The sequence below is a fragment of the Humulus lupulus genome, chromosome 9 (genome assembly GCF_963169125.1).
Source record: "Humulus lupulus chromosome 9, drHumLupu1.1, whole genome shotgun sequence".
NCBI classification, from domain to species: Eukaryota; Viridiplantae; Streptophyta; class Magnoliopsida; order Rosales; family Cannabaceae; genus Humulus; species Humulus lupulus.
The window spans coordinates 128702591-128774679 of record NC_084801.1 but is presented as its reverse complement, the minus strand read 5'-3'; the positions used below and the strand labels follow the sequence as shown (position 1 = coordinate 128774679).

The window sequence follows — 72089 nt, the reverse complement described above, 5'->3', positions numbered from 1 at the left end:
ACCCCCTGGACCTTGTCGGTCTGGGTTAGGACTAGGCATTAGCCTTGCGTCCTTTCGGTAGGAGTTGGGTTTCCATTGCCATCCATTTGTATGGTCCGAACCAAGAGCATTTAGCTTCTTGTTTTGTTTTTGTTCTCGGACTTGCTCGTATGAATGGATATACTATACCCCCCGAATGAGCGAAGACTGGTCTTGGGTCACTTGTTTATGGAGGAGAATGAGAACTTTCATTGTTTCAAAATATTTCTTTATGATGTTTTGTACACATCATTTTTATTATTCAAGAGATCGCCCTGGGGCGTACATTATTTACAAGGAAAATTAAAAGTCAAAACATGCTCTCCTGACTACTGATAGTACATACAGAGATGTTCCGCGTTCCAGGTCCTTGGGACTTCGGTCCCGTCGAGTCGCCTTAAGCGGTACGTTCCCAGACATACTTCATGTTGGATTTCGTATGGTCCTTCTCAGTTTGGGCCCAGAACCCCCACTTTTGGATCTTGGGTTGCAGGGAAGACTTTCCTTAGGACTAGATCGCTAGTTTCAAACCTTCAGCTCTTTACTTTCGAGTTAAAATGTGGAGCGATCTTGCCTTGATACATCTTCAACTGAACTTGGGATTCTTCCCGGATCTCTTCAATAAGATCTAAGGATTCCTGGAGTAAGGCGTGGTTCTGAGTGGGATCATACGTGCCCTCCTGTGGGATGGGACAACTGTTTCCACCGGGATGACAGCTTCGCATCCGTATACCATGGAGTAAGGAGTGTGTCCGGTAGACATTCGTTCGGTGGTCCGGTATGCCCAGAGTAAGCGGGGCAACTCCTCTGGGCATTTGCTCTTGCAGGCTTGAAGCTTTTTCTTCAACGTTCCCTTCAAGATCTTGTTGACGGCCTCTGTTTGCCCATTTGCTTAAGGTCTGGCGACCGCAGAGAAGCTTTTGATGATGCCATGCCTTTCACAGAAGTCCGTGAAGTGGATGTTGTCAAATTGCTTCCCGTTGTCGTACACAATCTTGTAGGGGAGCCCGTACCGGCACACGATGTTGTTGATGACGAAGTCCAGGGCCTTCTTTGAGGTGATGGTGTTCATGGGTTCTGATTCGACCCACTTGGTATAGTACGATAGCATACTTTACCCCACCTTTTTCGGTCAGGAGCAATCCTACTAGGTCGATTCCCCATACCGCGAAGGGCTAGGGACTCGTCATTAGAGTTATTTCTGTTGGAGGGGCTCGCGGGATCTTCGCATACCTTTCGAATTGTTCGCACTTACGGACGTAATCAACATTGTCTTTCTTCATGGTTGGCCAGAAATATCCTTGTCGCAGGATTTTCTTGGACAAGCTGAGTCCGGCTGTATGATCTTCGCAGAAACCTTCATGCACCCGTGCATGATCGCACTCATTTCGATCTCGGATACACATCGGAGGTATGTCATGGATAGCCCTTTGCGATAGAGTTTTCCTTCCATCATGACATATCTAGGGACCTGGTACTGAAGCTTCTTGGCTGCTGCTTGTCTGTGGGCAACCCCTCGGTTGTTAGGTATTGGATGATGGGTTCCATCCAGGACGTGGAGTAGTCTATAGCGTTGATCGTGGGGGCTTCAATACTTGGTGTGGGGAGATGGTTGATCGGGACCAGCTCGAAAAGTTCTGCCTCAGCATCCGTGGCCAGTTTTGCCAATGTGTCTGCAAACACGTTTTGTTCCCTGGGGATCTGGCTGATGGAGTGCTTCTTGAAAGATTGAAGTATCTCTCGCGTCGTGTCACATAAGCTGCCATCTTTTCCCCTTTTGTTTGGTATTCTCCCGAGATTGGTCTGACAACCAATTAAGAGTCGCTATAGATTCTAGGTTTGCGGCCCCTACTTCCCGGGCCAGGCGAAGTCCGGCAAACATGGCCTCGTGCTCGGCCTCGTTGTTCGAAGCCTTGAACTGGAACTGCAGGACACATTGTAACTGGTGTCCCTGTGGTGACACTAGGATGATTTCGACTCCTGCTCCATTTTCATTCGAGGCTCCGTCTAAGAAAACCTTCCACAAGGGTACCATGGGATCGGCGGGATCGTCCTCTTCAGTGATCCCGGAGCATTCCACGATGAAGTCGGCCAGGGCCTGCCCCTTGATTGATATTCTAGGGACATATGCAATGTCGAACTGACTCAGTTCCATGGCCCACTTCAAGAGCCTTCCCGGTGATTCGGGTTTTTGCAACACTTGTCGTAAGGGATGGTTGGTCATAACTCTTATGGCATGGGCCTGAAAGTAAGGCCTAAGTTTCCGAGACGCGATTAGTAGGAAAAATGTCAACTTTTCAATTAGTGGGTAGGGTGATTCCACACCTAATAACCTTTTGCTTACGTAATAGACCGGGAACTTTCCCGTCTTCCCATACTAGTGCGGCACTGATGGTGTGTTCAGTCACGGCCAAATAGAGGTACAACGGTTCTCCCTCCACCAGTTTTGCTAGGATTGGTGATCGGGCCAGATGTTCTTTTAGTCTTTGGAAAGCCTCTTCGCATTCAGCCAACCATTCAAACCTTTGGCTTCCTCGAACGACGTTGAAGAACGGGATGCACTTGTTCGTGGCCTTTGAGACAAAATGGCTCAAGGCGGTTATCCGCCCTGTCAGGCTCTGAACATCTTTGTGCTTTTGTGGCAAGGGCATGTCAATTAGTGCTTTGATTTTGTCCGGGTTGGCCTCTATTCCTCGGTAGCTTATTATGAACCCCAGGAACTTCCTGGATGCCACGCCAAAGGTGCATTTTTTGGGATTAAACTTCATCCCATATCTTCGAATGATCACGAAGGCTTCGGCCAGATCATCAACATGTCCTCCGAAGGTCTTGGACTTGACCAGCATGTCGTCAATGTAGACCTCCATGTTCCTTCCTAGCTGGGCTTGGAACATTCTGTTGACGAGCTACTGGTATGTGGCTCCGACGTTTTTCAGTCCAAAGGGCATGACGATGTAGCAGTACACCCCCTTGTTGGTTTGGAAACTGGTATGTTCCTGGTCCGCTACATGCATAGAGATCTGGTTGTAGCCTGAGTAGGCATCCATGAAGCTCAAGATTTTGTAGCCGGATGTTGCGTCCACCATCTTATCGATCCGGGGGAGCGGGTTACAGTCTTTAGAGCAAGCTTTGTTGAGATCCATGAAGTCGATGCACGTTCTCTAAGCCCCATTCGGCTTAGGCACCAGCACTGGATTGGCTAGCCACACGGGATATAACGCTTCTCCGATGAAGTTGATTGAGTATAACTTTTCAACTTCCAGTTTGAGAGCTTCCATCCTTTCTGCCTTTAGGGGTCTCCGTTTCTGCTAGACCGGGGTCGCATCCTTGTCGATATTCAAGGTGTGGCAGATGATATTGCGGTCGATCCCGGTCATATCTGAATGAGACCAGGCCAGGACATCCTGGTTATCTTTCACACGGGCGATGATGGTGGCTCAGACCTCTGCATTCAGGTTCTTCCCGACTTGGATTACCTTGGTCGGGTAGGTGTCACTGATGCACACCTCTTCAATCTCCTCCATGGGCTTCAATACGCGGTCCTCCCCTATTTGCGGGTCCAGCTCATCTTCTTTCCTGACAATCTGTCTTGCCGGGGGAGAAGGCGGGATTGGATTAGCATTTTCCTCCTCAAGAGGTTCTTCGCGGACCATGTAAATGGGTCAGGCAGATACGTGGTAACATTTCCAGCGCTCTTTTGATCTCCCTGGATTGTTGCTACTCCTTCGTTGTCGCAGGGGAACTTCATGCAGAGGTGGCGGATTGAGGTGATTTCCCCGAAGTTGACCAGTGCGGGCCGACCGAAGATGATGTTGTACGCAGTGGGGAAGTCCACCACTACGAACATACAAAATTTGAATGAGCCTTGGATCTCATTCCCTAGTGTTACGGGAAACTGGATTTTTCCCATCTAGAGTATCAAATCTCCATTGAAACCATAGATCTGGGTTGGGCATGAGGCCAGATCTGCCTCAGTCAAGCCAATCGCGACGAAGGCTGGCTTGAACAAGATGTTGACGGAGCTTCCGTCGTCCACCAATACTCGGGACACCATCTTGTTAGCTATTTAGGCATCAATGATCAGAGGATCATGATGCAGGAAATGGACGTTGCGGACGTCGTCTTCCGTGAAGGGGATGAGGAGGTTCATCAACTTCGGGCGTTGAGCCAGTGCTTGGACCAAGGCGCATACCTCTTGGTCGTGGTCAAGCTTGCTGAGGTAGCGCTTTTGATCATTCCAGGACGATCCTCCTAGATGGGGCCCGCCCGAGATGGTGGCTACGTGACCATCTACTCGCGGGGGCGCGGTCCCGGCACGGTAAGGCATTCCAAGTCTAGGCACCTGCACAACGGGGGGCCCCCTGAGGGGCCTGTGCTCCCAGGCCCGTCGTGTATTCTCCCTGAGGAGGTGGGTACGCTCCAGGTGCACCCGGGATCGTGGATTGTCCGGGGACTGCTAGCAGTCCCAGAACACTCACGGACATCCTGACCCACTGGTGGAGATGTCCCAGCTTGATCAAATTTTCGATTCCGTCCTTCAGCTGCCGACATTCTTCGGTTGTGTGGCCCACCTCCTTATGGTATGCACACCTTTTGTTGGTATCCCTTGGATTCTTTCCCCCTTTGAACATGGGGGCATGCTTCTGGTAATGAACCGTCCTTTCTGTGGCCAGGTATATATTTTCCCTGGTATCCACTAAATTGGTGTATTTTGAATATTGGGGCTCGTAGCCCCTCTTTCCCTTCTTAGAGGGCTCGGACCGATTTTGTCCTTTCCCGGATCTCTTTCCTCAGGAGGGGTTCACACTTGCCTCAGTTCCCCCCATCAGGGACGACTGGGCCCCGTCGGGAGCAGCACTGTATCCGACTAGCGTCACCCTGTACCTGGGCAAAGGGGTAGACTGGGTAGGGGCGTATCCAAAAGATGCAGGACCGTAGATCGTAGGCGCGACAAAAGTCATTCCAGACGTACCTGCCGATCCTGGCGCTATTGGGGGAGTTAGGTATTACGGGGCCGGATATTGCACCCCGTACCCCGGAAAGGTTTGGGCACTTAGCTGGGGAGTCGGCTACCATCCGAATGCCTGGATTCGGGCTTCCTCCCAGTTGATAAAGCCTTGAACCCTCCTTATGAATTCTTCGAGGGTGGCCACCTTATTGCGTTGCATGTCGTCCTAGAAGGGAGACCCGACTCAGATCCTGGATTGTAGGGCTACCAGGCGCTGCCCATCATCCACCTTGGTTTTTGAGGCTTCCTCTGTGAAACGCTGGATATAGGCCCTCAGAGTCTCCATGGGGAGCTGCTTGATGTTAGCGAGGGCGCTGATTTGCATATCCATCCTCATGGCGGCCAAAAATTGTTTGCAAAACGCCGACTGTAGTCTGGACCAGGACTGGATGGATCCTGGCTTGAGCCTCTTCCACCATTCCTCTGCAGTTTCATCTAGAGTAATCGGAAAAAAAGAGGCACTTGTCGTTGTCGCAGACGTGGGCTACGGTCATTAACCGATTATAGCGCGATAGATGGTCTCTGGGGTCGATGTTCCCAGTGTAGGCAGGTAGATTCGGCATTTTGAACCCTTTGGGGAGCACCACATCCAGGATGTGCTTGGCATAGGGTTCCTTTTCCTCTTCTTTGGAGTCGGAATCTCCTCCCTCCTGCTTACAGACCAGGCGGTCCATGACCTTCTTTTAGGTGGCCAGCTATTCCATGAACTGTGTGGCTGTACTATCATCTAGGGGAGCCCTCTCGTTCCTTCTGTCGTTGAGATTATTTCTCAAATCTCCTCCTCGAGGGCAGATCTTTTCCTTGTGGACCCACTCCTTTCGAGCGTTTAGCCCGTCACGCAGGTCTACCCGGGACGTGTCATCCCCAAAGCTTAGGGTGTTTGGCTCATCATCATGTTGGCGTCCTCGGTGATCTTAATTAATGGAGGCGCTTGGTCGGAAAGGTCGTTCCCATCCAGTCTGCCTAGGGGCAGCCCAGGGCCTGGTACCCTGCGGGCGCATCCCTTGCGGATTGATCGGGTGATCCTGTCCTGGGACAGAATGCACCTTCTCTCTCCTAGGGAGCGGCCGGGGGTTGACCCCTATTTTCTGGACGAGAGGAGTTTCCTTTGGGGGTTTGCTTTTCCCTCGGGGTTGGCCGCTTTGGCCTTCCCTTTCTCTTGAACGGGGGTTGACCCCTGTTTGGGAGCTTGTCCTGGAGGAGGAATCGGCCTCGCATTTTCGGGCATGTTATTCCTAGCCTGCGGAGCAGGCAGTTGTGTTCCTGTAGGCGGAACAACTAGAGGAATGGCCGCCAACCCTTGGGCGACAATGAAAGCTTGTAGGGCTAGGAGGGATTCTTGCATTCGTCGAGTGGCTTCTTTTTGTTCAGCAATCCTGGACTCTTGGTCCAGGACTTGTTGTCTTAGTTTTGTCACCTCCGGGTCCTCCTAGTCGGGGTCTACTTCTTCTAGGATCATTGGATCCTCAGCTTTGAGACCATGGTATTCCCCCTCATTTCCCTCCTCTTCCTCGTAGTAATCTTCCTCATAATCTGCCCCACCTTCATAGTTCAGTTACTCGTCAGGCTGGGGCATCTAATAAGGTGCGTCATCAGGTTGGTTCTGAGGAAGAGGTTGGCTGGGCAGTGGCTCTCCATTGCCTTGTTCTTGGTTAGTAGGGTCGAAAGTGGTGTGTCTTGTGTTCACCATTGTTGTAGATGTTTGAGATCAACTCAAGCTTTCTTCAGCTCTCAATGAAAGCACCAAAATGTTTACTGAGTTTTTCGGAAACTAGAATTATCAAAGATAAGAGAGCTTAGAAATTAATAAATAAAGATTATCGCACAAGGAGTTTTACGTGGTTGGGGCGTTAAAGAGCCTTAGTCCACGAGTCAATTGTATTATAGCTTTTTAGAGCTTAAGTAATGAACTATCTGAATTTGAGCAGAGTGTATGCTTCTTTGAAGAGAATTCGATCATTTTCCCTAGTGCACCACTGTTCATATTTATAGGCAAGTGAGTGCACTAGGCTTGGGCCGGATTAATTCAGGCCCAATAAGGGTGTAAATATTATTTTCTTTCTGATGGAGGCGTAATACAAAGGATCGAAATATAAAAAGTACATTAACCAAGGCCCATTGGGCCTACCCAAACATAACCATACTAAAAGGCTCACGACAGAATGCTGCGTCAGTTTGGGTGTAGTGGGCTTCGAGGGAGATTCGGGGGACAGGATCTGTCAGAGTATTGGCAGTACAGTTCTAAACCGACAGCGTACATTCCTGATGTAACCTCTTCTGCAGGTTAACTATGGGGACATAGCTCCACACTTCTTGGGGTGATGTCAGTATTAAGGATACTTTATCACGCCTAACCTGGCCACCAGGTCCAGGTCCGTTTACCAACATCCCTATTCATTTACTAGGGTCCCGGTTCGTTTATCAAGACCCGGGTTCATCCACCACCATCCTGGTCTAATCTCGGACTTGGGAGCCATGACCTCTTCGTTGCATCCCGGGAAACATCCCAGCACACGGTCCCAAGAGTATGCAACACGCCAAGGCGATGGTCTTGGCTAATATTCCGAGATGCCCTTTGGGCTTTACCGAGACTTGGGCCACCAATATTCGTTCTGTCTTCGTCTACTAGGCCTGATCTGGGCTTTAAGTCCCTGGAAGGCGGCCCATAAACTCAGAATGTGGATCCGTACACTTGGGGAGAAACGGGGATAACAACGATTATTAGGGGCAACACTCAATTTATTAGAGGCGAAACTGTCGCCTCTAATGTTGATTATTATGGGTGACTTTTTTTTTGTCGCCGCTAATAATCAACATTAGCATCGAATTATTAGCGGCAACATGTCTCCCTTAATGACAATCAGGGGCGACATGTCGCCTCTAATGACAATCAGCGGCGAGTTTGGGTATTATTAGGGGCGACATTCGTCGCCCCTAAAGCCCCTATGTGTTGTAGTGCATTCTTAATTTTTATGACCTAACACAACTTCACTAGACATTATCAAAAGAATAATTAGCATTTTTGCCCCCAAACTTATGACACTACGAGATTGTGCCCCCTAAAATATATGACATATTAAAAATTCCCTCTGAACTTTTTCATTTACAGAAACATACTCCTTCTGTTAGCTTTCGTTCCATTTTGTGGGCACGATCTGGTAGAAAATTTGCATTTTGCCCCCTAACTTTGATTACTATTAAAATTGTGCGCCCTTTTGTTGAAAAAATAATTTAAAATTTAAAAAAAATCTATTTTTTTTATTAATTCTTATAAAAATATTTCAAAAATTAATTAAAATCTTAAAAAATTAAATAAAATTCATTTAAACTATAATAAAATCTTTAAAATTCATTCTAGATTTAAAAAAAAAACCAAACATCTAACAAATATGAATGAAATAAAAAATTCAAATATCAAATTAAAATTCACTCTAGATATTAAAAAATCAAATATGAATGAAATTAATAAATTAAATATAAATAAAATCTCAATTAATTCAATAGACACATATTAAAAACTTATTATTTTTGTTATAAAGTAAAAATAAATGATTCCTTCATACTGGGTTTTGAGTTGCACGATTCCAATCGTTTTATTTTCTTATAATTTTTATTTTATTTTATTTTTTATTTTTTAAAGAAAGAAGATACTTATAATGTGATTTGAATTTGAATATATATTTAGTTTTTTTTACTTTGGATTTTTATAAATTAAATTATTATAAATTTGAACTAATTCTAAGATTTTGTTTCTTCAGATTTAACGTTTTTCTTTTTAATGTTACTGTTTTAATTTTATTTTGAATTTAATTTTTTTCAAAAATTTATTAGGTTTAAATTAATTTTTAAATAATTAATATAAAAAGTAGATTTTTTTTTTAAAATCAATTAATTTTTCTAATAAAAAGTCGCACGATTTGCTAATGGTCAAAGAATTCGGGGGGCAAAAATGCTAATTTATCAGAATTTACAATGCCACATCAGCATTTAAACGACAAAATAGAACGGAACCTAAGAGAAGAACTAGGTTTCTGTAAATGATAAAAGGTCACCTATACATAATTTTTATGTACCTAACCCAACTTTCACTAAGAATTATCAAGAACCCCTTCTGAGCTCTCTCATTCTCTTCTCCTATCTCTATAAATATACCTAATTCCAACATAACTTCAATATTCAAATTTACATGCCTTTAGATTATATGGCTCGTTTCTTCTTCTTGTTTGTTGTTCTCTTTGCTGCTACATTCCCTCAAATGAAGGGAGAAAGGTTATGAGGACTACTGAGAAGAGAAGTACTGCCCTTGTTTTGGAGGACAGTTCAACTCAAATATTGCTTCCTAAAGAGTATACCACTTCAGTTTTTCAGTTTGAAAAAAACCATGCATTAGTAGTGGCAACAAATGTAAAGCGCACTTGATTAATACTAATGATCATGTTGATCATGAGACTGACCATAAGCTTTTGCAATCTGTCCCAAGTCCAGGAGTTGGAAACTAGCCAACACCTGTCTTTAGACTTGATATATCTTGGGGAATATATCTATCTTGCATGTGAAGATCTTATAGCAATCATATTATTAATTTTGATTGATTTACAGTGTTTGTTTATGAATAGGGTATGTGTGTTTCACCATCTCTTGTTGTACTGAATAAACAAACTAGTGACTACATATGCTTATTTGTATTTGTTAATGATGTACCACTTTCTAGTTCATTAATTGAAAATTTTAATGTCATACAACATTTGTATTTGACTTTATCTTTTCATCTCATTTCATATATAATTGGAGAAAATGGTGTAAAAGGTGTGTTTAAAAATTAACTTGGGTTAGGTACATAAAAATTAAGTACGCTGACCTTCTATTGAAAGTAATTTTCTCAAGGCGGCTCCTCTTGGATCTCCTCCAAAGTAAGTATTTTTTATTCAATAATAATGTATACTATTTTTCGTTTTGAAGACATAAAATTATCAACTCTTCTTGTCAATATACCAAAAGCAACCACTTAGAATAGACCATGTTGGGACTTTTTTTGCGTGCAAGAATAGACTATTGGACACTACACAGCACTATATAGATGTTTTTCTCTGACGATGACAGGTTCAATACTTCAAAAACTTGCATATATAACGTGCCATAATAACGAAATGAGAGTGTATTACTTCGATAGTGACAGCCAATAAATACCTTAATAGTTCATATATAATGACTGGAAATACAAAAGAGGAAGTTGAACTTCAAATAGAATCTTCACATTGTAACAATAGCAAAGAAATTTTATGAATCAAAACTAGTCCTGTGCTTTGAAGGCCCCAACGTTTGGTCACTTTCCTTATATTCTTTATTATATCATGCATCAAATATAATTGGACCTTGACAGTCAAATTATCTGGTAGATCTTTTTTAGATTTGAAGGTAATAAATAACTATATAAACATATCTATATAAGTGAGTGTGATCATGCTAGCTTTTGAGAATTGAATGAAGGAAGAGGTCATGGCATCTTAATTACTATATATATATATATATATATATATCTACTTTCCATATATCTATTGGTGTGTTTGTCTATGATATTACAAATAATAAATTAATTTATTTTCTAATAATTTTTTTTAAAATAAGATATTTAATTTACTCGGAAATTGCAATCATATACAATCACAAATGTGATAAGTGATAAGTTGAAGTGCAAAATAATAGACAGTTAAAAAGGGAATTGTGCAACAATGTGAATGCCCATTATACATAGTCCTTATTACAAGAATGTCATGGAGGAAACTTAAGGAAGCAAACTAGCTCTGCCAGATAACACATGTTGCATTCTAGCCTTCTCTAGCAAGTTACATGTTGCATTTTAGCCTTCCTGGCAAGCAGCTCTTGCCTATAAAAGGAGGGCCAAGGGAGGCAACGATAGACAAGAAAAAAAAAGATCTCGATTATCAGCAACGTGTTTTTTCTTACCAATCAAATTAACTAGCTTCTCTAAACCTAAGCCAACTTTTCTCAAGCAAACATGGTTGATCATCATAACCTACACCACGCTTTCTCACCCTAATATATGTAAATGCATATACCTAACCTTGTACAATCCAACCTTACATAATTCAGCTTGCTACAACATTCATCATATATCGATATATTTCTAACCGCGCTTAATCCAGCTTGCTACAAAATTACTACAAACTCACTATATTCAGCAATAATAAACATCCTAAGATACAAAAAGCAATTTATACCACAAAGCTCTCTAATCTCTTTACACGATATATGTAGTGCTGATTCAACCACTTGTCCAACTCAGTTGACATGTCATTAGTTAGTTAGCTAATTACTAGAAATGTAAGTAGTTAGCTTTCTATTTTTCTTTTATCCGAGTCTATAAATAAGAGTCCTAGCTTCATTATTTTGGTATTGAATTTTTCTAAGTCATTACAGAGAGTTTTTGGAGGGATGTTAAAGAGAGCATTGTGTGTTTGATCAATGCCTCTCAGTGTGAGCTGATTTGTAAATTGTGTAAAGCTAGGCTCTTGTAACTCTATTTGTATCATTCTTTGGAGATTCAATAAAGCAATCATAGCCATTGCCTCTGGCTATTTTTCTCCATCAGATTAGTTCTTATCCTTTCATTTTGTTTATGTTTAATATTTTGATTCTCATTGTCTTGTTGCATATATTGGATTTTGTTCTTGAATTGGTGTAGGAAATTACACCACAAGTGGTATCAAGAGCGTAGGTTGAAGATCCAAGAAAGCTTCAAGAATGGCTGGTGTGAAATTCAAAGTTGACAAATTCACAGGGCATAATGACTTTGGTCTTGGAGAATCAAAATGAAAGCACTCTTGGTGCATCAGGGACTTGCGAAAGCCATTGATCCCAATAATGAAATGAAAGCTAAGGATGATAGAGAGAAATTCAGTGAGACTGAAGTAAAGGCTCATAGTGCAATCTTGCTCAGCCTTGGAGATAAGGTTCTTAGAGAATTGTCAAATGAAGATACAGCCAGTGGTCTATGGGAAAAGTTGGCTACAATTTATTTGAAGAAATCCTTGGCAAATAAATTGTATTTGAAGAAAAAGCTGTATACACTTCGGATGGATGATGCAAAAGAACTCAGGAAGCACCTTGATGATTTCAACAAAATCATCTTGGAATTGAACAACATTGGTGTCAAGCTTGAGGAAGAAGATCAAGGTATAATCTTACTCAGTTCATTGCCTAGATCTTATGAACACTTTGTTGATACAATATTGTATGGAAAGGATACTCTCACAATGGCAGAAGTGAAAGCTGCCTTAAACTCAAAAGAAATTCAGAAAAGATCAGAAGAAAGATCTGATGTAGGAGGTGAAGGGCTGTTAATTGCTCGAGGCAGAACTGATCACAGAGATCAAAAGCATGTAAAAGGTAACAATGGCTATAAGAGGCACAACAGCCATAAACCAAAGTCAAAATTCATATCAGGAAAGTTTTGCAATTACTGTAAGAAAGAAGGGCATTACAAGACCGAGTGCTACTTCTTGAAGAACAAGCAAAACAGAGATAAAAGCCAAGAAAGAGGATAAGCTAGTGTAGTTTCTGATGGATATGACTCTGCAGATGTCTTGGTTGTATCGAGTGAAAGTTCAGGTAATGAATGGATTCTTGACTCTGGTTGCTCTTTCCATATGTGTCCTAACAAACTGTTGTTTCAAGACTTCAAAGAGTTTTCAGGTGGTTCTGTGTTACTTGGAAACAACAAGGCATGTCAAGTGAGAGGAATTGGTTCTGTCACAATAAAGATGCATGATGGTGTGATCAGAACAATAGAAAATGTTAGATATGTTCCTAATCTGAGAAGGAACTTGCTATCTGTTGGGACTTTAGCTCAGAATGGCTGTGTAATAAAGATTGAAAGTAACACGATGAAGGTTATGAAGGGTTCATTACTGGTTATGAAAGGAGAATTTAAAGATTGACTCTACTTTCTAGTTGGGAAATCAGTAACATGTACTACTTCAGTCGCTCAAAAGGGTGTTGACAACTTTGGCACAAAAGGCTTGGGCATGTAAGTGAGAGAGGAATAACAGAACTGACAAAACAAGGTCTGCTCAGTGGAAAATTAAGTGGGAAACTAGACTTCTGTGAGGAATGTGTTATTGGAAAGAGTTGTAGGGTGAAATTTGGCAAAGGAATACATACTACAACTGAACCTCTAGCCTACTTACATTCAGACCTATGAGGGCCTGCAAAAGTATCCTCTCTAGGTGGAGCAAACTACTTTATGAGTATTGTAGATGATTACTCAAGAAATGTGTGGATATTACTGTTGAAATCAAAGGATCAAGCACTAGAAACTTTCATTAATTGGAAGAAGTTGACAGAAAACCAAATTTGCAAAAAGGTAAAAAAAACTCAGGACAGATAATGACCTTGAGTATTGCTCCAATGAATTCACCAAGTACTGTCAACAAGAGGGCATTGCTAGGCACAAGACAGTAAGGAAAACACCTCAGCAAAATGGATTAGTTGAGAGAATGAACAGGACACTCATTGAAAGAGTAAGTGCATGCTTAAAGGAGCTGGTTTAGAGAAGAAATTTTGGGGAGAAGTTGTCACTACAGCAGGCTATCTAATTAATAGATGTCCCTCAGTAGCCTTAGACTTTAAAACTCCTCAAGAAATTTGGACAGGAAGGAAGCAGTCCTATGAACACTTGAAAGTGTTTGGATGTACAACATATGCTCATATTAAACAAGATAAGTTAGAGCCAAGAGCAATCAAATGCATGTTCATTGGGTACCCTACTGGTGTTAAAGGCTACAAGCTATGGTGCCTAGAATCTGGATTTAAAAGATGCATAGTGAGCAGGGATGTTGTTTTTAAAGAAGAAGAAATACCAATGAAGACACCTATTATAGTTCAACCTGTCAATACAAACTAGACTGCTCGAATTCAGGTGGAAGATGCCAATAATGAACAAAGGGGTCAAATTGGTGCAACACCTGAGGATAGTTCTCAAACAGGTGCAATTGAATCTGTAGAAGTCACACATGAGACTAGCAACCTTGATAGTTATCAACTGGCTAGAGACATGGAAAGGAGAGACATCAAGGCACTAGAAAGACTTGGATATGCTGATTTCATAGTATATGCCTTGTCTGTTGCAGAAGAAGAGATTGACACAGATCCCTTGACATATGAAGAAGCTATGAGCAGTAGCAAATGCAAGCAATGGAAGAAAGCAATGCAGGAAGAAATGTCTTCCCTACAGAAAAACAACACTTGGGTATTAGTTGAAAAACCAAAAAAGAAAAAACTGGTTGGATGCAAGTGGATATTCAAGCTGAAAGAGGGAATTCTTGGAGTCGAGAAAGAAAGGTTTAAAGCCAGACTTGTGGCCAAGGGTTTTACACAAAAGGAGGGAATAGATTACACATAAATATTCACTCCAGTCATGAAACAAACATCAATTCGAATCATAATGGCAAAGGCTGCTAGAGATAAGCTTGAGGTGGAACAAATGGATGTAAAAACTGCATTTTTACATGGCTTATTGAAGGAAGAAATTTTTATGCATCAACCTGAAGGCTTTGAAAATGGTAATCCAAATCAGGTTTGTCTTCTCAAGAAGTCTTTTTATGGTCTTAAACAGGCCCCTAGACAATGGAACATCATATTTGACCAATTCATTACTAATATTGGATTTGTCAAAAGTAACTTTGACCCTTGTGTCTACTTAAACAACAACATATATCTGCTTTTATATGTTGATGATATCCTAATTGTAGGCAAGTGCAAAAGAGACATTCACAACCTGAAGTTGCAGCTAAGTAATGAGTTTGAAATGAAGGATCTTGGCAAAGCCAAGAAGATCCTTGGAATTGAGATTGAAAGGCCTGAACCAGGAATCATCATGCTGCATCAAAAGAAATATTTGGAGAAGGTATTAGAGAAGTTCAAGATGGATAAAGCCAAAACTGTTTCAACACCTCTAGCTCCTCATTTCAAATTATCCCAGGATCAGTGCCCGCAAAGTGAGAAAGAAAGAAGAAACATGGAAAAGGTTCCATACACCAACATTGTGGGCAGCCTCATGTATTCTATGGTTTGTACTCGACCGGATTTAGCTCATGCTCTCAATGTAGTCAGTAGATACATGGATAATCCTGGAGAAGAACATTGGAAGGCTTTAAGATGGATTCTGAGGTATATTCAAGGAACAACTAAGCTTGGATTAATTTTTGGAAAGAAAACAGAACAAGAGGGAGATGTTATTGGATTTGTAGATAGTGATTATGCTGCAAATCTTGATACTAGGAAGTTACTTTCTGGTTTAGTATTCTGTGTGTGTGGAGGTGCTGTCAGCTAGAAATCTAATCTGCAAAAGGTAGTTGCTCTCTCAACTACAGAAGCTGAATATATAGCTGCAGCAGAAGCCTTTAAAGAAACACTTTGGCTCAAAGGTATAACTCATGAACTTGGTTTTGACTCAAGTAAGATATCTGTCTACTGTGATAATCAAAGTGCTTTGCACTTGATTAAAAATCCTATGCTACATGAAAGATCAAAACATATAGATATCAAGTACCATTTTATAAGAGACATTGTTGCCAAAGGGCAGGTTCAAGCTAAGAAGGTCAACACTGAAGATAATGCTGCTGATATGCTGACCAAGAGTGTGACCTTCCAGAAGTTTAAACACTGTCTAAATCTCATAAACATTGATAATTGTTGTTGATCTTCAAATATTTTGAAGCTCAATTCTTTATGTCAGCTGCTGCTGTCCAAGTAGTCGAATCAAGGTGGATTTGTAGTGATGATTCAACCACTTTTCCAACTCAGTTGACATGTCATTAGTTAGTTAGCTAATTACCTGAAATGTAAGTAGTTAGCTTTCTATTTTTCTTTTATCCGAGTCTATAAATAAGAGTCCTAGATTCATTATTTTGGTACTGAATTTTTCTAAGTCATTATAGAGAGTTTTTGGAGGGATGTTAAAGAGAGCATTGTGTGTTTGATCAATGCCTCTCAGTGTGAGCTGATTTGTAAACTATGTAAAGCTAGGCTCTTGTAACTCTATTTGTATCATTCTTTGGAGATTCAATAAAGCAATCATAGCCATTGCCTTTGGCTATTTTTCTCCATCAGATTAGTTCTTATCCTTTCATTTTGTTTCTGTTTAATATTTTGATTCTCATTGTCTTGTTGCATATATTGGATTCTGTTCTTGAATTGGTGTAGGAAATTACACCACAATATAGATGATAAACTATGCTTTTTTCTTGTAATATTCTATTAATAACAAGAGGACAATCATTGCCACTGTGGATGTAGGCAATAATCGAATATATTGCCAAACCACATAAATTTGTGTGTCATTTTATTTTATTTCTTTGTTCTAAGCATATGATAATTAATAATTTATTATATTGTTCATATTATTATTAAATATTTAGCTAGAACTCGTGAACATTTTGGCGACTCCATTGGGGAAATTCTTCCTTAATTTGTTACATACACACACATATATTTATATCTATACTAAGGAAGGTATTCAAGTTTTTTCTCTTATTTAATCCAAATGTCTTCCTTTACGGACATCCATGAGCAGGAAACTCGGAATTAATCAGAGAACTTGCGAAATGACAATGACAACAATACTAATTCAACAAATGCAGACAACTTTGTGCTAGCAAGAATCGAAACATCAGAGGGCTTAAGGTGGTATGTTACAGTTACTAAGTACCCGTTTACCACAAACACACCAAGAAGCTATTGTTGACAAAATTGGAATACCAGAGGAGCGCAAGACGAATGGGTCTCCAATGAGGCATATAAATGTTACATAACAACATATCCAAGCAACACGTGACAATGCTAGAGGAAATAAGACATCCGAAATTGCTGAAAGGGTTTGTGAAGAGGCACGATCCATCTCTGAATTCGTTATAAAGGATGAGCTAATTGGTCATCTTAAGGCTAAAAGTGGTAAGACGTCATCAACAGTAACTTCCATTGATTTTCATCCACTGTACCCCATGGAAGTTGCAGTCAAACCATATTCGCAAGGCTATATGAGCCCAACATTTTAAAAATATAACAAAAAATTTGGCAATGCCAAAGAACATGTTATCCAATTCATTGATGATCTAGGGGTCTATGCACATGATTTCGAACTAAGGATCCGAGAATTTTTAAAGTCTCTCACTAATCGGGCTTATTCTTGGTTAAGCGAGCCTACCACCAAGGAGTATACTAAGTTGGAATGATTTAGTCTCTAAATTTTGTGCCAAATTCTTCATGATTGAAGATAAATTGAGAATAGTTGATCTCTCAGGAGAAAGACAAAACATGGGAGAAAGACTTATTGACTATGTGCAAAAATTCTGAGAAAAGGCCTTGAATATGCTGAAACTATGCTTGAAAAAGATCTGGTTAATATGTTCATCAAAGGAATGCTTGATGAGTACCATTTGAATATTGAGAATCATGCTATCTATAATTTTGCTAAATCAAGAAATACTGAAGCCAATGTATCTCTCCTTGCTAAACCAACAAACACCAACGATCAAGTACCTTGTTCATGGAAGGGAGCAAAATGCAGTGTTGACATAGCACTAGCTCAAGAAAGACAAGATTTCGAGGCATGCAATAGAGCATGGAAAAATAATAAACTACTAGAATTTCCTTGCAACAAGAAAATAGTTTGGAGTTTGTTAAAAGTGTGGATTCGAGACAAGGAAGTAACTTTTCTATTTGTTGCAAACTTGCCTACTCCAGAAGAAAAACAACATGACTTATATTTCCATTATTGTAGAAAAATTAATCATCCAACAATGAGATGCTAAACACTTAGAAAGATCTTTCATGAGCAACTAGAAAAAAGGGAAATCATCATAGATCTAAATATAGTGGAACAAAATACATTTTCTCAACACCAAAATGGAGGAGTTGTTATGACATGTACAAAGGAATCTCCTTTCATCTTCACAGGAATATCTTAAGACATACTTATCGAAGAGATCGAAGAAGAGCCTCCTAACACATGTGAGTACAAAAACATGGTTGAATCATTATTGTGAACTAAGTTATTTTGAAATTTATTTGATTGCTTAGAGTTTGGGAAAGATGCAAAAAAAAAAGAGGTCACATAAGCATTGGTTCAAATTTCTCAACGTCATGGTCCTTCATGTTATGTAGTAGGAAACCCGAAACAAAATATTGCTAAAGAGTTTGAAGGAGCAATCATTTTTACTAGTGTTGACATACAAATATCTCCATTTCTTCACAATCGTCCACTGTATGTTGAGGCCAAAGTTAACGGACTAAAACCCAAACGCACCTTGGTAGATAATGGAGCTTCAGTGAATCTTATGCCAGTAGGGATCTACTATGCAATGAAAATGGTGAAAGGAGGGCTTTTTCTGCAAACAATCACACTAACCAGATTTGCTGCAAAGCCAGTAAAAACAATGGGATATGTTACTGTCGAGCTAGAAGTGGGACCAATAAAAAGTCCTACTCAATTTCATGTGATAGAAGCATATACATCATATCATCTCTTGCTCGGGAGGCAATGGATTCACACACATAATTGTGTGCCATCAACGTTGCACCAATGTATTAAGGCACATATTCATGGAAAGGACATTCATATCACAGCTACCAAAGCACCATTCACTAGGGAGGAAGCTTACATGGTCGAAGCAATGTTCTTTGATGAACTCTCATAAAATAACATGGAAATGGTAACAAGACCACGAAGGGTGCGCTTACCAAAATGGGAAGAGTACGATATGACAAATGAGCCTCCAACTGCTAAACTCAAGAAGGAAAGAAAGGTAGAAAATGTCATGTTACCCAACATAAAAAGGGCATATCGATTATGATGGTGTACGTGGTCAGCATCAATACCTGACCCCACCATTGCTATTGTAGACAAAGTTGAGGGTAGCTTGGCCCCATTACATCTACCAAATGGCTTAAAAAAGGTCAAAGATGAGCCATTCTCACATGAAGAGCCAAAACCTAAGGTCAATAAATTGGAAGAAATTAATTTGGCAGAAAATCCCGAAGAAAAGAAATTTGTATTCATTTAAGCTAATTTACCTATAACAATACGAGATGGGTTAATAGAACTGTTATACAGATATCGAGACGTTTTTGCATGGACTTATGAAGAAATGCATGGGTTAGATCCTAAATTGGTTACACACAATTTAAGTACATTACCAGAAACTAAGCCTATAAAGTAGACTCTAAGAAATTATAAGCCAGAAATACAGCTTCAGATCAAGACAGAAATTGAAAAGTCGTTAAAGGCGAGATTTATTCGTACATGCAAGCATCCAATATGGCTGGATAATATTGTACCAGTAAAGGAGACGAATGGAAAAATAAGGATTTTTGTCGACTATTGAGATCTTAACAAAGCTTGTCCAAAGGATGACTTTCCTTTGCCAAACCTTGACACTCTAATTGATGCTACGGAAAACTGTGAGGTGTTTTCTTTTATGAATGGATTTAGCGGGTATAATCAAATTCAAATGGCTCAAGAAGATGCAGAAAAACATCATTTCGAACACCATTCATAAACTTTGACTACATTGTTATGCCATTTGGTTTGAAAAACGTTGGTGCCACATATTAAAAGAGCAATGAGAGCAATATTCCATGATATGTACATGAAAATATTGATGTATATGTTGGCGTTGATGACATCTTCCTCAAATTGTAGGGAAAGTTCGACCATATTCGTGACCTTGGGAAAACATTCTAAACATGTAGAAGGTACAAACTCAAAATGAATCCCTCAAATGTGCCTTTGGTGTAAATGCATAAATTTTTTTGGGATTTGTCGCACATAAGAATTGTATAAGCATAGATGAAGACAAGACCAAAGCTATATTAGCCATAAGGGTACCACAATTAGCCAAAGATTTGAAAAGTTTTCTTGGAAAAGAATCACACCTACGATGTTTTATACCAGATTTATCTGAACTCACAAGCCCGCTTCAAGCATTAATGCGAAAGGGAGTGCCCTTTGGTTGGGGACAAAAACAACAAAGCTCATTTGACAAGATAAAAATTGTATTGTCTTCCCCTCAGGTTTTGATATCACCACTACCAAAAGTTCCACTGCTATTATATTTGGTTGTCACTGAGACATCTATCAGGACGTTATTAGCACATGAGGTTGATGGGAAAGAAAAACTTGTGTATTACCTCAATAGGCGAATGAAAGGGGCCGAGATAAATTATCCATATGTTGAAAAGCAGTGCCTGGCCTTGGTGTACATAACTCAATAATTGTAACACTACCTAGTAGCACATAAAGTGATGGTAATGACTAAAGCAAACCCCATATAATTCATGCTAAATAAACCCATATCTTCTAGTAGAATAGCTCGCTAGATACTGATGCTTAGCTAGTTCGATATAAGCGTCATGTATCCAAGAGACAAAAAAGCTAAGCCTTGTCTGATTTGCTAGTATATTCATCCAATAATGACGAAGATTGGATCCCAAAAAAAAATCAGGAGGGTTACCTAAAACTATGGTTTGTGATGAAGAAATACAAAAGAAATGGATAATAACATTTGATGGGTCGTCAACCTCCAATGGGGGAGGTGCAAGAATATTTTTGACCCACCTAGAAGGTAAGAATCATACTCAGGCATATAAATTGTCTTTTGATTGTACTAACAATGAAGCTGACTATGAGGAACTTATTTTGGGTATGACAACTGCACTAAACATGGAAGTAATAAGGTTGTAATTAAGGGAGACTCTAAGCTCGTCATCCAACAAGTCAAAGGAGAATTTGCTATGAAAGAACCATCACTGGCGACATATCGAGCAATGGTCCATGAACTAGCAAAGAGTTTTCAGGAATGTCAGTTTGAACACATGCCTCGAACACAAAAGAAATATGTTGATGCTATAGCTACCATGACTTCTAAGGTTGAGGTATCTGAAATTCAAAATTTGGCGTGCAAAATAATCAATCAAAAGTGTTCAGTTGTTTTAGGATACAAAAGAGAATTCGAACTCGGGGAATGGCAACAACAAATAATAAATAAACTACTAAACCAAAGATGACTAGTTTCAAAGAAATACGACATTTTGTTATGATTAAAAATACACTTTATCCCTGATCCTCAGAAGGGGTATTGGCAAGATTTCTAAGGCAAGAAGAAGTTGTTGCACGAATGGAGGAAATTCATGATACCGTTTGTGAAATAGAACATCCTAAATTATAAAGAAGGTTGCAAAGAGTAGGATACTACTAGAAAAATATGGAGAAAGATGCTGCAAGTTTCCAAAAAGATTACTAGAGCTGCCAACTCATATTTAATAGCACTGAGGCCATCTTAATCACTAAAATCGATGATTGGAGAAGGCCATACCAAGAGGGCTTTTGAGATAAAGCGACTCCATGTGATAAGAAAGAAAAAGAAAAGTTACTAAGACATGTAATCAAATATTACTTGAAAGACAATAATGACCTTTATCGTAAAGGATTCACCAGAACATTGTTGTGTTGCATTAGCAGTGAAGAAATAGAGGAAATGATGAAAGAAATCCACCATGGAGATTTCGTTGAACATTAAGGAGGACGAAAGCTATATGAATAAATAATTTGTATAGGGTACTATTGGCCAACCACGAAGATGGATGCTATGAAGTTTGCAAGAGAATGCCATAAATGTCAAACTTTTGGGAACGAAATACATACTCCAGCGATCCCTCTATAATCTGTGACTACTCCTTGGCCATTTCACACTTGGGCCATGGATCTCATAGGTCCGATTTAACCACCTTTTCAAGGAATAATTTGGATCTTAACAGCAACAGAATGTTTCACAAAATGGGCAGAAGCAATCCCATTGAAAAATGCCTCTACAAATGTTGTGGCTACTTTTATTCTAGAACACATTATTTGTCGATTTGGTATACCCAAAAGAATCTTATCAGATAATGGTACACCTTTTATGGGAAAGGCAAAGAAGAAGTTGTTGGAAGATTATCAAATTTTCCATGGAAAGTCAACTAGGTATTACCCACAAGGAAATGGTATTGCCGAAGAGTTTAACAAGTTACTATTACGAGTTTTGAGTCGCATAATACATAATAGTCCCACAATTTGGCATGAATTTTTCCATTTGGTTCTATGGGCCTATGCACTTCAAAACGAGGTTCAACGAGATTTACACCATTTTCTTTGGTATATGGGTCAGAAGCAGTACTACCTACAGAGATAGTTGTACCTTTCACCAAGTTAGCCTAGGCAGCAGGAATGGATGTGCATCAAGCAATGTTAGAAGAATTGGAATTGGTGGATGAACGGAGGCAAAATGCCATAGATAACCTGCTACAATATTAACGACGTGTGGCTCGAGCCTATGATAAGCTAATACGTCCAAGGATATTTCAAAAGGGAGAGCTAGTCCTGAAGGCTATAGATCATGTGATGAGACGTATGCACGCAACAAATTTTGTGCCAAACTGGGAAGAGCCCTATGTTATTTAAGAAATTAAAAATAGTGGCTGTTGCATTCTCCTAGATCTTAATAATGGATTGATACTTCCTCCTACAAATATCAAGTATGTGAAAAAATACTTTTCGTAGTACATTAGAAGATCTTAATTACAAGCAATAAAACGTGTGATTTATGCAGCTTTGGTTTTTTCTCATTTAAATATCACAAACATATGAAATAAGATTGTCACACTACCAAGTATCCAAACATGAGATGGCTATAAATTGTAAAACCATACATATATACTCAGTAAAAAGTATACATACAAGATAAGTAAGGTATAAACATCTATATATATATATATAGATGTGTATATATATTTATAAATCTATGCATAAGAATGACGATTTTTAGTTTACAAAATAAAAAAGTTGTTAGTATAGATATATCCACATATGTATATATTTACAAACATAAAACAAAAACGAGCAATAGCATTTTAAAAAATAGTATATATAATGAGCTAGCAATAATTAATGTGCTTAAAATAAATAAATGAACAAATGAAAGTATACGCATATATATATTTGAAAAAAAAACTAGCGTGTATATCAAGTAGCAGCATATGACCAAATGCCTAAAGAAGATCTATGTTCTCGGTATTGTCGTGAAAAAGTTGCCACTTTGTCGTCTAGTTTTTCTACCTCTTTAGTCAACTGCTCAATCTTCTTGATTTTGGCATCGCAGGCTTCTCACACGTTAGCACGTTCTTCAACTGTATGGCGATGGTCAATCGAAGAACGGACAACTTCACTATAGGACTCCATTAGCTTTCTCAATATAAGAGGCTTAAAAGGAAGAGATAAGCACACTGCCTCCCATTGCTCTAACATTCGAGAACAATAGTCTTCAGATATTTCATGTTTCATTTGAAGTAACGACAGTGTGATCAAGGCTAAAGAAAGAAAGTGCAATTTTTTGAAGGAAGAGATATCTTTGAAATGATGTGCGAAATCTTTGTCCAAAGCTATATAAAGTGAATAAAATTGCGATGCTTGAGGTTCAAGTTGGCGTAAACGAAGCGCATATGTGCCCATCAGTTCCATTAAAATGATATTTTTCCCTAATTCTTCTTCAACGAGGTTTGTAGTGAGGAGGTTAGTGAAAGAAACTGATGAATGTGTCTCTTGAATATTTGACCAGCATCAGTCCTTGGTGTTATGTTACTTGAAGCGACAGTCTGAACTTGAGAGAAAGGATCAAAAGCTTTAGTAAAATCTACGAACCCCGTCGACTGTGAAAGAGAAGAAAATAATAAATTTATATGCATTTGTATATAAATATATGTAACACGAGTATAAAAATATTCGTACCATCGATGAAATATGAAAAGATGCTAAAAGAAAGACAAGAAATGTTAAACTGTTAGCAAATGCAAGGAGTTAACGTAAATACTCTTTCTCATTTGCAAGAAGGAAAAGTCGACATACCAGACGTCATAACAGTCCCAACTACGTTGACGTCCTCGCTAAAACTACAATGAAGGGTTGAACTAACACAAGCAATAGTGGTCTGTAAGGAAAATGGAGGACATATTAAAAATATATATGTCATGACTCAAGAGCACGCACTTAGGTCGTGATGTTATCATTATCACCACTAAAATATGGGGGAAGCAAGACATGTGACTCATCAAGATTCGATTGAACTCTGGTACTCCTCTCAGTACTTTGGTGATCTCCCCAACATTCATCATTTAATACGTCATAGGAATTTCCTACCAAGGCCCTAATATGTCAGTTCGTAAAGACCCATTGGCAAAGCTAGAAGAGACGTGATAAGAATGAGCATCAAGTCCTGAAGATAATGCTTTCTGAATAGGGTCATGTACATTTGTTGCACACGTGGTATCTCCCTCATCTATAATATTTTTCAAACAAAACAAATTTATATATATGGGAAGCAAATAAAATATATATCTCGGTGACATCAAGCTAGTGTACATGTACCAGATCTAGTAGTTCCTTGAACCTCAGAAGGCCCAGTGTCACAAGGGAAAGCAATATTGTATTGATTAATCCCATCTTCACCAGTTGCCTCCCTCAAGTTGTCATGACTTGAAATAATATGAGCATGTGATCCAATACACGAATTTGTGACCAAGTCAACAATATTACATTATTTAATTGATATACCAGGATTAGTGGACATTGAAGGCACTACTTCTTGAGGGACAGTGGACGATAGAGTAGTATTCCTACCTGTTGTGAGCCCTACATATTGGGTATGAACATTAGCGTGAACTGTGCTTTGATCCAACGAGCGACTTTCGAGTTCATTCAGCCATAAATTAACAAATTTTTAAGATATCCTACCTTGCCTCATTTTACTAAGAAGGAAAAATAAAGTGTGAGAAAGCTTCGATGATTGAAGGTAGTTTAACAATCATGAATTATTTTATTTTTCTAAGTCCCCCACCTTCAAATGAGGAGGGACATGTTGATCAAATCCAAATTGTCTAGCCACACGATCAGGACGATATACCGTAAATGACAAAGATGCAAATTTAGAATTGTCAAGAAGATATAATAAGTGGTGAGGTACACAAATAACAAACAAGAAGACTATACCTCCAGGGGAAGTATCTAAAGATAAGTGAACCTCTTCTATCAATGGTAACACGCCTCCAGAATATAAATCCAAAGTAAAATAAATATCTATGTTGGTAAGGTACGGACGAAAGGTAAATTCTAAAAAAAATTCAATAATGTCACACAATTTTACTGACTTCTTCAGGCGAGAACGAGCCCATGACCAAAGGCGAGGGTTATCACTATTCAAACACTTACGTAGTGGGGAAATTTTTGCAAAACACTCCCTAATGAACATTTGAAGGAAGCATGCATCAACCGTACTAACCATATTTGTACCATTTGAACTTACTTCAAGAACTAGGGAGTCTAAGTTATGGTATATTGTTCCCAGGTAAAGAGCCCCTAAAGGGATTTTTTGCCCACAAGCAAGTTTACAAGCTAAAGGTATACGTCACTTTGAACAGTTCTAGGATTTTTTAGATGAAAAATATACCAGCTTAGCCACAAAGCAATGCATGTTGTCAACTCTACCAGATACTTACCGTCTTCTTTATGAAAGTGTCTTGCCAAATCAGGAAGGTCAAACTACTTCTTACTCTTTTTTAGAGATTCTACAGACACCTTTAAGGATGACATCAAAGATTTCTCTAGGAATATTGAGATACACTTCGAGACCAAAAGATAACCACATGGAAGATAAAATCTTAATTGATTTCAAAGTGGCATAATAGCGTGTGGAAATAGAGGCATTTCACTCCTTCCACTTAACAAATAACCCAGGGCAGGTTCGATACTCAACGTCTTATTCACCCCCCAAGTAACGGTGATGCACTACACCAAATACCCCTTTCCATAACTTATGAATATAATAGTATTGAAAAAGTATTATGATACATCAAATAATAAAATAATAGGTGGGAAAAAAAATTGGCGGTAACAAATTTTGGAGCCCCGCGTATTAGTAAAGTTATCTTCTACTTTTTACTTTTTCATTTTCCTCTACTTTTTTATTTCCAAACCTCTAAACAATTTTCTATCGCCTACCATCATCGACCGTGTTTCCAAGGCAAAAATTGTTCGACTCATACAATCTGAGCAACCATGGCGGCGGCAAACGCTCCGATCGCCATGAGGGAGGCCCTTACGGTCAGTTCTTTCAATCTTAGCTTATTTATCACCTTTATTTAATTATTTATTTATTATTATTCTCATTTTGTTTGGTTCGATTAGCTTAAGCTCATGTGGTAGTCGAGAAGGAGAAGTAAGAGGAGGTAAGCGGAGCTTTTATTCATCAGGAGCTTGCGAGTTTGGAATTGAAGGAGAATGAGGAAGAGCCGGTTTTGAAATCGGATTTGGAGGAGAAGAAAGAAGAAAAAGAAGAAGGATGAGAAAAAGGTTGTTGATAGGGATTTGAGTGGAGAAGAAATGGGGAGCCGGAATGGAAGTGATGATGGAAATGAGAATATGAATGAGGATGGGTATGGGTATGGGTATGGGAATGGGAGTAAGAATGAGAATGAAAATGAGGATGAGGATGAAGATGAGGATAGGAAGAGAGAAGTAGAAGAGAACGATGATGAAGATGGTGGAGTGGGAGAGAATAAGAGTGGAAATGAGACTGAAAATGGCAGTGAAGTAAATAATGGTAGCAGTGAGATGGATAAGAAGAACGGGTATGGTGGTGGTATTCGAAAGTGTCAGTATCTAGTGAGGCCTGAAGCTAAAGATTGCTCATTTTACCTCAAGACTGGAACGTGTAAGTTTGGATCCAATTGCAAGTTTAATCACCTTGTTAGAAAAAGAAGCAATCAGGTATTTTCTTCTTCTTCTTCTTCTTCTTCTTCTTCTTCTAATTCTTCAATTCTTACCCACATAATTTTATATCAATACTTCACCACAAAATGAAGCTGTTTGTGTATGGAGTCCTTACCATCCTGTTTTCAGCTATATAAAATTTTTAGCTACAAATTAAAATTGTGTTTTTACTTTCCCAAATTTCCCTAATATCTCAATTTTCTTTCTCTTTCTTCTCTTTCGCTAAACACTCTTTCTCCTAGCTCCTCTTTCCTCCATCTCTCCATCTATCACCATCTGCACAGCTCCCTATTCTCTATACGACCCTCCTCTCATGCATCTCTCTCCAAATCTTCCTACCTATTCTTTCTCTCCCGTTCTTTGTTGTTGCCTTCTCTTCCCAACTCTCTCTTCTGGCCAACCGTCCAGCATTTCAAGACCAATTGGTATTGTCCAAATTGTAGAGATAAGTGTGATTTTGGTAGGAAGACAGCTGCTGGAGAACCGTCTAGCATTTCAAGACCAATTGTAATCAGGTTGACACGAGTCGTTAAGGCACCTGAAATTGAAATTGGCGGTTGCGTTGTGTGCAGGTCAGTTGCTCTACTTTTTTTTGTTTGACCTTGAATTTTATAATGAGTTTAGGTGAAAAAAAGGACAAGTTGTCTATATTCCGAAAAAAAAATGATTGGAAGTTACATTTTGAAGCTTTTGGTATAATGCTCAAAATAATGCTTGACTGAGATATTTATAGCACAGAGGATCTGAATTTGCCTATATATTGTGAATGCCTTTTTTTCCCCACTTTCTGCTATGTTGTGTGATTGCATGTAATTTTTTATTGATTGTTCTTGCTAAGTTATTAATGATTTCTTTTGACTTGTTAGGGCCCACGATTTCAGTTCAGCTAAATTTGATGAGCGAACTGTCATGCTATGTGACCAAGTATGGATTTTGTGTTGTCTTCTTTATTATATATGCTTACATTTTCTTGTTATTTTTCTTTGCAAGATAGTAATGTTCTTTTATGTTTCAGTGTGAGAAGGAATTTCATGTTGGCTGCTTGCGTAGAAGTGGACTGTGCGATTTAAAAGTAAGTTAGAGATGTTAGATTAGATTTTGTGCTACTTATTTTGTTTATATGGATCTATATATTAAATTTGGGTATCTTCTTACTATGTTTTGTGTATCTTACTCCAGGAACTCCCAAAAGACAAGTGGTTTTGCTGTGATGACTGCAGTAGGATTCATATAGCTCTACAAAATTCGGTATCACTTGGACCCAAGATTGTTCCAGCTTCATTATCACATATCATACTTAAGAAGCATGCATATAAAGGATTGTTTATTGATGGAGTAGAGGATGATATTCAATGGCGAATTCTAAGTGGAAAAAGTTGATATCCAGAACATCTGCCATTTCTATCAAGGTCTGCTGCTATTTTCCGGGTAAGTTATTATTGTACCAGAAATTCTACTAATTTCCATGCTTATTTAAAGGGTAGCGATGATACTAAGTTTTGAAGATTGGGAGTCTATTCAAAGATTTTAATTTGCATTTGACATTAGTTGCTTCTGCTTGCAAACTCTGATTTTATTAATGTACTTTATCCTTTATATGACTTCAATCTGTTACTTTTTTGCTTGAATGATAATTTTTTTTAAAGACAAAATTATTTGGTGGTTGCTTTTTGATGGATGCGAAACTATGTGATAAGTTTGTCTAAAACAAGTAGGAGAACTATTAAGAAATAGCTTAAGAATCATGTTTCGGTGATGAAAATAGTAATCACCCTTTCCCTTGTCATATTTATTTTTATCATTTAAGTGATTTTTTTTTTCTTTTAAATATGTACTGGATACTTTTCTCCTAATGACTGTGAAACTGATTTATATTTCATGTGACACAATGGGTTCTTCAATAGTACAATTTTTAACAACATTTAAGAATTCTGTTCATGTTATCTTTATGGTGGATGGCTCTTGAGAGCTCTCCACCACATATATAATTATATTTCAAGCTTACACACACACACATATATATATATTTAAATATATACATATATTGATTGAAAATAGTTTATTAAAAAATAAGATACGGCTTTTTTAATTGAATTTGGCTGCAATTTCTGCTTTCTTCATCTTTTTTTCCTGAATGTTTGTTGGAGTTATCAATTTAAGTGTTGATTAAATGTGTATTTTTTTGTTTAACTATCATTTTTACATATTTACGACATTACCTATTTAGACAGCGGGGATTAATTTTTGGGGGAGAAAAATATGTTGTATGTGTCATGAGTCTCTGTAATTTCCATAGGCTCTCACAAATAGCATCTAATTTTCTGATTTGTAATGCACAGGAGTGTTTTGATCCTATTGTAGCAAGATCTGGTCGTGATTTGATTCTTGTTATGGTGTATGGGTAAGCAAAGTTAGCCTATTAGTTTGTGATTTATGTGATAATATATTGGCAAGCAAAGAATCTTAATTTATGATGTCTTTTGCTTTGGAAATTTGCAGAAGAAACATTTCTGGTCAAGAGTTTAGAGGAATGTACTGTGTAGTTTTAACTGTGAGGTACTACGCCTTTTCTAATATTATATTGGGCAATATGTTATGTTAATGTTCTTTCTTTAATTGGTTATTGATACGAGTATAATACCTTTCTTCTACAAATGCATCCATCCACACAGGTCTATTGTCGTATCAGCTGGTCTTCTTAGGATATTTGGTCGTGAGGTAGCCGAGCTTCCCATAGTGGCGACAACTAGAGAACACCAAGGGAAAGTAGGAACAAATGAAACTTTGATTTTTTTTCTTCTTCTTAGTATTTTAGTTTGGTTTGTTCTCTTAAAGCAATTTATCCTATATCCATGATTATCTAGATTTTTGCTATATTCATGTTGATGAGCAAATCATGCTCTGTATCTTTATTCATGCAATGACTTTGAAGGAAAGATTTTGATGCTCATAAATTAAAAGTTCATATGATTTTACCTTTCTTAAGATATTGAATGTATAAATATATATATATATATACACGTGAGCCATTGTAAATAGTAATAAATGTCTCCTCTAGCTTATAAACAATAATAAAGAAGATCCATACAAGCGTTTAGGTTCTATATATAATATAGGGATAGATGACATATGGACATTTAGTTTTGAGATAACTAGTTAACTTTGAGACAATCAATTAGTTAAGTTGAGGCAACCCATTACAGTTTATGTTTTCTTGAATGAGTAACAAGCTTAATGTACTAAACAATATTTGTGACTTAGTCTTGAGGAAGGATCTTATGGCAATGTAAGTAACATCTCATTCAATGGAAGTCTTAAAGGCAGTGCTAATATAACAATAAAACTTTTTCTATAAGCCCTGCTAATTTAAAATTGTATTTGTCCTCTATTTTTGCTAGTCTACTTAGTTTTGTTTCCTCAACTGAAATATATGAGTTTTTTTGGGTAACTAAGTTGCTTTGCAGCAAAAAATATTTGTTTTGTTTCCTCTCTCGCTATATATTCTATATATGTATAAATCTGTTATTGTAAATTTTTATTGTGATATTAGATGAGGCTTGAGGATGCTGAGAGGAGCTTGGACTAGATCAAGCTGCAGCTAGCTTTGGGCTTTAGTCGAAATTTTCTGCAGGTTCCACTTCTATAGTTCTCTGAGATGGTACCACTTGATCTTATTGTTGCTGATTTCTTTCTTAGTTCTTGTAATCGGTATAAAATTTCAAATGCTTTGGTTCTTAATGTATGAATTATATAATGTTTTAGAAGCAAAATAAATTTTGTTTTATGGTTATACTTTATATATACTTTATAACTATTTTAAAGTACTATTTTAGCGCTACTCACTGTTTTTTTTTTTTTATGATAACTAGCTATCAGCTTCAATGCTACAACTGTTGTCAGTGTTGAGAAACTTTTGATCGCAAGATCTCTTCAAAGGTACATATATGTGTGTACATAAACATCGTTAAATTTTTTTGATTATGCATTTTGGCATTGTTTGGGGTACTAGTGACTCAAATGAAGAACCCCTTGTAACCAGTTAATGTTGGTAAAGACTTGCTTTTTAAAGTTTGATTATGTCTTTGCATTTTCATCTTAAAAACTATTCAGAGTTGCTTCTTAGAACATGATGATACATTTGTGGTAATAATCTCATTATGTTCTTTTTCTTAGTAAATTCTTTTCTCTTTTGTTTTTCTCTTCAAATTCTATAAATGAATTATAGACTTGTACATAATTTGATTTTGATCAAAATTATGCTCAATCAGTTTGATCAAATGCTTACATGGAAATTATGAGTAAGTCCTTTTTTTTTTATCATTATGGCTCTTCATATATCTTTCCGGTTATGAAAGTGGTAATTAATTTTATATTTATTTATTTGTCTAATATTATCATTATTATTTATATTTTTGAAATAAATTTGAGAGTGATCTGATTTTTTAAGAAAACCACAGATATGTGATATTTGGAAGGTCTCTAAGTTGTGTCAAAAATTTTTGGGGATTGTTTAGATCTTAGGACATGGGTTTTTTATTTTTTATTTTCATGGAGCTTGGTTGTTTAACAATGGAGGTTGGGCTCACTTGGCCTAGTCCAAGGACCTTATGGGTGTTTATCATTTACTCTATTTCTTATATCAAATATGCTAATCTTTTTTTACACACTGATTTTTTTTTATAGAGTCATTGGGTTCTGCAACAATACCTGCTAGAAACTCTCCATCCTAAATGAGACAGTGGGAAATTTATGCAAGGTTATACCGTATAATTTTGTAATTTATATGGACTGTAGTAGTATGGAGTAATATAAATTAGTTTAAAAAATCTTTCTATGTTTTATTTTTGTTGTTTGTATGCTTATGTATGATCTCATGATTTGGGTGAGTTTCTTGATTTCACTTGAATAATTTTCCTTATACACATGACAGTTTGTGGAATAAGTCTTTTTTTTTCTTTGTTTACAATTAAATGATTAACTAAGCTTTCAAATATTTTTGTCTGTGTGTTAATCCTCAATATAGTATCAAGTGTTTGTGACTGTGTTCCTTTGACTTCTTTGCTCCACATTGACTTGTGGGTGTGCTTTTCATATATTCTTCTTGTGACTGTGTTATAAATGGGAATATAATTTGATCATGATTATTACTTGTATCTTAGTTGGACACTTTGATTATGATTTTGATCATGAATTAAAAGATTAAGATGCTTATGTTCAGCAAAATACTTCCAAGAAATATGATTAGTACAAGTACATAATGAAAAAAGTTGGTAGCATTTGAGGGATTAAACTATAGCAATGAAAGAAAAAAAATATGGGATAATATAGCCTCATCAGTCATCAACCTTTTGCAGGAATACAACATAATGAAAATTTCATCTGTTTGCCATAAAAATATTGCTAGACAATTTTATTGTGACAGTCTTGTCTCCATGAAGTTTAATAAAAAGGTCTAATTATTATGAGACATGTCTAGAATCCATTCTTTTTTGTTTTTCCTCTTCTTTTTTTATATAATTCTTTTGGCTGCTCCTTCTCATGATTAATTCAGTATTGATTATATTTTTTAGCTCATTACAAGTGTTGAATCACAAATATTCAACACTTGCATATATTTAGATAAAGTTTAGTTCATTCATTCTCTTTTCTCTATTCTCTTTGATGAATGTGGTGCTATTTGGAGAGACCAGTGATAAGGAACACAGCATAATGAAAATTTCATCTGTTTTCCATAATGGAGTTGTATTGTATTGCATGTATTTGGTTTGGATTCATATTAGGGTGATTGGTGCAGGATAATTGGCCTTCTGTGATGTTTGCAATGGCAGGAGGGGTGGTACTTAGCCTTGGAAATCTCTCAACTCAGTATGCTTGGGCTTTTGTTGGCTTATCAGTCATAGAAGTGATCACTGCAAGCATAATAGTTGTTATAGGTCCTTTCTTTCATTCTCTCTCTCTCTCTCTCTGACCATTTCTAAATGTTGATGTTTGTCTGTGTTGCTCTTATAGATACTGAATTTTTTGCTTCTGTTGCGATCTTTAATGGTGACAGGAACAACCTCGAATTACTTTTTAGACAATAGAATTAATAGAGCTGAGATCCTTTTCCCTGGCGTTGGCTGCTTCTTGGTTGCAGTTTGTCTTGCTTCTATTGTCCACTCATCTAATGCAGCTGATAATAAAGAAAAGCTTGAAGGTTTTTCATCTAAAGAGGGGTATGTTTCATTCATTAAATGTTAAGGTTATCAAAGAATTATCTTGTTTTTATTCATTTTTAAAAATAAAATCATCGAGCTTGTTGAGTGATGCAATTTTTACTTAATTGTTTTGTTTGATGGTGCACTTAAGGATAATGAGAATGAGCAGAAAACTAGCTGTACCATTATAGATGGCACTGTAAAAGACAATAATTTTTAGTATGGAAAATCAATTAAAATTCTCACATTTAGATGAAAAGTGATAATCTTGTGTTGCAAAAATACTACACAACAATATTTGGATGTTCATCACTTGACATCCAAATCCAAACATCTCAGATTCTCTATCTCATTTAATAATTATAACTCTTGCTACAGGTGTTTGGGAAAAGCACTGTCATTGGATTGTCCATATGTTTCTTTGCTAGTGTTTGCTTTTCTCTATTCTCACCAGCATTCAACTTGGCAACAAATGATCAATGGCATACATTGAAAGATGGGGCTCCTCACTTGGTTGTCTACACTGCATTCTTTTACTTCTCAGTATCATGTTTTGTCCTTGCTATAATCCTCACATCACATTCCTTTACTACCCTGTGCTAGACTTACCGAAATCATCATTCAAGGCTTATATGTTGAATATTTAAGACTACTTGAATACTTTAAGAATATTTTGTTGTTGATGACAGTGTTGAATGTTTTAAACTAATTTATGGATTGTTAGTATAATGTTGAATGATTTTACTATTTGTTATTTGAAAATCAAGTTCATTTGATGATGCTAGTATATATTAGAAAGCTAATTTTAATTATATAAAAAAATTAAAATATAATAGAATAAATTAGTGTTATATAAATGAATATATAATGAGAATTTAAACTTATCTAAATATTAAAATAATACGAAAAATGTGTTATAATATCTATTACAATAACACTTTTTATAAGTAAAGAATTTTGTTATGCAAACTTCATTATATAACACAAATAATGTGTTATACTAAAGTGTAGTATAACACAAAAAATGTGTTATACTAAAGTGTAGTATAACACAAATTTATAAGTATTGAAATGTGTTATATAATCGACTATAAATAATATAATTAAACACTTATTTATTTATTAAAATAACACAGAAAGTGTGTTATCATTGACAGTATAATAACACATCTGTATAACAATGATAAAGTGTTATGTAAAGTACCCTAACCTACGATAACATAGTCGGTCTTAACACATCAAAAAATGTTATGGTATGTTTTGATAACACATTTTTGGTGTTATTAAAAGCATTTTTTCTTGTAGTGATGTAATGAAGTATCATTGTCAAACATTGTACGATCACTTTGTTGAATCCCGATAAAGAGGAAACTTTGCTTTTACAACCCATGAGTTGACAAACACACACACACAAGAGAAGACAAACAAAGGAATACTTAGCAACAAGATGATGATGCCAAAACAGCGGCAAGCAAAAACTACACAAGTTGAAATAATCTACAAAAACCCCCCACAACAGTAATGAGCACAAGGTGCAAAGCGACAAAATAATAGGGTACAATCATAAGACATTCACACATATATGAAACATAATATGGGATACATACCCAGGTAACAATAATATATAGATGCATCATTAAACTTGCATAACACATACACATATATGAAATACATGACATATAATATTTACATATGCACATCTATATATAAATTAGCTTTGCGTATACTAATCATCCTAACTATAACAAATCTCATTATTAAATTCTTGATTGTTTTAGTTAAATATATATATTTGTATCATTTTATTAAACATATAAAAAAACCCCTATCATAGAAGAACCTATATACATAAGTATTGTGACATATATTGCATAAAATAATGAAAATGTGTGCATATAATGTAATGTATACATATAAATGATTAAAATATATCTATTCTATATAATAAGTGTGTGATAACGGAAATTCTTGGTTTTAACGAATTTTTATTTTTTTAATGTTAATTTTAACAGAATATTCTTATATTTAACAGAATATTCTTATATCTAACGGTAGTTTGTAAATACTTAAACTTAAATAAAATAAAATAAATAATTAAAAAATAAAAATAAGATATTTTACAATGATAATTTTTTAAAAATAATAAATAATTAAACAAATTAAAATGTGATATTTTTTTAGATATTTTACAATGATAATTATTTAAAAATAATAAATAATTAAACAAATTAAAATAGGATATTTTTTAGATATTTTACAATAATAATTATTTAAAAATAATAAAACTATTTTAAAAACTTAAATAAAATTTAATTAAACTTAAACTCACTTATTTGAATAATATCATATTAAATATATAATATAATCTACTGTCAATTAGTAACAAAATATTTTTTTTTTTTTAAACTAGCAAGAAACTTAAATTTAAAATACATGTATAATATTTAATATTACATTAAAAATATAATATATAATTGTCACTCCCAAATTCAAAAACAAGAACAAGCATAAACTTAAACAAAAATAAATAAATTATTTAATTAAAATATGATATTTATTTGAAATTTATATGACATTAATATAAATTTAATAAAAATAATTAATAAATTCTATAAATAAAACCAAGCAAACGTGCATATTATACCTTGCTTGTATCTAGTATACATATATGCGAATGTGTGTCTTTGTTTACATTTATTAAAACATGAAAAATAGTGGCCTTGGTACACGTAAGGCCTATATGCCATTTTAATAATAAAATATATATATGTGCATATAATATAATGTATGTATATATATAGACTATCAAAAAAATAGTTTCCATATACATGCATACATATACATAAAATAAGTATATATGTATATGAGAGTAAATAATACCATAGTTTTTTTTTTTTCAAAGTGTGCCCCTATCAGAAAAAGTAAGATCAAGAATCAGTGTCTTTTAATCGAAAAAAGGAGACTAACAAAGTACATTTATACTAGGGATAAAGTGATAGAAATATAAAATAATAAAATTAAAAAATATCTAAATTTATTATACCACGCATTTAGAAGAAGATAATCATAAAGCTATATATAAATATAAATATTTTTAAAAAAAAAACAAGCCTCCACATATATATATATATATATATATATATTATTGAGTATCTAAAAATAAAGGAGAGGAAGCATATATAACATATACCGTTTTTTTAAAAGAAAGTCGCACGTCTATTTTTGTTAAAAAAAAAAACTTATATCTATATTAAAAAAAAAGCTACGAATATGTATGTAGGATACAACTTATTTTTTCTTTTAAAAAAAGCTATACGCATCTACTCTTAATGCTTACTTATTTTTATATACATAAGTTTATTTACAACTATATATATATAGCTTATATCGATATTAAAAAAAAAGCTACGAATCCTTTTTTTTTTTAAATATATATTTATAATAAAAAAGCTATACATGTAATATATTCATATTCAAATAATTAAATATTCAATTTTAGTATCACATATTTAAATTTAAAAAGTATTCAAATACTAACATCTTAGAAATATTTCTATTTTAGTATTATATATTTGAATTTAAAAAGTACTCACATTTTTCTAGTATCATATATTTTGAGTTTAAAATAATAATAATAATAATAATCTATCACTACTACAAAACTGGACTTTCCCGATACCCAACTAGGACAGTCAACTCTGTTGACTATCGTAATTGCTTAGTGGGACTCTACGCCGACAGTTAAAAACTGTAGGCATAAAAACCAACATCGACAGTTAATAACTGTTGTTGACCATGATTTTGGCCAACTGACACGGAGTCAAATATGCTTGACGTGGACAAATACGTTGAAATGAGTGTGATGACAAAAACAATAAAGAACACAAGAGTTTATAGTAGTTCGGCCCCAGAATCTGGTAACAACCTACGTCCACTTGAACTGTTATTGATATAGGATTCAAAGGAGTGATCAAAGAACTAGGGTTCAATGAGTTTCACCAACCTCTGAAGAACAAGACAATATATCAAATAGAATAACTCTAATCTTAGATAATCAAAAAGCAAAAAGGGTCCCTTTCCCTTGAGCTATCTTTCTCTATTTATAGGCTCAAGGAAGATTTACACTAATTTGTTACAGATATTATTTCCTAAATAATCGGATACTCAGGGAATCATGGGAGATAATTTCGGATTCTATCATAACTGCATAAGATCTTTTCCGTGTATAGCATGCGTACGACCAGGCTAGTCATATATAGAGATCGAACGTTGTGACAATAGATGTCTTCCTGGTCGATAGTCGAGCATGAATTCTGACAGATGTTAGCCACATGTATTTAAATGTTTGCCATGTCATCCATGCCTATTTTTTGGATAACATTTGCCCCCCAAGTTTGTTTGGTGCGACCAGCAATAAAGAAACTTTAGGGAAACAACCGTTCATATCCCCACAAAATCTGTTAGGATCCCCGTGCGTTTTTGAAAGCCGTGACATAATTATGTCTAATCAAGCCTTTTCAGTTTTCAAGAAAACAATTTGACGGCTTATACACTTCCCCACGTTTTCGAAAATGGGAAGTAATTATTACCACCTTTTGCCATACCTCGGCCCCTATAAGTAACTTCTTTTTCTTCCCTATAATTTTTTACTCACCATCTTTGTCAAGAACCTCAAGAACCTTGCTTCCAGAATACAAAGCTTCGAAACCAGTCAGGCGTATAGCCAAAGGTCTTTCCGACTCGAAATTTCTACTTTTTTCTGAATCTCCATATTCGCCCAGGTAATTACTTTGCTTTTTAAACTTTTCTTTATGCCATGCATGCCGTTACTATGCTTTGTGATTTCCGTGTTCTTGAGTAGGGTTTTATGAGGATTTTTTGTATAAACCTTTCAATGTTTGGTAAGAGGGTGTCTTTTTGCTCTGTATAAGTTAAGACTTAGTTTGATAGTAAGGATCATAGGCTTAGGGCGTAAGATCGACGTAAAAATTCAATCTTTAAGCTAGGTGAAAAAACTGGGTTTTTTCCCGCCCTTCAGGAGTCGAAAAAGTTCTCTTTCAGAAAGTAGTTTATTTCCTTTTTGATCCGTTTTTCAAACCACTAGTGCCGAATCTTAGTGTAGGGGTAGGATGCTGCTGGTTACTTAGACGCGAGCAACGTTATCCCAATCTTCCACACTACTTCGCAGACTGTGTCTTATCTCCTCCATTGTATGTTTGCAGTTCATATGCAAGACCCTTGGGGAGGAGAAAGACCTATTGAAGATGACCTCTTGGCCCAACTACTTGAAGGCGAAGAAAACCCATCCACTTTGATACCAGAAATCCCTTTTTCTCGCCCTAGCTCAAACTGTCCTCCAGCCCCAACCTAGAGAATGGCCCGAACAAAAACAAAACCTCAAAAAAGGAAAACTCCTAACTCCTCAGGCCAACCTTCTACTGATGCCCCCTCGACCAGCGGTCGAGGCGAATTCGCTCCTGATACCAATGTCCAAAGGCATGCCCGCCCTCGTCATGCTGACCAACCAGCTATTGAGTGGCACGTTGTTCCCCAAAGTAGGGTGACGATACGGATGATCGCCAACTACTTAAATAAATACAACCTGACGGGGGTGACCCTAGTCAGACCTTCTATCGACCAGCGAGCCAACCTGCCAGGCGGAGCCTATAGCGCCTGGTCGCGGTTTCACTTCGAGGCAGGTGCCACCTTGCCTCTTCATCCGTTCTTTCAGGGGGTAGCAAATTACTTTGGAGTTGCCCCCTTTCAAATCATCCCAAACGGATATAGAATGCTGGCCGCACTTTATATCATTTATAAACTCAAGAAATGACCAGTACCTACCCCCCACGAGGTCAATTTTCTCTTCGACCTTAAGTCCAACCCCAACCAAGATGGCACGGGGTTTTTTCATATCTGCCACCAAGAAACCGGGCGCACTTTCTTGTCCAACACCACTCATATCTCTAACGCGGGGAGGTATCACCATGAATACTTCCTTACTCCTGACCTAGCTGCAGATAACCTGGCCTTCACTCGAGGAGGTAAAAATTATTATGCCAGTAGCTTCTTCACTTAGTGTTTTTATGTCGCAATGTCTTGACATTCCACTATGTTCCAGGCCCATGGTTACGTCCAATCCCTATTCCAGGGATGGAGTCAAGGGCAACACTCTTAGCCAGCATGTCAAATGCTAATAAGAGTGTCAAAAACTTAGTTACTGAGGCTAACCTTAGGTTGGTTGGCCTTTGGAGCTCCCAACCTGCAACGAATGAAGCTTTGGCGGGCGGTGTCCAAGCCGAAGTGGAACCTGAGCAGGAACCCGAGCAGCAACCCCAGGCGCCTCCTCCACGGAGGAGGCCAACTGGGGTTACGATCAGGGAACCTGCTGTCCCCCATCGAGCGGAGAAACCCTTGGTCCCCGAGGGCAAGGGAAAACAAAAGGCCGCTGAGCCTACCAAACTTTCTGATGATTCGTTTGATGTAAATGGTACAATAATCTCGCTTTTAAATCATTTTCCAATTCCCTCTCATATATTTGATGGGGATGGCAACTTTAGGAATGCTCCCTCTTTAAACTCAGATTTCTTCCAGGAACTAGGTAGTTCAGTAAATAATGCTACGACCAGTAGTTGTAGCCCGGGTACTTTACTTGTAATCCTTTTACTTTTATCCATGTTCCCTCTATGACCATTTAGTCTTATTGCTCGAGTTGCTTTCTTTTGTGCAGGTATGGACTCTGAGGACGTCTTCGAGCACTATCAGGCTGCCGCTGCCTCTTCTGTCCCAAAGAAGGATAGCAAGAGGACTCGAGGGGAAAGTAGCAAGTCCCCTTCGAAGAAGGCTCGAACAGACGATGCTCCAGCCACTGCCCCTTCCAAGGAGAACACGACACCTCCGCCCCCCACCGAGCAGATGACTCCCACACCTGTTAATCCACAGCTTTCTTCTAGGGTCGCTGACAAGGAGGCATTGGACAACTTGCCCGAAGGCTCCCTGCCCAGCTTCGTGGTCGGGTCAGCCCGAGAGAGGATATACAAACTCTCAAAGCACAGACGCAGTAAGGCTGCCATCATCGAAACTGCTTCGATGGATGCTGACCAAGTCGTCAACAGAGGGCTGAACGAGATAGTTAGTGTAAGTCATCTCCTGCTACTTTGCCATTTATGTCTGATTCCTTTCCCTTACTTTGTTCCATTTTTTATCCTCCAGGGGCTGCTAACTCTAACTGCTGGCTGGCGCCGTGTTGGGGCGTTGGTTTCTCGCGGAAAGAATTTTGACTCCAGGTTTGCTCAGGCTAAGCAAGCACTTGAGGCTGACAACAACAAGCTGCTCGAGGAGAAAAAAGAGCTGTCCAAACTTAATGAGCAACTGTGCGAGGACCAGGCCACTCTCACCCAGGAGCTTCTGGAGAGCCAAGACGCCTTGAAGAAAGCCAACGATGCTCGGGAGAAATTCAGGGAAAGTGTCAAGCTTGTCACTAAAGAATGCAAGCAGCTTGGATTTGATCTGACCGCCAGCAGGGAGGAGACGGCGAAGCTTGAGAAGCGAGTGCAGGAACTCGAGGAGGAAGGGGCCAAGAATTTGAAGAAGTACAAGGAAGCCACTCACCTCTGCTTCTACGAGTTCTGGAAGCACAATCGGGAGGCCAACTTCAACTACCTGTCCGAGCGGTTGAAGAGGACTCTGATGGCGCAATGCGCCATCCTGTTGGAAGAAGAGGAGAAGGCCAAGGCACCTGCTGCTGACGTTGAAGCTGGTCCTCCCGCCGACCAGGGCACTCCCCCTAATCCTCAAGACCCTCCTGCTCCTCAGTAATATTTTTTTTTCTTCTTTTATTTTGTTTTTATGGCCCACGGGTCGTTTTGTAAAGACAATTGGTTTTTATTGCTGCGAGGGCAGCTCCTTTACTTTTAATTAAACAATTACATCCGAGCAGTACTGCTCGCGGTGTAACAGAATGCTTTTTTGATACTATAATATTTTTTGCCTATTATAACATCTGTTCGTATGACCAAACTTAGCATAGTACTTTGGTTTGATTTAACAAAATATAAAATTTGAAAAATACTCTAAGTACCGTAGCATGCTTTCACTTATTTTGTTCATGTGTTTACATACTTATTGGTATGCTTTGCTATCGATGTACCTTATATGCCCCCCAAGTGATCGAGGAACTTCTAGGTCCTTGGTCACTTGCCTTGACCACGACCTGTGCGAACATTACTGCTCGATAGGAAACGTAGAATTTATAATACAGCAAAACAACACATGTAATGAACAAATACTTGTAAAAATAAATTTACAAAGGTTGGCAAGAATGACTGGCTGCGCACAGTCCCTTATAATCTCGTATTAATAATAGACTAAACATGTCTTTACGAGTGATCTTAAAAAGATCTTACACTTATAAGTGATTAGCCATACAACGTGGCTAACCCTTTTTCGAAACTTGTAAAAAGTAAAAATTAATACAAGCCAGTCCTTTAAAAAGGACTGTTTATTGGTAGTACTTGCGCAGGTGTTCACCGTTCCAATAGCGTGGAACGAGATCTCCATTTAAGCGTGCAAGTTTGTAGGTGCCCGGGTGAAGGACTTCTTCAATCTGATAAGGTCCTTCCCAGTTTGGTCCGAGCACTCCAGCAGTGGGGTCGCGGGTATTCAAGAAAACTCGTCGTAGCACTAGGTCACCGGCGTTGAATTTCCTTTCCTTCACCTTTGAGTTAAAATACCGGGCGACCTTTTGCTGGTACGCAGCAACTCGAAGTCGGGCTTTTTCTCGTATTTCTTCAATTGAGTCTAGGGACTCCATCATCAGTTGGCTATTCTGGCTCTGGTCATATGTAATACGTCGATGTGAGGGGGGATCTAATTCGACAGGTAACATAGCTTCATACCTGTATGCTAAGGAAAACGGGGTGTGACCTGTCGCTGTTCGATGAGAAGTTCTATACGACTAGAGTACTTCAGGCAGTTGTTCTGGCCATGATCCTTTAGCGTCTTCAAGTCTTTTCTTCAGGGTGTCCTTAAGCATTTTATTCACTGCTTCGACCTGCCCATTTGCTTGTGGATGCGCGACTGAAGAAAAGCTTTTAATGATCCCGTGCCTTTCGCAGAAGTCTGTGAATAAGTCACTGTCAAACTGGATGCCGTTGTCTGAGACAATTTTTCGAGGCAAACCATATCGGCAAACAATGTTTTTGATGACAAAGTCGAGAACTTTTTTGGTCGTTATGGTAGCGAGTGGCTCAGCTTCAGCCCATTTGGTGAAGTAGTCGACTGCTACAACTGTGTACTTCACTCCGCCCTTTCTCGTTGGCAGGGATCCAATCAAGTCTATACCCCATACTGTGAAAGGGCAAGGACTCTGCATCTGTTTCAACTCGTTGGGAGCTGCGCGCGGGATCTTAGACAATCTCTGACACTTGTCGCATTTCGCACAAACTCCATTGAGTCTTCATTCATAGTCGGCCAGAAATAACCCTGCCTCATAATCTTTTTCGCCAAACTTTGCCCCCCAGTGTGATCCCCGCAGAAGCCTTCATGTACTTCCCTCATTAGCTCCTTAGCTTTCTCTGGTGTAATACATCTGAGCAGTGGCATGGAATATCCCCTTCGGTATAGAACGCCATCGACCAGTATATACCTAGCAGCCTGCCTTTGAAGAGTTCTGGCTTTGTTCTTATCTGCTTGTAGTACACCATTTGTAAGATACTCCAAGTAAGGCGCCATCCATGTGTCTCCCATCCAGATTTCCATGCTGGTGTCATTTGCTCGTATGCTCGGCTCGCTCAATCTTTCTACTGGTACAATATTCAAAGTGTCAGCATCTTTCGCGCTTGCGAGTTTGGCTAAGGCATGTGCGTTCGAATTCTGATCCCGAGGTATTTGCTGGAGGGTATACTTCTTGAACTGGGCCAACAAATCTTTAGTTTTGTTCAAGTAGGCCACCATTTTGAGGCCTCGTGCTTGATATTCCCCTAGAACTTGATTCACTACCAGCTTTGAATCACTGTAAATATCCAGCTCCTTTATACTCATGTCTTTTTCCATTCTTAATCCAGCGAGGAGTGCTTCGTACTCTGCTTCATTATTCGACGCTGTGAAGTCGAACCTGATGGTGCAGTGAAATCGATGCCCCTTTGGCATTATCAAAATCACTCTTGCTTCCGCGTGAGATTCATTGGACAATCCATCTGTGAATAACTTCCACGAAGGAGCTTCATCTTGGGGCTCAGGCACACTAGGCTTTTCCCACTGCTCGTTGTCTAGGAGCTCGGTGAACTCTACAATAAGATCAGCCAAGACTTGTCCTTTTACTACTGCTCGCGGTGAATACGTAATATCAAACTGCCCTAGTTCGACAGCCCATTTTAATAAATGCCCAGCCGCCTCCGGTTTTTGAAGGACTTGCCGAAGGGGCTGATCGGTTAAGACTGTAATGGGATGGGCTTGGAAGTAAGGACGTAGCTTCCTTGAGGCCAAGATTAAACAATAAGCTAACCTTTCGATGGGAGGATATCTCAGTTCTGCTCCGATTAGCCTCTTGCTTACATAGTAAAACGCCTTTTGTACGCCTTCTTCCTCTCGTACTAGCACCACACTAGCAGCAACTTCGGTGATCGCCAGGTAAATGAACAAAGTTTCTCCTTCGATAGGCTTTGACAAAATAGGAGGCTGTGCCATATGGGTTTTTAAGGCCTGAAAAGCTTGCTCGCAGTCTCCTGCCCATTCAAACTTCTTGTTGCCTCTAAGTAGATTGAAGAAAGGGACGCACTTATTCGTTGACTTAGAAATGAATCTACTTAGGGCTGCAATTCTCCCAGTTAAACTTTGTACATCCTTGATCCTCTCTGGCAATTTCATGTCGATCAGGGCTTTTATTTTGTCGGGGTTGGCCTCGATTCCTCTTGAATTAACGATGAACCCCAAAAATTTCCCTGATCTAACTCCGAAGAAACATTTGAGAGGATTTAGTTTCGTCTGGTACTTGTTCAATACATCGAAACACTCTTGTAAATCCTTCACATGTCCTTCTGATTTTTTCGACTTTACCAGCATGTCATCCACGTACACCTCCATGTTTACTCCGATCAACTCTTTAAACATGTGGTTAACCAATCACTGGTAAGTCGCACCTGCGTTTTTCAGTCCGAAGGGCATCACTTTATAACAGTATAATCCCGTATCGGTCCGAAAGCTGGTGTGATCCTCGTCAGGGGGATGCATACTAATCTGATTGTAACCTGAGTATGCATCCATGAAGGAGAGGATCTCATGTCCTGCAGATGCATCGATAAGCTGGTCGATCCTTGGGAGTGGGAAGCAATCCTTTGGGCATGCTTTATTGAGGTCTGTGAAATCCACATAGGTTCGCCATTTGTCGTTAGGCTTGGGAACCAGCACTGGATTAGAGACCCGCGATGGATAAAACGCCACCCTAATGAACCCATTCTCCTTTAATCTTTCAACTTCTTCTTTTAAGGCTCTTGACCGATCCTTATCGAGCAGCCTTCTTTTCTGTCGCATGGGTGGAAAACTCTTGTCTATGTTCAGGATATGGCTGATAACTGCAGGGTCTATCCCAGCCATGTCTTTGTGCGACCAGGCGAAGACTTCCTGGTTCTTCCACAAAAACTCCACCAATGCATGCTTCGTGGTTGGTTCTAAGTTTTTCCCGACCTTTACGACTCTGGTCGGGTCTTTTTTGTCAAGTTGGACCTCTTCCAGGTCCTCGACGGGTCCAACATTTTCCTCAAAATCCCCAAAGAGAGGATCTAAATCTCTATCCTCACTTTGGGCAACACCCTATTTGGTGACTTCATCATCGGATTGGGCTTGTGTATCAATAGCCATCTGCAACCTATCTGGGGGAGTGCTCTTTGACGTTCCCTTCTTCGCCTTCGTGACTGAGGTGTTGTAGCACTCCCTGGCCTCCCTCTGATTTCCCAACACGCGTCCTACCCCTGTGTCTATCGGGAATTTCATGGCTAAGTGCCATATAGAGGTGACGACTCAAAGATCAACCAGTATAGGCCTCCCAATGACGACATTGTATGCCGAAGGACAATCGACTACTATGAAGGTAGCGAGTAATGTCCTGGTAGCAGGCGTTGTACCTGCTGTCACTGGTAGTCTGATTGACCTTGCTGGGGCGAGTCCCTCACCAGAGAAGCCGTATATTGTTTGGTTGCAGGGCTCCAAGTCCTTAACGGACAACTTCATGCGTTCCAGCGAAGACTTATACAGGATGTTCACCGAACTTCCTGTGTCAACTAGCACTCTCTTAACCATCATATTGGTCATTTGGAGATCCACGACCAGCGGATCGAAATGTGGGAACCGGACGTGTTGGGCGCGCGGTCATCCACAGTCATCATCTCGATGTCCTGGTCGTGGCGCAGAGTCTGAGCATATCTTTCTCTGGCCTTTCCGTTGTTTTCCGCGAGGTGCGGGCCTCCGCAGATGGTTAACAATGTGCCAGTTACAGGATCAGGCTGCAAAGGTGGCGAGCGTTGGCGTGTGGGCGCTTGCTCGTTGCTACCTGGAGCTTCTCGTTGGGAATTTCCCGAGGCCCGTATATACCTTCTCAAGTGTCCTTGTCTAATAAGGAACTCGATCTCATCCTTCAACTGGTTGCATTCATTGGTATCATGTCCATAGTCGTTATGATAACGACAGAACTTGGTAGTATCTCTTCTCGAAATATCCTTCCGAATGGGAGCAGGTTTCTTATAAGGCACACTGGAACTCGTGGCCTGATAAACCTCTCCCCAAGACTCAATAAGGGCAGTGTAATTAGTGAACCGTGGTTCATAACGATTACCCTTGGCTCGTTTATTGTCAGAGGTGGAAGGCTCATTGTGCGGCCGTTTCCCCCCATTCTTGCCATTGCCGTTGCCGTTGCCTTTGCCGTTGCCGTTGGGTTTGGACCCATTGGCGGCTTTGGCGAGCTCGGCAGTCCCCTTGTCCTTGCCTGGGGGCTTCCCTTCATTGGCGATGGCATCCTCGAGCTTGATATATCGATAAACTCGATCCAAAAATTCCTGGGTAGTTCTGACCCCATGTTTTCTGAGGCTGTCCCAGAGAGGTGTGCGACGCTTAACCCCCGCGGTTATGGCCATCATTTTGCCTTCATCTCCCACTCTTTTTGCTCCAGCAGCTGCTCGCATAAAGCGCTGGACGTAGTCCTTCAGTGGTTCTCCGTCTTGCTGGCGTATTTCAACCAGCTGATTTGCCTCAGTCGGGTGCACACGACCCGCGTAGAACTGTCCGTAAAACTCATTTACGAACATTTCCCAGGAAACTATACTTGCAGGAGGGAATTTGAAAAACCACTCCTGTGCGGCATCAGAAAGTGTTGCAGGGAAGATCCTGCACTGAGCGTCTTCGGACACTTTCTGAATGTCCATTTGTATCTCAAACTTGTTGACGTGAGATACCGGGTCACCATACTCGTCAAAGTTCGGAAGCGTAGGTATCTTAAACTTGCTAGGAGTTTCTGCCGTAGTTATCCTCTGGACGAAAGGAGTGCCCTTTCTCCTATCGTGGTCGATATAAGATGTTCTTCCCCCGCCCAGCTGCTGCATTGCTTGGTTGAGGGCATCTATCTGGGCCTGCACGGTGCCAGGAATCGTCGGGGCCTCTGGTGCTGGGGGGACGTACTCATCGTGCCGCTCCCGGCGATCATTGAGTACGTCTCTTAAATCCTCGTCTCTCCTCCGCTGCTCGCTAGCTCCGAGCCAGTTGAAGACGTTATTTTGTCTGGGCTGCCCCCCAGCGTCCCGTCTTTCGGGTTGGTCATCCCGAGGTGGCAGGCTTCTGCCTCCACCTCTTTCTTCATTCCTCCGACTGGCATTTCCTCTGCCTGAGTCAGCCTCATTATAACCATGGCCATCTCTGAATCTTGATTGGCTATGGTGGGATCGACTGTTCCCTCGGTTGCCTTCCCGGGCTGGAACCTCTTGAGCGTTAGAGGGTGGCCTGCGTTGGTCGGTAGGTCCCCGTGCATTATCATGCTGTGGGGGGCCTCGGACCGCAGAGCCTAACTCTGAGTTCCTCCTGTTACCAGGTGGATGCTGTCCTTTGCTCGGAGGGTTTGGCTCGTCGCCCCTATGGCTTCTAGGACTGCGAGGCGGCTGCTCGACCCTATTCTGCCTCTGTTGCGGGGGATTGCTGCGACCAGCTTGGGATAGAGGCTGTGCTTCAGGGTCCCTTAGCGAGACATCGTCCTGAGGCACCGATGGCTGCTCGGGCCTTTGTGGGCTTGAGGGTTGGATAGGCGGGCTAGGATTAGGACCCCTCTGTGGCGGCCCATTCGTAGGTTGATCAGGCTGCGAGGCAGGTGCAGCCTGGTTCCTAGCTAGTTGTAGGGCTGCTTCGAGGGCTGCCATGGCCTCCCTCTGGCGACGGTCCATCTCCGCCTATCTTTCACTCAGCTCCAGGCACTGCCGTTCAATTTCCTGTTGCTACCGTGCCATGATTTCGGCAGCACTTTCCTGGCTGGCCCTTAGATTGGCCAGTTCATCCTGCAATACCCCCAGGGTATTCTTCAGCGTCTCGGAATCCATTTCTTCCTCATCAAACTCCAAATGTGGCTCATCCTCAGTCACATTTGGAGGAGGAGGAGGTGGGTGAGATGGTGTAGCGCCGGCCGCCTGTCCAGTTTTCTTGGTAGTTTTCGCCATTGATCTTTCAACGATAATGTATCAAGCACTCAATGAAAGCACCAGAATGTTGACCCTGATTTTGGCCAACTGACACGGAGTCAAATATGCTTGACGTGGACAAATATGTTGAAATGAGTGTGATGACAAAAACAATAAAGAACACAAGAGTTTATAGTGGTTCGGCCCCAGAATCTGGTAACAACCTACGTCCACTTGAACTGTTATTGATATAGGATTCAAAGGAGTGATCAAAGAACTAGGGTTCAATGAGTTTCACCAACCTCTGAAGAACAAGACAATATATCAAATAGAATAACTCTAATCTTAGATAATCAAAAAGCAAAAAGGGTCCCTTTCCCTTGAGCTATCTTTCTCTATTTATAGGCTCAAGGAAGATTTACATTAATTTGTTACAGATATTATTTCCTAAATAATCGGATACTCAGGGAATCATGGGAGATAATTTCGGATTCTATCATAACTGCATAAGATCTTCTCCGTGTATAGCATGCGTACGACCAGGCTGGTCGTATATAGAGATCGAACGTTGTGACAATAGATGTCTTCCTGGTCGATAGTCGAGCACGAATTCTGCCAGATGTCAGCCACGTGTATTTAAATGTTTGCCATGTCATCCATGCCTATTTTTTGGATAACAACTCTCACCGTTGCTTTTGATTGTCGCTATTAACCCCAATGCTGATAATTAATTCGAGACCAATGCCAATAGTTAAAAATTGTCGTTATTGACCCCAACGCCAACAATTAATTCAATACCAATGCCAACAGTTAAAAATTGTTGTTGTTGACCCCAACGCTAACAGTTAATTCAAGACCAATGCCGACAGTTAAAAATTGTCGCTATTGACCTCAACCCCGAAAGTTAATAAAATCACAATGCCGACAGTAATAAAATATCGCCAAAATTCAAATAAAAAATTTAAGAATATAATTAATGAATAATAAAATTTTAAAAATAAACTAAATTATGTAAATATGTATTTATTAAAAACTTTTAAAACTAGATTTTTTTGTTTCTAAATTTTTCATATTATTAACTTTTGTATTTATAATAATTTTTATATCAAACTTTAAATTAATTATGGTATTAAGAGTAACAATACTTTAATTTAATTTTATAAAAAAATATTAATTACTAAATTGTAATACTAAAGTCTTAGTTAAAAAAAATTATTTGAATAATTTGTCAAACTTTTTAATGATATTTTATATTAGGTATTAATAAATTACTTATCATATTAATTAATTATATTCTACAAATAAAGTATAAATAAAAAATAAGGGTTTTATATATAAAAAAATAATAATCAGATAATACCATAATAATACTTTTTAAAGTTATAAAAATTATTTCTTTAAAAACATCTAAAAATTTGTGACATAATAATAATAATAATAATAATAATAATAATAATAATAAGGACAACGACATTTCTAAACGAGCCGTCGTCCAGCATTTTAACATTAAAACACCATTTGGCCTAGGGCTAAAAAAACTTATGCGTTTCTTCTCCACTCCAAGCTCTCACAGTTGCTCTCCACTCAGGCGGGGGTGACTTCAAGCGACGGCGACGACTTATCCCTGCACCCGACACACACTACTAGCGAGCCCTAAAAATGTTTTTAGGAATCGTGGGGCGCGAGTCCTCTATTTGATAGCCTTAAAAAGACTATTTAATTGGAAAATTATGAAAATTAAATCGGTGTTGATTTAATTATATAATGTGATAATAGATGGATTTATGTCCCAAATTATGTATCATTCCTTGGAATAATTAATAAATGACATTAAAATTCAGAAATAGAGAATAAATTAAATTTAAAGAGTTTTGCTTTTGTTAAATTCTATTATTATTTATTGAGGAATAAATAATAAGAAATCTTTAAATTTGATAAATTTGGTTTAATTTTTCATTTAATATGTTTATACAATTCTTTTATATATAATATTGTTTATTTATTTGAAATTTATATGACAATAATACAAATTTAATAAAAATAATTAATAAATTATATAAATAAAACTAAGCAAACATGCATTGCACATTGTTTGTATCTAGTATTTATAAAAATATGTAATAATAATAAAATTTTAAAACTAGATTTTCTTTTGTTTTTCTAAATTTTTCTAATATTATTTAATTTTATGTTTATCTGTTTTTATAATAATTTATATATTTAAACTTAAATTATGATATAAACAATAATAATTAAATTTGTTTAACATATTTATAAAAGTAGTATTAATTAAAAATGAGTTATTTTATATATAAAAAAAGAGTAAAAGACCCGAAATTAAAGCTCAAAACACAGCCTAATACTATATCAGTAAAAAAAAAGCTACATTAATAATTTGGACATTTTTTTAGAACTTAATAATTTGGACATTATTAATAATAAACAAATTTCATTAAAAGAAATGAAAAAAAGAGGCGCTGAGGGAAAAGAATGAAGCGCCAATTTTTTTTTTGTAAATAACGAGTCTCTCCCGCCTATACTACTGAAAGATAGAGGGCCCTAGGCGGCCACCCCTCCTCCTCTTACTCCTCTCTCTTTTTCTCTGTCTTCGTTTTCCGATTCCACTCAACCTCTTTTCTTTGATTCTTTATTTTTCACTACTACCTCGGGGCTTCTCTTTTCTCCCCCTCGCCCTCTTGCTTCGAGCCCTTCTTCACTCTCTCTTAAGACGTTGCCTGGCGGAGGCGGAGGCGGAGGCGAGGTCACGGGGTCGATGTTGCGTGGGTCTTTCTTCTCCTCGGCGCACGGTGGAGGCGAGGTCTGGTATGTTTCCTCTCAAATTTTTTATTTGTTTATATTTTTTTGTTGTTGTTGGTTGGTTTATGGTAGTCGCAATCTTAGTATGGGGTATTTTAATCACTGTATGTTTAATAATCTTATGGGTTTCCTTCATAGTATATGTTTCTTGAATCCAGGTGTTTTTTGTCCTTCAATTAAGTTATTATATGTGGATTTTTGAATATGAGTATAACTTTTACTAAATTTTGGATCTGGGTATTGTTCTTCTTTCCTAGTTGATCATTCCCTTGTCGTCTTTCTTGCCTCCCTCCCCCGTTCCTCAACCTCACCATTCATCTCTCAATATTGAGGTAATATGTTGCTCCATCAATATTGAGGTATATTTAAATAACAATAGTATTGTGATTATTTGTTTAAATTAGGGATTTAATTGATTTTACGGTGTCTAAAGCACGAAAGAACGTGATAATTGATGTTGAGCTTTGTGAATCATTATCTACAGTTAGCGTAATTTTTTGTTGCTTATTGGTGCAGAATATGAAGGTATGGGTTCTCAAAATGTAAAATGTTAGTAAATGTAGTATATTTTTGTGTAATTTTTCCGACTTATTTTTCTTTAATACATTTGTTAGATCTTGATTGTTCTCTCTTTCCAATAATAGGATTTAATGGAAATTCATGGAGCAAATAAGTGTGGGGACGGGAAGTTTAATTACTTATATTACATTATATATATGTTATTTATGTTATTTGAAGCTATTCTTGCATTTATGTAGTGGCTAAATATCTCATTTCAAATGGCAATTTACATCAGAAAGTATAGAGTAGAGAAAGGAATAAATGTAAGTCTTTTATGTTTCACATTCATACCATGATTTGAACTCAATCACAATTACATAGTGATATATGAGTCATTTTGTTTTTCTATTTTGTTTATCTGTGCATACATACATATACTGAGATGTTGTTTCGTAAAAGCTGATGTACTAAATGGAAAACTGAGTTGTTTATTTGTGTATGATATGAATCTTCACATAGACTTAATTTCTTATACTGAATCAGGGTTGGTGGCTTGCTAGACAAAGAAGTCGTGTTAGGGAACTACTTATGGGAAAAGATGATGAGACAGAAAAAAATGGTAATTTTTCTTACTTCAAAAAATCCAACGTAGACTTTGGGGTCACGAACTTATGGTTCACTCAACCATTTGTTATTTGCTTGATAGGTTATTAGTTAATATGTGAGAATTATATACTAAAATCTTTGCTTTTTGTTTGTAAAAATGCAAAAAATCAATCACATTTGTTTGTAAAATTGCAAAATGTTTTCTTTTGCTTTGTGTCACTGTAACCTTACACTATGTTTATATATAATGTTTTTTATTGGTGAAATCTATGATCTAGGTGTGGATTTACTGTTAGTCTTTCTGAACTGAAATTTGTTAGCTCTTAAATAATTACTTTTCTCAATTTTCATGGTTAATCCAAGCTAATTTTAGTTAATCTATCTTAGAGTTGGTATAGATTTGTTGTATTTGATGTGTATACTCGAGCTTTTCTGGAGTATAATTTTGTACACTGCCTTTTTTTTTATTATTCAAGAACTTATGTGTGAATTTTGTGTTATGAATTAAAGGTAGAGGTAATTATGTGGCTCTTGGGCCATGTTAAGTTAATGGTCGTAGACAGACCACTGAGAAAAGGAAGAATATAATACAGCAACTAAGAAGCTCTTTGGGATGTTATAAAAGCAAAGAAAAGGAGGAACAGAGGAAAGGAAAATGTTGATCCCAATACTTGCATTCCTGCAACAAAGAAGATTTAGTAAGTATCTAAGTTACTTGGATCTTTTCATTTACTTCCCGTTTTGTATTTATTGTATATCTTGATGGATGTACAACTTCACTCAATCTATAGTCCAAAAAAAGAACACCCTCTGGCATCGCCTTTTAAATGAGATGTCGATAATGACAATAAAGAGGCAGAACTAATAATATCTCACGGGGTCTTGTTCTTATTATGCTTCATATATAAAATCTTGTTCTTTCTGTTTGGATATATATGTAATATAAGTAATATACTTCCCTTTATGAAAAACCATTCAGTACTCTTCTATTACATGATGTTATAGAGGTCACTTGAATCTCTAATCTCTAATGGTAGATAGAAATATCTTTTGGAACTAATATAGATATATATCTTTTGATTTTATTGCCTTTTGCCTGATGTTGTCCTCTTCTTTACAGGGATTTCGAAGGTTTTGAAATTCAAATGCCATCATTTATTAAAATCATATATATGCATTGAGTTTTTCTGTGGTGAATGACTTATATTCTTTTTCTTCATTATTGTAGATTACTCAAGTTTTGGGGTAGATCTTTTGACTACTGATGTCTTTGTGTGATATAATCATTTAAGAACTTACAATGCAACGATGAGTAGGCTACAACCACTAAGAGAAAAGCCACGATAGAGAGATGTATATATCCAAGAGACTTATGATAAGTAATATTTATAGAAATTACAATTTGTTTTATGCATTTGCTATTACAATTATGAGGTAGTTTAATTAGATTGGTAAAGATTTTGAACATGCTAATGTTTAATCCAATTAATGATAGTCCTTTAAAAAAAATCGTAAATATTTACTATTATTATTAAAGTCCAGTGAAATGTTTATTAAAAAACTTATGACCATTTACATATCATTTTCAGGCAACTTCAAAAAACATTATTAGGCGGTTTATTTATTTATAATAGCAATATTATTGGCTATTAATTATGAAGCACCTAGGGTGCCAATTGATGCTTTCCTGTGTATGCTCAGAGTTGGATGGGTCAATTCCTTGGACAAAGATAGTGTGAAAATGAGAGTATTCTTGGTCTGGCAGAAGGGATCTCAGCTCAACTAACTAGTTAGCACCTTTATTTTTATTGCTATATTAGAGAAGATGTTTGAATATCTTACTTGATTCCTTTTTTTAACTGATTCTGTTATAATTGGTTATGAAATTCTTGTTTTTGCAGCTGGGTAAATTGCTTCCATGCCCACTACTTCAAGCCTTTTCACTTCCACTACTTTCTGTTGTTATTGTGCTGCTGCAAACTTATGGTAAATTTTGTTATTTTTCAATAAATTTTGTTATTTCCTTGAACAGTTTTTGTTTTTCATTTATTGAAATTTATTTCAATGGGTCAATCTATGATAGAAATAAATGTCATCTTTGGCATAATTGGACTTGCCCAATTCCTACTTCATTAATTGTTTTTATGTTTGGTCGGAGGTATATATCTACTTTTACAAGCTTGTTTGCAGAAATGCACAAATTGCTATCTGTTTAGTTGAATGTATTTTTGGAAAAGTGTTGAACTTTATTAGTGGATTTATTTGGTTGAGTGTCTATTTTGTTTAATGTGTCTTAGGCTTAGCTTTTCATGATACGATTAATGTGTGTCTTCATTAGGTGGCGTGTCAGAATATGATTTAATAGAATAAACATTTTATTTAAAAATACTAGTTAATTACTATGATTAATTTCAGCCTAAAACAACATGGTATATATTATTAGAATCCAATTCCTTGTGCAAATACATGATTTATTATTTAAATTATATTTATATAAAATTAGACAAAATTAAATATCAACATCTAATATTTTTCTTTTATTATAATGTTGATATTAATGTTTAGGTTAATATTTCGATTAGTCTTAAAGAATTGGATTGGTATTTGGCTTGCAAGAGGTTTATTGTATTTGATTTTTTTTATTTTTAAATTACCACAAATTTGAATATAAATTATATAACTTTAGTGGTGTTTGGATATCTTAGATATTCATCCGTAGTGAAGTAGGTTCTTAGAATTCTGTGTGCTGCGGTGATAACGGAAGGTTGAAAACTTGCATGTCTTAGTGAAGTAGGTTCTGAGAATTTTGTGTGTTGCGGTAATATATGGATGAAAAGCTGTGTGTTGTTTGATTTATTTGTGGTGATTGTAATAAATGGCTAGGCTAGTAAATTAGAGTATATGCTGTCCAATTTTGTTAATTGAATCCTTCACCCTTATTTTTATCCTTTGTTTGAATTGTTTCTTGGTATAATTCTACTTCTATATATGACAATAAACTATTATATTATAAAATATATTGTTTACTAATAAGAATAAAATAGATGTTGTCTCTTTGGCAACAATTTATACTAATAAAATAAAATTTGGTTTGCTTTGATTTTTTATTGGAGTTGGTCGAAAGTGTCTTGAATGATGTTGGGATAATAAGGCACTGAATGTTTAATGTGCTTATGATTGCAGAGAAAATGGAATTAAATGGGTTGCAGAGTTATGCATTTTTGTTGTAGCAACGTCAATATGATGCTACTTTTTGAGCAAGCTCTCTGACTTTTGTTGTAGCAAAGTTTGTGTAATGCTACAACAAAGTTTTAGTGGATAAGGATAGCTTTCTAACTTATTTTTGCTGCAGCAAAGTTCGTGTAATGCTACAACAAAGTTTCAGTGGACAAGGACAACTCTCTGACTTACTTTTGCTGCAACAAAGTTCGTATAATGCTATAACAAAGTTAGTAGTGACTAAAGAAATTGAGGAAGTTCGAGAAGAATGGGCGATGTCATTTTTACAATTGGTTAGAACTAATCAAATATAGAATCAATTTAACAAATTATAGGTTGAGTTAATTTAGCTTTTTGATGTGCATACTTTATTAAATATCCATTTTATGACAAACTAGTTTTTTTGGAACTTTGCTAGATATCCATTTTATGACAAATTTTTTTTGGAACTATGTATTTATTTTATTAGAAAGTGTGAGAACTAATCAAATACAAAATTAATGTTACTAATGTTGATTTAATTTAACTTTTGATATGCATTCTTTTACTGCAATTGTTGCGTTGATTTTGAAACCAGGGGGCATTGACAACATATCTGCAATGCCCTTTGGTGTGTAAACTTTGCAATAGTTAAAAATTATCACCATAGAGAGTCGATCACGACATCGAATAACTGTCGGCGTTGCCAGCAACGCTGATACCTATTAACTGTTGGCATTTCCAGCTACAACGACACCTAATAACTGTCGGTGTTTCCCTGTAATAGCAACAATTTTTAATTGTCGGTGTTGCCAATAACGACACCTAATAACTGTCGGCGTTGCTCGCAACAGCGACAATTTTTAATTGTCAGCGTAGCTACCCCTACACCTGCATAGGCAAATACGATAGTTAGTCGACTGTCATTGTTGCTCAATAGCGACAGTTAAATACTGTCGTAAAAGCTCATTTTTGTAGCAATGTATGTATATATATTTATGTGGAATAAACGTCAAATTATTAATAAATTGAGACAAGCTTTATTAATTAAGACATATATAAATATTGATTATCAAACCACTTAAATCAATACTAAATAATAAAAAATATACACAACACAATGGAATCTTAAAAAAATCAATTATTAACTTATTTTATTGTGTATTTATTGACATTCTCGCATGCAATTAAACATATTTATATAAAAAAAAAGAACTAAAATCTCCAATTCTAAAACAATATAAATCTAAAAAAAAAGCTATATATGTTTTTTATTTGGAAATATACAAATAGGGAAATTATGTAGAAGACAATTAGGGCAAAGCTTAATCTCTAAACAATGTCGGACTTTGTACATGGTATTAAATATTATTTAAAGCTAACAAAACTAACAATAATAAAGATTCTGACTTGGATGATTGTGATAATTCAAAAATATTTTATTTGTAATGGTTCAAATATTGTAGGAGTCCAAAAAAATATATAAAAAAATACCCTTACTCGGATTTGAACCCTTGTCATTAAAAGTATATATAAATGAGCTTGACTATTGCATTAAAGTCTTAATAGTTAAATATTAGCTTCAATTAAAAACATATACATTAAGTTATTAACATACATATATTTCTCTAAAATATTTTATATATTTTTTTCACACTGGATGGCCGCACACCTTTGTCTCTATGTGGGTCTGTCCCTATATATATACATACATTGAAATATATTTGAAAAAAGTTACAAGCTTATATACATATAACATGCTTACATACACATATATATGCACACCAAATATTTCAAAAAATGGAGGTTACACGCTTGTTTATATACCTATACCATGTTTATACTCACCCAACCAATGTTTTAAAAAGAAGCACATTGCTAACATATATTATATATATCGTATTTCTCTCAAAATAAATATATAAGAAATCTACTAAATATATCCCTAAAAAAAGGGAAGTAAGCTGCTCATATATACATTGTATAAAAAAAACAACTAGCCAAAGGTATTGGTCGTACGTTTGTCGATTCATATTGACAGTGTCAATTACTATGATATTTTAAATTGTTGTTATTGGATGAATGAACGAATGAAAATATATCAATGAGATAATATCATAACAATACAATTATATTATTTGAAGAAGAAAAATGAACTACAATCCTTGTTACAAGTAGCTAAACATCATCCTTTTGCTTAAACACAAATTCTCTTATGTAAAGCCAAATATACACAGCCTGCTTCAAAATATGGTACTAAGTGGAGGTGGGTTGGATCAATCTTAAAAAAAACAAAGGGAAAAAGGAAAACAAACAAAACTAAAAAAAAAAAAGCGAAGTTCTTCAACTCTCTCCAACATGCTTGGAGAGAATATCCTGGAGGTCTTCAGAAATACTAGTGCTTGTCCACTTCTCTGCATCTACAAATCTGTTGCACCAGTTAGCAGCATCACTTTGATAGATGGTAACTAGGGAACACAAGTACTCCACATGACCTTTATAAATAGCTAGCTCCTTCTTGGTCTTCAAAAGTTCAGCTTGCATTTCATATTGAGATTTCATACTAGGATCATGTGGTATGTACGTCTTTTCTTTGGAGGAAAGGGAATAGTGGCCCCATTAGTTAGTTGAATTTTCTCTGGAGAGAAATAATACATAGTAAAAAAGGAAAAGGAGGAATGAAAATGGAGAGCACTGTTGTGGGAATAAACAAAAATTACAAAGGCATTGTAATGAGCACACTACTATATGTAGATATTTACAGCATGGGAAGAGTGTGCATGATTACTAAATTATTATTACAAATCTATAATAGAGGTGAACAACCTAAGAAAATAGGTGGAGCATGCTTGGAGTACTAGTTTTTTTTTTAATAAATAAATAAGTGAACGAAATATAAGAGGCACAAATGATTATTTATTCATAAATATTAAAATATTATATTCTCATTACAAAGAAGCTTGTCAGAAGCTTATCATAAACATAATACTCATGTAAGGGTTATAAACTACGCAACCCTTATGTGTCTCCAAGAAAAATGAAACTTTCAAGGGCGAGAAAGGCCAGTACCCTGAAAAGACGAAGGAAAATCTACTCCTGACATGGGGACTTCAAACATATTGTTAATTGGAGTAGGAGTCAAGAGCGAGACATGATGCTTCACATCAAGGTAATGACGAAACCATACTTGAACCTCATTCTTTAAGAACTCTCCATCTTTATCGAATTCAGAGCGAAGAAGCTCTATCTCCCTATCATGTTCTGCATGGAGGCGCATCTCAGTTCAGAACCTTTCCTAGAAAGTGTAGCATAAGCTTGGAGAAGCTCAGTTTTGAGAGAAACCATTCAAAAGGAAATTTGTTCCAAGCGATCATTGAAATCATCAAGCTGCAAAAAATTGTTATGACATTCAGACTCCCTAACACAATTAGTGTAACACCCTAAATTCTAGCTATAATTATAGAAAATAAAGATGTTGAAAAATTAACATAATAAATCGTAAAAAGTGTTGCCTTCTTTATTGATAATTTAAAATAAATATAACCCGAGTTTAAGAAAAATAAATAACAGTCTTTACAATAAAATAAAACTAGGCAACATTAAATCATAAAGGTCATAATTTCCCAAGAAAATAACACGCGGCTATATGGCCCCCACATTTTCACACCAATCTTGCTATTGGGAATTCGCTCGCCACCGGTCATCTAAGGTTAACTTATTCTGTAAAAATAAAAGAAAGGAATGAGCTTCTCAGCCCAGTAAGGAAAATACACAGCAAATCATACATAAATCAATTATAATCTCATAACGAACAAAGACACATGCAATACTAGAATCATAATAGAAATCAAAGTCCAAATCTATCCTATATTACGGTTATACCAAAGATCAGACATAGATCTAGATCATAAATTATATCCTGCAATCATAACATTAGTCATAAACACAAAAATGACAAATCAAGACAACCCAAGAAACAAATAAGAGTCAGTTATATAATCATATAATCAAACATATCATAAATTTCACAAGAGTCATAGCAAAACTTATTTATACTAATCATACAACATCATAAAACCCTAGGTCATAACATAGCCTAAGTCATAATCTAAATCATAGTTCATAGGTCATAAGTCATAATAATAACCATAGGTCGTAGGTCATAATCATAGGTCATAAGTCATAATAACAAGACAAATATAATAAAAAGATAAGTGCTTATATAGGGGTGGCAATTAAGCCCCGGACATAAGTCCGTCATACAAGTTTGGCAACCGAGCCTACCGGACATCAACTTAGGTCCGTCATACAAGTTTGGAAACTAAGCCTACCAGACATAAGTCTGTCATACATCATTGGACACCTTAGGTCCAGCCACACTTACCCCTTTATTGTACCTGAAATGTTAGGTCATACAAAACATAAACTGGGTCATAAACTAATCTACCTAATTTTCCTTACCTTGAGTGTGGTGCATAGAAACTACACTTGAGTCCTTTATATGCTAATCCTGCTTAAAACCCTATTTCATAAACATAATCCCATTATTAAAACATAAACTAATAGATCTAAAACTCAAACACAATCAAAACTTAACTTTACCTCAACCTTGATCTTGAAGAAAAACCCTAGATCCTTAAATGCTTGCTTGTAGGGTTATGACAATAAGAAAGACAACCTTGGTCGTGTGGCCTCTTTGGGTACTAGGGTCAAAGATTTGAAGAGGTGATGGTGATGATGATTTCGACCTTAGGGTTTGTGTTTTGATGGTGGTTCATGACAACAATAGGGAGAGAGAGTGTGTGTGTTTGTGAGGGTCTCAAGAAGAGCAAGAATGAATGAAAAAAATGAGAAGGAATATGTTCTATTTATAGGATCTCAAAAATCTTAATTTCATTCTAACTATAATCTAAATTTAAATTTAAATAAAATAGAATCCTAACTTCTATAGAAAATATCTCTACATTATCTTATTAATATGTTATCAAATAATTGAAGAATAATATAACATCAAACTACCTAGGAAAAATATCCCAACCCCTAACTACCTAAATCTTGTAACTCTAGACTCACCTATAGTAAAATAAAGTTGTAGAAGTCCGATTTCGACAACCTTTATACCGTTAGAAAGATAATTCAATTATCTACAACTTTTTAGAAATACTATTTTTTTTTTAAAATCATAACATAACTCGGTCAAAAACTGGTCCGAAGTTACAGTACCCTAAAGTTACAAAAACTCTATTTAATTATCTAAATAACAACCTAATCCACAAATATCCTAACTAACCATAAAATAACAAACTCTAGGATGATTTTAATTTACTAAGCCCAAATTCTTATTGGACTTTAGGGATTTATATAGACTCAATCCATAACAATTCTTAATAATACCATAATTAATTTATTCTTACGCAATCACCCATTTTCCACAAACAAGGCTACTAATATCATAAATCTATACTATACTATAATAATCATAACCACTAAATACTATAATCATAACCACTAAATATTTCAAAAATTAAACCTTATTCTATCACCACAACTCAAGTTAAATCTATTCTATAAAATAAAGACACCCTATAGTCACATAAATAAAGAGGTCTAAGAGAAAGGTAACCTCGGTTAATACAATTCTCCCCTCCTTAAAGAAATTTCGTCCTCAAAATTTGACTTACTAAAAACCTCGAGATACTGTTCCCTCATATCTTCCTCCAATTCCTATTTTGCCTCTCTTTCTGTGCTATTGCTCCACAAGATTTTAACTGTAGGGATACTTTTGGACCTTAACTCCTTAGTTCTCCGCTCTAGAATGCGCACTGGCCATTCTTCATAACTGCAATCTTGTTTCAACTCTAGAGCCTCGTAATCGAGCACATGGGATGAATCTGATACATAGTTTCTCAACATAAATATATGGAAAATATTATGCGTTTCAGCTAATGATGGCTGTAAAGCCAACCGATATGCTACTTGCCCTACTTTGTCCAACATCTCAAAAGGACTTATAAACCTCGGGCTTAACTTTCTTTTCTTTTCAAAACGCATAATCCCCTTCATCGGAGATACTTTGAGAAATACATGGTCACCTACTGTAAACTCTATGTCTCGCCTCTTAAAGTCTGCATAGCTTTTCTAACGACTCTGAGCTGTGGCCATTCTCTGCTTAATCTTTTCTACTGCTTATGTTGCCTCTCTTACTGCGTATGGACCCAATAGTTGCCTTTTACCTACCTCGTCCCAATGAAGTAGGGTTCTACACTTACACCTGTACAACATTTCAAAAGGTGCCATTTGTATCGTGGTTTGATAGCTATTGTTGTAAGTGAATTCCATAAGCGGTAAATATTTACTCCAAGACCCTGGCAAGTCTAAAGTACAAGCTTGTCTTCCAAAATTTGTATGGTACACTCTGGCTGACCATCTGTCTAAGGGTGAAATAGCGTACTTAGCTTTAACTTAGTGCCTATGGCATACTGTAGGCTTTCTCAGAATTTCGAGGTAAAAATCAATCCTCTATCAGAGACTATCGTCTTTGGGACTCTATGTTATCTTTCTATCTCCACCACATAAAGCTTTGCATACTGCTCAGCTTTGTAAACTATTCTTACTGGCAAGAAGTGAGCAGATTTTGTGAGTTTATCTACTATCACTCAAACAGAGTCATACTCCTTGGTGGTCCTTGGTAATCCCGTCATGAAGTCCATCGCTATATCTTCCCATTTCCATTCAGGAATCTTTAACGATTGTAATGTTCCAATGAGTCTCTGGTGTTCGGCTTTAACTTGTTGGCATGTAAGACATTTTGCTACAAACTTTTCTATGTCTTTCTTCATTCCCGACCACCAGTACATTGTCTTGACATCGTTGTACATATTGGTCGGCCCCGGATGAAGTGAATACGGAGTGGTGTGCACTTCTCGCATGATACTTTCTCTTAATACGTCCTGATTCGGCACACACACTTGGTTTCTATATTGTAGCATACCTTCCTTTGTTATCGAAAAATCAACATTTTCTGAGCTTTGTAGTGCTGCCTTTTTCTTAAGAAGAAACTCGTCCTCTTGTTGTTTCTCCTTAATTTCCTCTATAAATGTTGACTTGACTATGAGATCAGCTAACTGTCTCGTTATCAGCTCGATTTTGGATTTCTTAATATCATCTTGTAAGGGTGGTGCAATCCCCTTAAGCGTCAATATGCTACCATAACTTTTTTTACAAAGTGCGTCTGCCACAACATTAGCCTTTCTTGGATGCTACAAAATCTCACAATTGTAGTGCTTAACTAACTCCAGCCACCTTTGTTTCCTCATGTTGAGCTCCTTTTGCGTAAAGAAGTACTTTGGGTTTGTATAGATCTCACACTTCTCTCCTTACAAATAATGCCTCCAAATATTTAAAGCAAAGAACACTGCTGCCAACTCCAAGTCATGGGTTGGGTACCTTTGTTTGTACTCCTTTAGTTGTCTCGAGGCGTATGCGACCACCTTTTTGTCTTGCATCAAAGCACATCCAAGTCCATGTTTTGTCGCGTTGCAATATACTAATACTTGCCCTTGTCATTTTGGATGCATAGAACTGGAGCTGTTATGAGCTTGTTCTTTAGCATTTGGAAGCTTTCTTCGCACTTCTCCATCCATACAAATTTTCGTTGCTTCCTTGTCAAATTTTTTAAGGGCATGGTTATTTTGGAGAACCCTTCAACAAATTGTCTATAGTATCCTGCAAAGCCTAGAAAACTTCTTACTTCGGTGGAGCTCTTAGGCTTGGGCCAGTCTTTCACAACTTCTATCTTGGTTGGGTCTAATTCTATGCCATTTTTGGATACGATGTGTCTTAAAAATACCACATTTTCTAGCCAGACTTTGCATTTCTTAAACTTGGCATATAATTGGTGTTTCTTGAGCATTTCTAACGTCAGTCGTAGGTGCCCTTCATGTTCGGCTTCTGTCTTTGAGTAGATTAGTATGTCGTCAATAAATACCACCACAAACTTATCCAAGTAATCCTTACATACTTGGTTCATAAGGTCCATGAACGCGGTTGGTGCATTTGTCAATCTAAATGACATTACTAAGAACTCCTAATATCTATATTGAGTCTTGAAAGCCGTTTTTGGGATATCCTCCTCTCGTACTCTTAGTTGATGATATCCTGATCGTAGATCTATCATTGAGAACACCATGGATCCTTGTAATTGATAAAAAAGATTGTCTATTCGAGGCAAATGATACTTGTTCTTGATCATCACTTTGTTTAGCTCTCGATAATCTATGCACATCCTCATGCTCCCGTCATTCTTCTTGACAAAAAGCACTGGTGCACCCCAAGGAGAAAAGTTTGGTCTAATGAAACCCTTGCCTAAAAGCTCTTCTAGTTGTATCTTTAATTCCTTAAGCTCCGTCAGTGCCATCCTATATGGAGTTTTTGATATTGGTGTCGTTTTTGGTGCCAACTCTATTTCGAACTCGATCTCCCTACATGCAGGTAATCCCAGCAGATCTTCTGGAAATACCTCGGGAAATGCGCATACTATGTGCACATTCTTTGGTTTTAGTTGTGTCTCTCGCGACTTGTCTACTATGCTGGCTAAAAACGCCTGGCCACCGCTACCGATTGAACGTTGAGCTTTGAGAGGTGAGACAATCGTATAGGAGTTCTAGAAATTACTCCTCTCTAATTAAACTTCTCGCCATCTATGAATCGAAAATTGACCCGTCTTACCCCTTACAGTCAATTGTTGCCCCATATTTTGCTAACCAATCCATTCCTTATATCATAGTCCTTAAGGTCTAACTCGATCAAATCTACTGGCAATTATCTTCCTTCGATTCTAACTACAATGCTACGCACCCCTCTACTAGATAACATTCTTCTGCCCGAGGGTAATTCCGTGACAAACTTATCTCTAAAAAGTTCACATGGCTTATCTAAGTTATCAATCATATTCATAAAGACAAAGGAATGTGTCGCTCCTGAATCGAATAAAACATAGAATTGCTTGCCAGAGATTGTGATTTGACCCATACTACTGTATTGCTAGTTTCCGCCTCACCTTATGTAAGAGTGAAAACTCTGGTTGGTATTAGCTTTTCGTCATTCTTTTGGTCTCTCAATTTTGGGCAATCTTTCTTGAGATGACCTTCATTTCCATAATTGAAGCAACCTGTAGTCTTATATCGGCATTCTCCTGAATGTTTTCTCTAAAGATTGGGCATTGAGGATATTCTACGTAAGGCTTCTTATTCCCATTGCCTTCCGACGTAGTTTTCCCTTTCTTGTCCGCCTTTTGGTAATGACCACCATCATGTTTCCTTTTGTGGTCGTTTTGTTCGTAATTTCCTTTCTTGGCGTCTTTCCAGCCACTCCTTCTTTCTACATTTTATCCTCCGTCTGCTCGCTTCCTGAGCTATTTCCAACGTTTCCGTGTATGTGGCTATTCCCCGAACCAACTTTACATCTCGGGATATCATTGGCTACAACCTTTTTACGAATCTTTGAATTCGTAACGTCTTAGTAGGTACCTGTTAGGAAACTTTATACAGGATCTTTATTTATTTTCATGTAGATCTAATATTAAACAAATTAATATGAGATAACCTAGAACATGTTTCTAAAAATTGAATTCAAAGAGAAACAAAGATAAGAATACTTACAGTATATGCAGCGGAATGAAAGAGTCATTCCTTCAGTTTCTCTAACTCTTGTATCCTTTCTGTCGCAGAGTATTATCAAGAAACTGAACCGTTCTCCTAATTTCTTCATAGTCTTCCAATGTATCCTTAGAATCACCTAGACTAGTGTGGGAAATTCTCAACACATGAGATAGATATAGAGAGAAGAAGAGAAAAGAATAATAAGAGGATTAGAAAAGAACTTGTGTTTAGAGAGAATCTAAAACTATCAGAAAACCAGTGATTAAACTTATCTGTCGTCTCAGAAATCTGAACTTCTGACTTCTCTCTAAGCACTCCTTTTATAGACTCAATTAGGCCATTTAATTTAATTAAAAATAAATAAAATAGTAGCAAATTTGAAGCCCTAGGTCGAAATTATCATGGACTTTAGGCCCGTGAAATTTCCCATTTGATTATAAGCCCATTGGTCTTAAAATCGAGGCATGTATTATTTTATATTGATTTAATTAATTAAATAATTATTTAAATCCTTTATAAAATTAATTATTTATAATTTGAACCTTGATTTAAACTTATTTATTAATTTTGATACCAATTTATCTTAATTAATAAATCTGCCATAGTTTCTCTTTTCTTCTCAAAATTACATAACTCTATGAAACTATCCAAAATTGACCTGGTCAACTTTGATAATTATAATTGATAATTAAATCAATTAATTGAGACTATCTAGATGATTTTATCCAATGTGAAATGGGGACCATGGGCCTGTGAAATCAAGCTCCAATAAGTTATCATAAATCTAACAAATAAATTTACTAACTTATTAATTCCTCGTGACTCTACTAAAGACTTAGAATTGCACTCTTGAATTCATAGAATGCTCTATAACAAATATAGATATGCTATTAATTATCCATTGTTACAACTACTATTGTCACTCAATCCTCTATAGATGGTCTACAATGAGATAGCACTAAAATACTGTTTTATCCCTCATTGTATTTTATCATTAAAACACTTCGTTCCTTTTAAATGATATTTCATGAAACTAATTTAATTACTAAAATGAGATCTCTATCATTTAACACCTTGAACCAAACTAAAAGGAAACCATCGTTTCACTTCTTCATCGATATCTATAGATGTTCATATCTATGATTAGTACTCCCACTCAATTATACTACCGAGTTCCCAAGATGTAAGTATGGGCTAGTCCTAGGAGAAGATGGTAATGAACAAGTCAAAGAACTCAAATAATACAATCAGTTAGAATACTAACCACTCAGAATTGAGATTGAATTGACCTATGGTCAACTATATGATATGACTAGAATAGATAATAATGGTATGTTTACTTATCTTATCAACTGTCAATATCAGTCATGTCCAATGTAACAAATACATCCGATCTTATCTACTTTGATAATGTTCTGGAAAGAACATAACACTGTAATGTGTACGTAGATCATATCGTAGATTGGCAAGTCAGCGTAAATCCTGTGCACTCACTAATCTTAGGACTAACTTATTTTGAACATATAATCATATTTATATTCCACTGTGATTACGTCACTATAAATAAGATTAGCTATATGCTCGGGATTTAATAGAAGTTTATATTAAACAAATAATCATGAAAATAAAACATGTGAGCAAAGTGATTGACCAATTCAAAAAATTATTTCTATTCTTTTATTGATAATAAAATGAGATTGCAAAGAATTTGGTTTTAATTAGGGCATAAAGCCCCAACCGTAGCATGTCCGCTGCGAACTTGGCTAGTCGATCAAATTTTTTGGCATATTTCGTCACAGTCTAATTCCCTTGAGTAAGCGCGATGAATTCGTCCACCCTTGTGGCTAGAATCGCAGGACTGTAATACTTTTTGTTGAACACCTGGACAAACTCGTCCCATGTCATAATGTTTAAATTTAGGGTTTGCTTCACTATATCCCACCAGACGCGGACGTCTTTCTTGAGTAAGCTTGAAGTGCATGAGATTCGGTCCTCGTTTCTGAAGGGCATATGTTCCAATATGGATTCCACTGAATGAAACCATTCTTCGGCTTATTCCTTGTCCTCCTTCTTGTTTGATTTCTTGTTTGTTCAGTCTTCCGGATCTTTTTAGTTCCTGCTCCATTTTCTTTTCTGTTTCCCCCGAAAGAGAAAATTGTAAAAACTAAGACAAACAAACTAAAAAAAATATAACCTAGCCAATTTTACTATTGTCTATTAGGTCCATCTATCTATTAAAACTATCCTATTACAATTAAGTCCAACTCGGGTAAATGGGTGTAATGCCCCGAAGTCCCTAATGCGGTTTAATGGTTGGATTAGTAGGCCGGGAGGGCCATAACTGTTTAATTATGCCATTAAATGAATATATGCATGCTTATGTGAATTATATTATAATATGATGTTAAATGAATGCATGTGGGTCGACATTTCATGACAGGGCGTAATTGGATATTTGTATGCATGTCGGTGATATATTGTTGAGGCCACATTATCATGTGGATTTGTTCGAGCTTTTCGCCATGAGACGATCTTTGAATATTAAGCAGCAGTTTAGTCGTAATAGGAATAAGTTCGAGGCTCGGGGTGAGTCTCGGGATGTTATAATGATTAGAGCGTTGCTGGGAATAAAAGGGTAACGGGATATGAATTATTGGTATTTGGGAATATCGAGGATAGTGGGAATTTGAGAGCGTTAATTATGATTAATGAAATAGGTTGGAAAGGACGATTTTACCCTTGGGAGTTATTAGAAGCTTTTATTTGACCTAGGGGCATTAAGGTCATTTGGCTTGGGATAAGTATGACTTAGTTGGCTGTAGAAACATTCAGAACTAAAAACAGAGCAAGGTTTCTTCTTGTAATGCCCCGGAATCCCTAATGCGGTTTAATGGCGGGATTAGTAGGCCGGGAAGGCCATACTTGTTTAAATATGCCATTAACTGATAATATGCATGTTTATGAGAATCGTATTGTAATATGATGTTATATGCATGCATGTGGGTCCACATTTGATTATTATGAAGTTTTGGTAATTTGGCCCGTTGAGGGCATAATTGTATATCTGTATGCATGTTGGTGATATATTGTTGAGACCACATTATAATGTGGGTTTGTTCAAGCTATTCGGCATGAGATGATCATGGAATATTAATTAGCGGTCTAGTCATAATAGGTTTAAGTTCGGGGCTTGGGATGAGTCTCGGGGTGATTTTAGTGATTAGAGCGTTACCGGGAATTAAAGGGTAACGAGATATAAACTATTGGTGGTTGAGATTATCGAGAATAGTGGGAATTGGATAGCGTTAATTATGATTAATGAGATAGGTGGAAAATACCAATTTTTCCCTTGGGAGCCTTTAGAAACCTTTAATTGACCTAGGGGTATTTTGGTCTTTTCACCCCTAGGATTGATATAAGCCATTTTAGGCTGTGAAAGAAGTAGAAAAACAGAGTAACTTGTAGAGCCTTCCCGTATCTTTTTCTCCTTTAGTTTTCTTTGAGATTTTTGAACCATTCTTGAGGATTCAAGCTTGGGAAGTAAGCCTTGGGAGTTTGGGAGAGTGTTCCACCCTTGAAGAGCATCATAAGAAGGAGTCGAAGAAGTCGAAGAAGAAGGTGTCAGGGGAGTGCTGATCTGGGGGTAGCGCTACAGCGCCCACCCTAGGGAGCTATAGCGCTACACAAGAGTCTTTTGGGTATTTTGGGGGGTTCTGAGAATAGTTCTGGGGCGCTAGGGAGCAGTGCTGTAGCGCTGCTCTGTTCCTTCAAAGTCCCGTTTTGAGTGTTTTTAAGGGTTTTTGGCTTGGGGTTTCAATCCTTAAGGCCCGGGATCAAATCTACTCACAGTGTGGGCATGTTTCGAGGTCCTGAGAGTGGGGTTTAGGTTAAGACCCTTTCATTGTTGATTTTCATTAATTGGAGGTTATAATTGGTTGGGATTAGGTAACCGCTAAGGAACCAAAAGGTTGATCGTTTTCAGGAGTCGTTCTTATTATATTTCTCGCTCGAACCTGAGGTAAGAGAACTACACCCCATATGTGACATGCATGGTTATTCTTGAGGCATGTTGATTGTGTAAATGTGGACATGGAATGATTACTGAATGCTTAGCAAATCTTGCTCACTTGCGCATGGTACTGACTAATTAGTCAGATTTGGGAAAGGTGTCAGTATCAACTGTGAAGCTGGAACTTATTAGTCAAGTTCGGCAGTGGTACTGGGCACTGGTCACACAGTGCTGACTCATAAGTCAGGACGGTCTTAGCGTGTTCAACGCAAGCCAATAAAGATTAGATCTAATCGACATCCGCATTAAATGACTCAGAAGAGCGTTAATGCCGGACCGACCTCAAGTTCGATGAAAACTAAAAGCGCTTGTGAGACTTACCCATCAGTCTCTCATCTATTTAAGCTAGTGACTTACCCAGCAGCCACTCAACTGTTTAAGCTAGTGACTTACCCAACAGTCACTCATCTGTTAAGGCTAGTGACTTACCCAGCAGTCACTCATTTGCTTAAATTAGTGACTTGCTTGTCAGTCACTCAGTATGGTTTACCAGTACCTCAAGTGTTGAATCACTCATCTGTTTAAGAGCTATAAGCTCTTTGTGATTATAATGATAATCAGTTGATAATATCTTTATGCATTATTGTGTTTTCTTGCTGGGCCTTGGCTCATGGGTGCTGTGTGGTGCAGGTAAAGGGAAAGAAAATCTCACCCAACCTTGGGTGGAGAGCTTAGGTGGTGATGTGTACATATGCGGCCGCTTGACCACCACGACCAAGGAGTTCTCAGAGGAACTAGGGGTTTACCCTATTTTTGTCGCTTAGGTCGGCGGGTTTATAAATTTGAAACAGTAATGACCATTTTGAGTTGTAAATGATTTTATGGGCCCATGAACAGTTTTAGGTATTAAATAAAATATATCCTTTCCTTTTTGTTGGTGTTCCACCTTAGCTTGTTAATAAAACTTAGAGCACGTTTTTAACCAAAGGATTTGGGTAGCGGGTCAAATTTCCGATTCACCGTTCACTGTAACTGTTCTGATGTAACCAGGGAGTTACAACTTAGTATCAGAGCGTGCCAAGGTTAGGGTTCCTATAGACTGGCTGGGCATGTACACACATCACTGAAGTCAAGCTCGACTCATGTTTTGGTAACTATTTATGTAGTTATGTGTATAACTGCTTAAATATAGTATATATGCTTTACCTGTATGCATGAGACAGCATGTTAAATCTGTGCCCTGAAGTATTATATCCTCAACAAATGTGTGCTAATTAGTACTGAGATTGCTGGAACATACTTATCGGTATGGTTGATTGTGAATTATTATGTGATACATGCTGAGTGCTAAATGCTATAAACATGTATCTGCTTGTATAATTGTATGACGGTGGAATGTGATAATTGTCTGCTTGTTCTTGGACCATAAGGCGGCAAGAGGTTTAGTTATTACTACCTGACTGGTCGTATTGATCATTGTTTCCGCAAGGTATAAGAGATAAGAATGAATTCAGGGCAGACAGATACGTCAGCTGGCCAAAGTGATCAAGGCTAGAATAATAATAGTCAGGGTCAGGAGAATGACCAGTCACAGATTCCACAGCCAGCTCCTGTAAACTGGCAGCAGATAATTAGTGATCTGCAGGCAACAATTTTGAGACAGGGAGAAGAACTTCGTCTCCTGAAACAGCAGCAAGTGCCTGCAGTGGCCAGTGTATCAGAGGCACCTCCTATGTCGGTGCCAGTAGCAGAGCAGCTGCCTGAGCTTGGAAATAAGTGGGAACCTCTATGAAAGGTTCAGGAAGCAGCAACCTCCAGTATTTGAGGGCAGCGCAGATCCTGCCAAGGTAGAGCAGTGGATGAGTATGATTACCATTATCCTTGATTTCATGAGGGTATCTGGTAATGAGAGGGTGCCCTGTGCCACTTATATGTTTCGGGAGGATGCCCGGATTTGGTGGGAAGTGATTACCCAGACCAAGAATGTAAATGCCCTGAGTTGGGAAGAGTTTCAAACTCTGTTCAACGAGAAATATTATAATGATGCCATCAAGGCAGCTAAAGTTGAGGAGTTCATTAGGCTACTTTAGGGAAGTTTGTCAGTCACTGAGTATGCCTTAAAATTTGATCGTTTGGCAAAGTTTGCCATGGAGCTGGTGCCCACTGATAGGACCAGAAGAGAGAGGTTTTTGCAGGGGCTATAGCCCAGATTAGCCCGTGATGTACGTATCACCACTGTGGTTGGGGTTACTACCTATGCACAGGTGGTTGAAAAGGCACTCACAGCTGAGAGTGCAGAGAACAGGATCTGGGGTGACAGTGCAGCTAGAAAGGATTTCAGGAGGACAGTTCCTCCATTTGTGGGTTCTGGCAGGGGTATAGGCCCCAGTGAGCAGAAGAGGAAGGTTCCTGACACCTTCCCAGTTCCAGGTCCTGATAGGCGGCCCCATGGTATTTCAATGGGTCGTTCAGGTGGTAGTGAAGCCTGGAAGACTCGTCCTGAATGCCATAGATGCAAGAGGCGTCATTTGGGAGAGTGTAGGGCAAAGGCATGCTACTTATGTGGAGCAGTAGGTCATTTTAAGAAGGATTGCCCTCAGGCAAGAAAAGAAGAACCCAGGAAAGCGGACAGCTCGGCCCCAGCTCGAGTGTTTGCATTGACTCAAGCAGAAGCTGAGGCTTCACCCTATGTTGTTACAGGTCAGCTTCTTAGTGTTGGAACCCCTTATAATGTATTGATTGATTCTGGTGCTACACATTCTTTTGTTGCTAGTAGTATTATTGATAGACTGTGTAGACCTTGTGATTTTTATGCTGTGGGGTATGGAACTTTGTTACCCACTGGAGAGTTAGCGGTATCCAGGAGATGGGTCAGATCTTTGCCAGTGACAGTGGAGGGCAGAGATTATCAGTGGATTTGATAGAGTTAGTTATGACTGACTTCGACATGATATTGGGTATGGATTGGTTGGCAAAGTATGGGGCAACCATTGATTGCAGAAGGAAGATGGTCACCTTTGAGCCTGAAGGTGAGGATCCTTTTGTGTTTGTTGGTGCTGTGCATGGACCTCGCATACCTATGATTTCTGTGTTGAGGGCTGGGGATCTATTGCAAGGAGGTTGTGTTGGATTCTTAGCCAGTGTGGTTGATACCATCCAGGTCGTGCCAGTGAGACCAGACTTGTTTGTGAATTCCTGGATGTGTTTCCAGAAGATTTGTCAGGGTTGCCACCGCATAGAGAAATTGAGTTCATGATAGAACTGGCACTAGGAACGGAGCCATTGTCTAGAGCACCTTACAGAATGGCCCCAGCTGAGTTGAACGAATTAAAAGTACAGTTGCAAGAACTGTTGGATTTGGGTTTTATCAGACCTAGCTTCTCACCTTGGGGTGCGCCAGTTCTGTTTGTGAAAAGAAGGACAGTTCTCTGAGAAAGTGCATTGATTACAAAGAACTGAATAAGTTGACAATTAAGAACAAGTATCCTTTGCCAAGGATAGATGATCAGTTCGATCAGTTGCAAGGTAAGAAGTTATTCTCAAAGATTGACCTTCGG

At 37.5% G+C, this 72089-nt stretch overlaps 2 protein-coding genes and 2 long non-coding RNA genes across 26 annotated transcripts; 3 read left to right on the top strand and 1 right to left on the bottom strand.

Annotated features, from left to right (window-relative positions):
• The first annotated feature begins 27912 nt into the window (after positions 1-27912).
• On the top strand, positions 27913-29426 carry LOC133801815 (uncharacterized). Its single transcript, XR_009876992.1, has 4 exons — positions 27913-27972; positions 28080-28328; positions 29240-29301; positions 29400-29426. It is a non-coding gene; the product is annotated as an uncharacterized LOC133801815 (long non-coding RNA).
• A 1858-nt stretch (positions 29427-31284) lies between these two features.
• Positions 31285-33282, top strand: LOC133801813 (ureide permease 3-like). 2 transcript variants are annotated; one of them, XM_062240051.1, is made up of 3 exons: positions 31285-31656; positions 32729-32833; positions 32953-33282. In XM_062240051.1, the coding sequence occupies exons 1-3, from the start codon at positions 31650-31652 to the stop codon at positions 33138-33140; spliced, it is 300 nt and encodes a 99-aa protein (XP_062096035.1). In that variant the 5' UTR covers positions 31285-31649; the 3' UTR covers positions 33141-33282. The 2 variants fall into 2 exon arrangements, with proteins under 2 accessions (XP_062096035.1, XP_062096034.1); XM_062240050.1 differs by lacking the exon at positions 31285-31656 and having other exon boundaries at positions 32622-32833.
• Positions 33283-50231: 16949 nt separating this feature from the next.
• LOC133802436 (uncharacterized) lies at positions 50232-55411 on the top strand. Of its 22 annotated transcripts, none has more exons than XR_009877338.1 (9): positions 50232-50565; positions 50817-50891; positions 51076-51108; positions 51204-51383; positions 51604-51679; positions 52177-52364; positions 52895-53455; positions 53568-53652; positions 55019-55411. It is a non-coding gene; the product is annotated as an uncharacterized LOC133802436 (long non-coding RNA). The 22 variants fall into 22 exon arrangements; XR_009877334.1 differs by having other exon boundaries at positions 51044-51084; XR_009877340.1 differs by having other exon boundaries at positions 51044-51108.
• Positions 55412-62410: 6999 nt separating this feature from the next.
• LOC133800042 (uncharacterized mitochondrial protein AtMg00860-like) lies at positions 62411-62902 on the bottom strand. The gene has a single exon (XM_062238020.1). It carries the CDS (start codon positions 62900-62902, stop codon positions 62411-62413), a length of 492 nt encoding a protein of 163 aa, XP_062094004.1.
• Between the last annotated feature and the right edge of the window lie 9187 nt (positions 62903-72089).

What these genes read in the sequence shown, in the direction of transcription:
- LOC133801813 (XM_062240050.1), top strand. Translation starts at nt 32,713, where the DNA reads ATGTTTGCAATGGCAGGAGGGGTGGTACTTAGCCTTGGAAATCTCTCA. An exon ending in AAGCATAATAGTTGTTATAG is followed by an intron (nt 32,834 to 32,952) that starts GTCCTTTCTTTC and finishes TAATGGTGACAG; the next exon opens with GAACAACCTCGAATTACTTT.
- LOC133800042 (XM_062238020.1), bottom strand. Translation starts at nt 62,902, where the DNA reads ATGGACCTTATGAACCAAGTATGTAAGGATTACTTGGATAAGTTTGTG.